Raw genomic sequence first — 72,089 nt, 5'->3', positions numbered from 1 at the left:
TTTTTAGATTTTTTAAAATGAGACTATGGAATGAAAAGATTAATAACATTATTTTTGAAATATTAAATATTTTTTATAGAATAGTTATTCAAACGCATATTTATGCTTAAAATAATTTTTAAAACATTTTATAATTTTTTTTAAAAAAACATTTATAAAAATATTTTATAAGTACACGTTCAAACGATTTACGAACCTATGATTCTATGATGCAGCAGCGACACTTTCTTTTTATCATGCATTCAACTGTTTTTTGAGTGATGAAATAGAAGCAAGCATTATATAAATGTTCTTAACAAGAATCCTAGAAGCTACAAGCTTAAGCAGGTTCGACGGCGTTGCTTTATTTATTTTCATTCTAGATTGCAAAAGTTTGCCAAGTGATTGTTAATCCATGTACAAGCTAAAACAAAAATCAATAAGATGGTTGCTGATTTACACGTAGACAAGAATCTACTGTTATGATTTAAAAATCAACAATGCTACACAAGAATCTACGGTTATGATTTAAACAACAATGCTACAAAAGAATCTACGGTTACGATTTAAAAATAACAATCCTATACACGGTTTTGTACATGCTGCCCGCAGTGTACTACTCTGCGGGCAACTTGTCACCCAATGATTGGTCAAAATCAGTGGGTCTCACTCATCCGCTACACAGATTATTTTCTCAGCAAATCAAGATAGACATCCTTCTATGTGGTTTTGTACATGCTGCCTATGAGATACTACCCCATGGATAACGTGTTTCTTCATGATTAGTCCAAATCAGTGGGCCCCAAATCAAGATAGGGAAAATTCGATGCTACCCTGAGGGTACACTTAGGATAGCATCGTGTCAGTTTTTTATTGGCCACTTTTGTGGGACCCATGTGTGGGTCCCACATGAGTGGCCAATAATAAACTGACACGCCACCCTCAGGGTGGCATCGACATATCCTCAAGATAGACATCATTTTATGTGGTTTTCTACATGTTGTTTATGGGTAGTACTACATGGACAACATGTCCCTCTATGATTGGTCCAAATCAGTGGGTCTCATGCTGCTCATGGGGTACTATCCCATAGACAACGTGGCTCTTCATGATTGGTCCAAATCAGTAGGTCCCACGTAGAGCCCACTGATTTGGACCAATCAAAATCCGTCACGCTATCTATGGGATAATATCCTATGGGTATCATCGACATTACCCTTTTATGCATCAGATTGTAGTTTGTACTTTCCATTCTTCTTTTTATCCTATTGATTATATTATCTTTGTGGGTAGTGTGTGGTTGGCATAGATGTTTGACCGACGATTTCGATTAAAAATTATAGCAAGTGTACTAGGTCAAGTAATAATATATTTGAATTAAATCTAAGTCAATCCTACATGAACTATCATCTAATTACTAGGATGTAAATTCTTTAATTTAATCTAACTATCTAAGATAAATAAGAGAAATAATTTTATGTACTACTTAAATTAATTAAAATAAACTAAATTGTTCTAAAGCAAAAATTTAATTATTTAACTGGTAGAATAAGCTCAAAACAAATTCAAATTTCAAAACAATGGTCGGAAACACACAAGCACGATACCAAACATCAATTATTGTCACGTATTGGATTGAATCAAACAAGAATTATCTACAGTCACGATGAAATTATCTATATTAATTATTAATTTATTTCTAGAATTAATAATCTTATTTTTATTTAACAGTACACTTATTTATAATTTAATTTAATTAAACAAAAACACATTCAACAGCTATGAAATTTCAGTTTTTTGCCTAAAATCGCACACTGATAAACCGAATACTATTTCTAATCGGTTTAACCATGTGTTGATCGATTTTTTTGAAGATAATTGAAATCTATTCTCGTTTTAGTCAAGATCAAACAACAAACATGCGATTAATTGGTCAAATTAAAGCATGAAATCTATGTGAATATTAATCAATAACATATAATAAATCAAAACATTAATCAATCCAATACATGAGCAAAAATCAATAGTTTAACCCTATCCTATCGTGACCCCAGTCAAAAGATGAGTTCTCCGTAAAATCAAAACTAAACAAAATTTAATGTTTGAAATCGTGAGAAATAAAGAAATTGAAACAAAAATAAAAATAGAAAAGAGAAAGAATGTGAGTGATGGCGTGTGAAGTGCATCTTCTTCTCCTCTTGCTCCAAGCTCTAGCCGTCGTCTTGAAAAAGTGTCAAAAAGTCCTTTTCTAGTTGGATCGTGGTTTTCTTTTATATCCTTTCATAAAAACCCGATTTCCCCCTTTAATTCGTGGCCAAGAAGGAATAAAAACTGTTTGTAATCCAAAGTTCCCAAAAATTCCGAAATTCTGCACAAAATAAGAAAACTTTTCGCATAAGGACACAGGGTCCGTGCCACATCCGTGCAAGGTCCGAACACGGGTCTATGTTTTATTTTATTTTTTTTGCAAATTTTTCGAGGTTGTTTTTACGATGCACGGACCATGGTCCAAACCACATACAAGGTCCGTGCATTCTACTTCTTGATTTTTCTTGGAGTTTTTCTTATAAGTCTTCCTTGCTTTTCAACCCAATTCCAACGCGTCAATGCAATGTTTGACTTTCTCTTCAATATTTAAGGCTTTATAGTTTCAGTTAAAGCTACAAACAATAAAAAAAATATGATGATTTAAGCGCAAAACTCGGGACAGGAACACCAGATAAGCACGAATAGGAACAAATAAATTTTTAAATATGATATAGGATTGTTCTCAATGTTGCAACTGAAGAAATGACCCAAAAAAAAACCCATCAAGCAATAGTTATGAGTGCATTTGGATTAAGAAGCCAAAATAGAAAATGTGTTTTTTTTAATAAAAAAAGGTGATTTATTGTTTCAAATGTGTTTCGATAGATTTGCAGTGTTTTTAAAAGCACTTAGGTAGTGTTTGAGAGAACTTATAAAAAGCATTTCTCGCTTAAATTTTGTTTAAAAAATATGAGAATTGCATCCTAGAAGTTCTCCCAAACACTACCATAATTAAACCAAAATAAGTGTTTTTTTAAAAGTTCATATTTATAGTTTTCCAAATGCTTTTTTATAACTCAACTTTGAAAAAAATATTTTCAATCTATGTATCCAAACACAAAATTATTACAGCTTTTATTTAAAAATTTATTTTTTGAAGACAACTCAAAAAAATATTTTTTAAAATAAAATACTTATGTATCCAAACTGACTCTATATGTGTAGGATCTCCAATTCTATCCATACCTCAGCATGCAGCAGATATTCTCATAATGTTCACTAATATTCGTAAATGACCAATTCCATCGCTAAACCATGAAGTAGAAGGTCCAGTCAACTAAACCAGTTAGCTAATTAAGTAATATAAATATTCATATCCAGGGTTAATTGAAACCTACATCATCAGCAGCTCACACGTGGAAAATACATGGCACATTTATATTTACTTGTAATAGGCACGTGCGTTGCACGTGGGAACATATATAAAGTAAAAAAAACGAGGATGAGAAAATTAAAAAAAATATGTATTCATTACAATAAGATTTATGAATCTAATTTGAACGTTCACATCTATATATCTATAAAAGTCTCACATACAATTGTGAATTTCCATATTGGCCAATTTATATTAAATAAATTGCACACCTTTTCCTTAGTTTTCGAGGTTATATAAGTAATTACATCGTGACTCTTAGCTGCTTTACTAAAGTTCACCGCTTATTTCCTATATGTCTGCATTGGAATTCCAATAACTTCTATTAAGTTATATCAGAATCAGAAAAAGGTGTAAAAAACTTAAATGAATATGCAATTAAAAAATGAGTAATAAGCCATTAAAGAATGAGTAATAAGCGAGTATGCAGAATTTATAATACAAATAATAATTACCAAAAAAAAGAAAAGATATAAACAGTTATTATTACTCATAAAAATGTGTCTACGAATGTAATTCGTACAAATTTGAATCCATTCTACTCAAAGCAAACTAAATAAACAAAAACAATTTGAAATTAATCGGCGCAAAACGAAAATGGAGAACAAATAGGAAAGACGCATAACTAAGAAATAAATTAATTTAAATAAAATCATGAAATAAAATAAACAAACGAATGTTCAATATGTACATGTAAATAATAATAATTTATTTTTAAAAACAGAAACAAAAAATACGTACTCAAAGAAAACTTTAAATTATTTAAAAAAACAAAAGCATTAATATTAAAAATTAAATTAAATTAAATTAAAAAATAAAACGAAAAATAAAACATAATTGGATAAGCGATAGTGCGTTTATCAATCAAATTCTTAAATCAAATTGAACGTAGTAAAAACAAAATACAAAAGACTTTTTGATATTTTTTATGTCATTCTATAGAGTTATTCAATGCTTATTTAATTTGTCACTATTTATTTATTTTAGGTAAAATTAATTGTTAATATTTAATTAATGTCCTAAAATTAAAGTTTAGTTGTTAATTTACATTTTTTTCATCGTTTTAATTCATTTAATGGTTAATTTTTGTCATTTCCAAGACTTTTTGAAGTTTTTGAGGTCATTCTGTAGATTTATTCAATGCATATTTAATTTGTCACTATTTATTTATTTTAATTCATCTCCTAAAATTAAAGTTTTATTTTTATTCTCAATTTATTTCATTTAATGGTTAATTTTTGTCATTCCAAATACTTTTTGAAATTTTTTATGTCATTTTATAGTTTTATTCAATGAGTATTTAATTTATGACTATTTATTTTATTATAGATAAAATTAATTGCTAATATTTAATTCATATCCTAAAATTATTTTTATTAATATCCTCAATTTTATTTCATTTAATGGTTATTTTTTTGAAATTTTCAAGGTTTTTAGATGTTTTTTTGTCATTTTATAGTTTTATTTAGTGAGTATTTAATTTGTATCTATTTATTTATTCTAAGTAAACATAATTGCTAATATTTAACGTCCTATGTCCTAAAATTAAAGTTTTATTAATTGAAAGCTATATTAACATTTTTTTCTCTACATCAAAGAAATTTATTATTTTTGTGAAATTATTTTTAACATTTATCTTTAACGCTTTGCTTTTAGTCTTCATTCTTCTAAATTTTTTAACCTAATATTTTGATTATTAAACTTTTAAACAAATAACAAATTAAATCAAATCATTTATTTTAATCATCTGATTCAAGAGAAATAGAATCATATCATAATCATAAATCAATATTTTATTCCACTTATATAGAAAATGTATCTCATATTTTATTCAATCAATTCGTTTATTTTTTGGAATTTGGTAATTTAACTAAAACTTTTTGTATTCCTTTTTTTAGGAAGAATAACTTTAAAACTAACAGTGATGTCTAACTAAATATTTCAGTGATAAAATAAAAGTGTAATCAACAACATTTATATTTTTTATCGAAGGTAAACAAATATATGATTATAAGTAAGTTTCATGTTGATGTTTGAACTACAGTATAATACTTATTAATAATATATATATATGTATATATAACTGACAATTTATCTATATCTATATCTATATAAAACTAGCACTTTATTTATGAATTTAATAATTAGTTTTGTCATTTTTAAGATTTTTGAGGTTTTTTATTCATTGTATAGTTTTCTTCAATGAGTATTTACTTTGTATTTATGTATTTATTATAGATAAAATCAATTGCTAATATTTAATTCATGTTCGAAACAAAAGTTTTATCAATTGAAAGCTATATTTTTTTATTTGTCTATAAATCTTCAAAATTTATTAATTTTTTAAACTTACTGTCAAGCTTTATCTCAATCGCTATGTTCTTAGTCTTTTAAAATTTTTAACTTAATTTAGTATTAAATTTTTATAAAACAAAAAATTTCAATCGAGTTATTAACTTTTACCGTCTTGTTCAAAATAAATAAAATCATATCATAAATCAAGATTTTATTTCACTTAAATAAGAAATGTATTACCCTCTTTTATTCAGTCAATTAGCTTATTTTTTGCATTTGGTAATCTAACAAAAATCTTTGGTATTCCATTTTTTAAGAAGGGGGACTACAAAAATAATGGTGATAACTAACTATGTAATGCTTTAAAAAATTTTAGGGATTAAAAATATTTTAGTGTTGAACTAAAAGTGTAATCAACACTGATATTTTTTTGTCCAAATTAAAAAATATATAATTATAACTAAATTTCATGTTGATGTCTGAACTACATTATAATATAATATTTATCTATATAAAAGTGGTTATTTAGTTATGAATTTACATGTTGTATTTATTTTATTTAATTTAATGACTAAATTTTTGTCATTTTCAAGCTTCTTTTATGTCATTTTGTAGTTTTTTCAATGAGTATTTAATTTATGTATATTTATTTATTTATTTATTTATGTGAATTAATTATTAATATTTAATTCATGTTTTAAAGTTAATGTTTTACTAATTGAAAGCTATTTTAATCTAAAATATATATATTAATTTGACAACTTACTTTCAACCTTTATCAGCATCGCTATGTTTTAGTCTTCTAAATTTTTAAACATAATATTTCGGTCATTATAGTTTTGTGAAAAGAAATAAATTGAATCATTAACTTAGTCATCTGGTTCAAGTCAAGTAAAATCAGATAATAAATAATTGAGACTATATATCACATATAAATGAAAGATATTATCCTATTTTATCCAATCAATTCGTTTTAGTTTGTTTATTTTTTATTTTTGAATTTAGTAATCTAACTAAAATTTTTGGTATTCCAGATTGTAGGAATAATATTATAAAACTAATGGTGATGACTATGTAATCTAACTATGATAGTTTACTGAAAAAAAAATATTATATGATTTGAAGAAATAAAAAAATTTACCTTGATTATGGCATATTATATGTATATAAATATTCAGAAAAATAAAAAAAAAAGAGACATTTACTACATATTAATAATTTAGATTTTAAAATAAGATTATGACAAACTTATGAAACAATTATGTTTATCATTAATTAAATAAATAATTGTATGACTAAATTAATTTTTTGACATAAATTTTTTAATACTCAACATAAGAGTTTATGTTAGAAAAATTTATTTTGTATTGTATTTTTGTTAGGACATTAATTATTTTATATGCTAAATATTATTGAATGTATATTAAATTTGATTTTCAAAGCTAAAGAAACAAAGTTATTCAATATGCTAGAAAATATATACAAAATTGTGAATGTATTATGCATGAGCAAAAAACTTGAAAATCAAAGCAAGTCATATGGACATCATGTTTTATCAGACGTAAAAAATATATATGATTTAGATACACTTTATTCATAGAAGATCAAATTTTATCTTTAACTAAAACTTTTAAATTAAAAAATTATTATTATTTTTCACTAACTTTTTAAATCTTAGGTTTTGGTCACTAAGTTTTCAAAATTTGTTTTTTTAAGAATAAATTTTATTTTAATCTATTTACACCTAATTGTTGTGGTGACAATGAAAAATGCTTATTTTGCATCGAAAAATACTGACATGGTCATTATAAAAATGATGCAACTTAAAAAATTGTTGACTTATTAGATGTTATGTCAACAATTGAATTAAAAATAGTCAAAATTAAAAGTTAGTGTATCAAAACTTAAATTTGACAAATCAATTGACTAAAAATCAAAATGTGACGTGTTAATAGAACAAACAAATTATTTTTTTCCAAATAAATTACTGTTTTAACTTGCAAATCAATAGAAGTAAATTATTATTTAATATATATTACTTTTGTTGAAGTGCAATAACTATTCATACTGAGAAGAACAATCGAAACATGATATTTGAGATACAACATAATTTAAAATATTAGATTAGTATTGTTACAATGACTATAATTTTTGAAAATGCAATAAGCATTTGACCATACAATATGTATCAAAGTGAAGGTTATGACTTCGATTCACATTGATTGCGAGCATAATTATTGGGAAAGAGATTATTGGGTACAATAATTATATTTTTGCTATGTAAAACAATCAAAATGTAGTGTTTGAATTGTTACACAGATTAAAATATTTTAATTGTACAATTATATATCAACTATATATAGCTTTTAATAAAATTCAAAACGCTCGGTCCTACGGTTTATAAAAAATCAATGTATTTTTTTACATTTCTCGACAGTTATATAACATATGTTATTGTTTTAAAGTCATTAATTAAAAAATAAATTAAAGCCAATGTATAAAACATAAAAGCATTTATTAGATACCACAAATCGATCGTAAAAAAAAAATTAAAGAAAAAATGTTCTCACTTCAATAACTAATTAGAGATCAAATGATTATAATCGAAGTTTGAAATTGATAGTACAATATATAACACTTAATTAAAAAAAAAAAAGCAATCAACTAATAAAATTATTATAGCGTGTCACGTGCGTTGCACGTGCAATTTTTTAGTCATACTAAAAATGATAAACAAAATAAATATTCATAGTTTTTTTCTTTTTTCACCCCAAAGACTTTGGCACCTGATCCATTCTTTGTGTTATTATGTGTCTTTTTCTTTGAGTAAATGCAGCCAGTTTCTCGTCATATTCGATGTAAATGGATTCAGTCGTTGCTTGTTCTGGTAGTTGCACATCTTTTTTCTTGTTTGTAGATTTTGGTGAATCTTTATTTTTTTCCTCTTTGGTGTCCTTTGCTCTCTCGACGTTTCAGTCTCGAAGTTTTTTTGCAATGGTTTTTCAACCCTTACACCACAATACAAAGGGGCTTCTTCTTTTTACTAAGTTCTTTATCCATCATGAAATCAAATGTATGTTCTACCTTGATTGGGTGGTCAAGAGTATTCGCGATTTTTTCTTCGCCTTGATCATGTTATCATATTTTTTCAATGTATATTATATCATGTAACCCGTAAATATGGAAACTTGAGAATTGTAATTTACAATCACGTTGTTGGGTTGTGAAACATAAGCAATCTTGATTTTGATAATAACAAAACCTTTTATTGTATTTCTAACATATTTACTCCAATGTGAAGTTGTTAAACTCAAGATGGAAGCCAAAATTGAAATTTAGCCAAATTGAATTTCTGGCGAGTTCTAGTGTTTTGATGATATGTCACAACTCAGTGATGAAATTGATTAGATGCCAAGATGAATATATAGAAAACTCAATTTGGAACATATTATATTGCACGTCAGTTGAGCAAACACGGATGTTATCTAGATCAAACTGACGTCTCAATGCCATATGGAATTTGATCAGTTGAGCAAGAAAACAGAAGCAGTTAACCTTGAGCAGTTTTGATATTTTGGCCATATCTTGCAGCTTGGTTATCCAAATGGAACGATTCAGCATAAATTAAAAATTAAGCCAATGATCTACAAATTATATTTACAAGTCAAAGTCTGAATTGGAGCATAAGGAGCTGCTAAACTGCATTGAAATTTCTAGTTCGGAACTGAAATTTTGCAGAGCAGAATTTCTGGCACAGTCTTGTATTTGATCATAGTTCTCTCATATGAACTCGAAATGGAGTGATTCTTGATTCCGTGGAAATTTAAGAGAAAGCGATATAACTTTCATGTTTACCACTTTGCCTAGAAATCAACGAATCAAGAGATATAACACTCAACTGAACCATATTCACTCGACTGTTTTTGTGCTCGACTGTTTTGGAGATCTGGTATTTCGAGCTTAACTCTCTCATATGAAATCCAAACTGAGTGATTCTTGATGTTGTGAAAAGACAGACAAAGAGCTACAATTTTCATGTTCATCAATTTTCCCAGATATCAACGAATCATGTCAAGATTAGTCTGCTATGAAACTGAGTTTGCTCAACTGCTACATTACTTCAGTTGAGCTCCAAGATCAGTTTCGTTCAGTTGAGCTCCAAGTTTAGTTTCGTTCAGTTGAGCTTCAAGATCAGTTTCGCACCAAAGTTCAGTTGAAATCCAAGTTTGGTCTCGCTCCAAAACTGAAGTTAGCAAAGATCAGTTTACCTATCCAAACTGAAGATTGTTCAACTGCTACCCAAACTGCTACAGTACTCCAAGTTTAGTTTAGATCCAGAAACATTACAGAAATCTTCTAACGACTCTATTTTTGTGTCTATCGGCTATATTATTCTTGGAACTTATAAATAAAACATCTTGAAGATTAAATACAAGCTTTTGAAGGGGATTCAAATCATGGGCAACCTACTTGAAGAAATTAGCTAAGTTAAGAGCAAACCCCAATGCGTGAAGAACAAGAATAAAAATGAGCATTCATTGCCAACTCCTTTACACCAAACCCAATTTATAGAACACTCTTCCATGATCAATATCTTTGTATATCAGTTGAAAAGAGCTCACTCACACACATACAAGAGATGTACTTTGAAATATTAGTTGAGTGAGAGTCTTAACACAAAGACGTTAAAGATTGTGTTTGTAGTCTTGACATAAGAGACGTTAAACTTTATGCGGATTGTGAAGTTGCGGCCTACAATCGAGTGACATAAGAGACGTTAAACATTATACGGATTGTGAAGTCTTGCATTTATAGCTTCTTGGACATTAGATTTTAGAAGTACATGAAAAACTTGCATAAAAATCCCGCCAAGAACAACCACTTTTCCACACAAAAAAACCTTTGAATTCCGGTTATGTCTTGTAAAGTTCGATCAATTGCTTAAATTGCTTCCCTTTCTACCATTGGTGTTTCATCTCATATAATTAGATTGGTTTCTCGTAACAATTCCGCTAGACCACTTTGTTTTGATATTGAGCAATAACTTTCTTCGTGTAAATCAATTGGAATTTTAAAGCGAGAATGAGATGTTCGACAACCTGGTAATATTGAAGCTGCAACTCCTGAAGTGGTTGTAGCTAGAAAAATCATTTTTTTCTGATATTTGTCAGCAACGCCTATATAAAAACGTCTGTCCAATTCCTTCGGGTTCATTTACAAAAAATAAGCCATCATTTTCCAAATCCACACACTCGAGAATTTTTTCCAAAGGCTTCATGTTGTATAGCATTTAACTTGAATTCAACCTAAAAATCACCGTCTGAGATTTGTATAGACTTTGCTTGTTCTATTTCTCTAAAAAATGTTCCATTGGACTGACGCATGTCCTGAGATACTCATGAAAGATCAAAAACACCAATGTGCTTTTCCATGCTATCCAAAATTAAATTTATACTTTGAAGTGTTTTTTAGACTAAGAACTCTTGGTTCTGATGAAATTATCTTTGAAAATCCTCGAACATTGCTTCAAAATATGTATCCCATAACAATCTCACATCAGCTGGTTCACAATACATCAAAATTGTTGCAAATAATCTTCTCAAAGAATGTGGCATTTGGAAGATAACAACTTCATTCATATATTCAAAATTACTTCGATCAGATTCAAGTAATTCCCTTTTATGTGTCTATTCTTTTAAAGATTAACTATTAGCAAATAATCAAAAGAAATAGGTCCCCTTACATGACTTAGCAAGAGTCTCAAATAAAACATTTCTCCTTCAACGGAATTTGCAGCATTTATGCGGCCAATGACTTTTCTTTTCTTCCTATAGTACGTTGGGTCTTTCTTTGTTAGCTCATGCTCATATGCCACTCTCCTTTTGGGATGATGCCTTTTCCACTACTGTTTTCCTTATAAATCGTCTTCCATCTTCGGGTAGTCAAGGTACTATCCCTGTCACTAAGTTATATAATATTGTACCTGATTATAAATTTCTTAGGATATTTGGCTATCTATGTTTTCCATATTTGCGTGTTTACAACTCTCACAAGTTTGATTTTTCGATCAAAGCCTTGTACATTTCTTGGGTATAGCAGTCAACACAAAGGTTATAACTGTCTTAGTGATGGTGGTCGAGTTTATGTTTCAGGTACCTTTTCTTAAACGTGAATCTGTCTCTTCTTGGCCTTCCTTGTCTTCCTCCACGTTTTCTTATCTTTCTATTGTTGCTTGTCAATCTGATAATTCATCTAGCTCACTCATCAATTCATCAGTTTCACCTTCCGCTCCAACACACTCTGTTGCCTCTACTACTCCAGAATCCTCTAATAATTCACAACCTGCCATTTCTTCCTCATCCTCTTGGCAAACAGAGTCATCTCCAATGAATGTTCACTAGTGGTTACTCGGTCCAAGGCTGTTATCTTTCATCCAAAACTTTTTGTTACTCAATTTCCTACTGTGTGTGAACCATCCTCTGTCAATGAAGCTCTGTCTATACCAGAATGGCGTAATGCAATGCAAACTGAATATGATGCATTAGTTCGCAACAACACATGGTCTTTGGTTTCTGCTCCAATTGAGACTCCTACGATTGGTTGCAAATGGGTTTTTAAGGTTAAAAATAATCAGGATGGTATAGTGGTTCACTATAAAACTCACCTTGTTGCCAAGGGATATTTTCAAACTCTTGGATTTGATTACACAGACCTTTAGCCCTGTGGTTAAACCGGTCACTATACATGTTATTCTCACCATTGCTTTATCAAAAGGATGGTCTATTCAACAGCTTGACGTCAACAACGCGTTTCTCAATGGAGATCTTCATGAAGTTATCTTTATGTGCCAGCCTCCTGGCTTTGAACATATAAATACAGACACATATTTGGTTTGTCCGCTTAATAAGGTGATCTATGGCCTTAAACAAGCACCTTGGATTTGTTGAATCCAAAGCTGATTCTTCTCTTTTTATCAAGTTGACTACGACGTCGGTTATCTATATTCTTGTCCATGTTGATGATATTCTTGTTACAGGCAGCAACTCACTTGAATTTGATGAGCTTATCACTAAATTGCATTGTCAATTCTCCTTGAAGCATATTGGCTCTCTGTCCTTCTTTCTCGGCATTGAAGTGTCAAAGTTTTCTGATCATGGGATGTTTCTTTCTCAAACTAAATATATTAAGGATCTTCTTGCCAAGACAAACATGAGTAATGCTAAACCTCTTCCTACTCCTATGGTTAGGAGTGCCAAGCGATCAACAACAGCTAGTGAAACTTTTCAAGATGTTACTCTGTATTGCAGCACAGTTGGTGCTCTTCGGTATTTGACGATAACAAGGCCAGACATTGTGTACAGTGTAAACAAAGTTTGTCAATTTATGCAATCTCCTTGGCATATGTCTCAATGTCAATCCAAGGATCAGTCTTTCCAAGTTTCGTGATGCTGATTGGGGAAATGACCCGGATGATAAACGGTCTACAAGTGGTTTTTGCTGGTGTCTAGGTGATTCTCCTGCTGTTTGGAGCTCCAAGAAACAACTGATAGTCTCTCGTTCAAGCACGGAGGATGAGTTTCGGAGCCTTGCTAATGCTACCTCTGAATTGGTTTGGATACAATCTCTTATTACCGAACTTCATGTTTCCTCAGTTGATGCTCCTACCATTTGGTGCGACAATATCAGCACTATATATATCTCTTAGTGCAAATCCTGTTTTACACTCCAAAACTAAACACTTGAGCTTGACTTGTATTTTGTTCGGGAAAAGGTCTTGGCCAAAACTTTACAGGTCCATCATGTTCCTTCACATGATCAAACTGCAGATATTCTAACGAAGCCACTTTCTGCCGACTCGTTTTCTCGCTTGCCATCCAAGCTCTGCATTGTGCCTCATCCTTCACTGAGCTTGAGGGGGAAAGTTAAGTAATATAAATATTCATATTCATGGTTCATTGACACCTACATCATCAGCAGCTCACACGTGGAAAATACATGGCACGTTTGTATATATATATATATATATTTCAGCAGCTCGCATGGAATATGATAGCTTCTGGAAGCTTGGAGAATGATCTGTTGTAATAATATAACAGAATAGATTACATTTCCTTTGAATGTATAAATCAACTACTTACAGAATTCGTCCAAGCTTCTCAGCCACGGTGACACTCTCCTCGGAAAGCACGCTGAGCTGCTCCAGTGAATACGGATGCTCTGGATCTCTTATATCCTTCACATGTATTCAATCACACACACGCATTGAAATTGAATCCAATACATGACCCAAATCGAAAATGGGAGAAGGATATCATAGATTTCGAGTCGTCGTCCATGCGGGCCGCGTGCCTCTCCTTAGCGTGAACCACCAGCGTTAATCGAGTTATTTATAGTTCAGTTTGTATCATCTTCCTCAGTGAAACAAACACTTACGTTGCACGTTAAAAAAGTGAAGAAATCACACAAATGGAACATCGAAATTGTAGCAACACACTAGGTACTTGTTTGCATTGTTCAAAGTTGATTAATCTGAAATACCATTTTCTTGAAATTGGATGAAACATTCTGAACGATCGAATAACATATTCTAAATCGATTTTATCCGCAGGGAAACAAAATTCCGCCCTTTATTTAGACCTCTTCCCATCCTTTTTCTTTATCACTTCATCAATGTACATTATGCCTTTGCCTTTGTATACTTCGGGAGGCTTGCAACTACGAACGGCAGCCGCAAATTGATGCACCCTCTCCTTGTCAATCCCAGTGCAGCAGACAACATTGTTTTTGAAGCAAAAAACACGAACAGCCGGAGGCACCGTCAATTCAACCTCATGGCTATAACCGAGTTTCAAGTACAACAGACGGCCTTCGGCTTCTGCTCTAGCCTTAAAACCAACACCAACAATCTTAAGAAAGCGAAAGAACTTGGCTTCCATTTTAGCAAATATTAATAACCTGGAAACAAGTACGGATGACGTCAAGAATGTGAAATATAAACGAAAATACTGAAGAAACAAGGGATTCCAGAGAAGATTGACAAAACACGAAACATTGAAACAACTCCTCGTGACAAAAACTAAACGCAATACAATCATCCATAGTAAACAAAGGAAATGAAAACAGAAGAACAAACAATAAATTTTCTGAAATCACTGGAACGTACATAAAACACTCTGGAGTTTGAGCAGTTCCATACGAAATTTCACTTAATTTCGGTAAGAACCAACTGTAACCTAAACTTCATCCAATCGATTTTGACGACATGATATGCGAACAAAGCAGTCAGGGAAAACTAATTATGGATGTAATAGAACTCAAGATGCCAACTGATATATTTAACATTTCATATCCACAAAAATAACCATCTTTTTTCTCATTCTGAACAAAAAGCGTATCGAACAAAGTAAAAGAGTACAAGCGTCCAACATGAAGGAGGAGGGTAAGTGACGGAAATCACAATATAAAACCAAAGAGAACAAGAAGCCGATTGTCAACTCGGTAAAAGAAGGAAAGGGGAACAACGGAAGAAAAAAGGGATTAGGTGAGAACATCTGCAGACTAATAATGTGTAGTCAAGAGATGATTACTCTGACCACTAATAAACTCTATATTTTGTTTTCCCTTAAAAGTTCTAATTTTTTAATGGTTTTTCTTGCAACAAGGAATGTTTATGTCATTAATTCTTGAGCATTCCATTCTTTTCTTTTCTTTTTTTGAAATAAAATCTTGAGCATTCTCAAAAATGCAAAGGCATGCAAATCATGGAGCCACCGAGTCTTCAACCATAATAAGGGCACAAGGTTTGCACGGCTGCACCTTTCTTTGCCTCACGCAACAGTGCATTCGGATGCCTAACTACGTTGGAAGATCTAAACAGCAAGTGCCAACAGAAAATGAACAAATCAATTATCGATTTATAACCTAACAGTACATGCAAGATGCAATCATATTCTATGAAACAAAATCGATGAACCATAGCATATGTGATTGTATGCAAAACTAAATTCTTAACTTGCAGACCACTTTTCCATGTCTCTATTCAGATCTTATATCCCGCAGCCTATCAATAGAAAATGATAGCTCTTACAGTGCAAAGATGAAATTCAACCAAGCAAAAATTTACTGTAGCAGGTGTGAGTTAAACTTAGTGGTTGCTCCGGAGCATTATACAAAAATAACCAATTAAGCATATTGATATAAAAATGCGAACAATGAATGCTTGAAATGTGACCAGGCAATTAAATTTCTTTAGCCTCTTTCACTGCCCCACAACTGCCCCTCCCCTCCCAATTCACAAATCTTCGAAACTAGTTTCGAAGATCGAAATAAGGTTTTCAAATTTTATACACCGCATAACAATATCCTTGCAATACTCGATGCTAATAGTCGAAATATCCAATTTTAATAAATTTGATATTTTCCGAATATTGCCAATAAATTCCATAATGAACATGTAAACTTTCCAATGCATCTTAACATCCAAATATTGAATTATTCAACTCTAAAAATAAAAATCACCATATTATACAAGCTACCACATTATACAAGCAGGAATTTTTCGAATTATACCTCGACAAATTTTGAACCTACGACATTAACTCAATAATATAATCAATATAAAGCTAACAATGAACTAAAACAAAAATAATTCGAAACGGGCAAATTATCTCACCGAGCAGCCTCCTGATCGAACAAAAGAGCTGGAAAATCGAGTTTAAACTTCACAAATCGAAGCTAAACTAGACTGGATGGTGACAGGCGGCGGAGGGCGGCAAACTCTCCGGAAATGAACAAGGGGAGGCGACTGGTTCGACGGAGGTCGATGATATTTCTCCAGTGATGTGGTACCAATAGATAGCCCTCGACCAGAGCTTTCCGAAAGTATATATCCTTTCGATTTTCCGGTGACGTGTCGGCGTGGCGGCGTAGATCGGCGGTCAAAGGTGCGAAATGGTGTTGGGGTTTTGGAAAGTGGAGTCGGCCGATGGTAAGGAGGAGAGACTGAGCGAGGGCCGAGAGGAGATTAACGATTACCAATATATATTTTTTATTAAGAAAATAAATCATTTATTCTTTTTAGAATAAATCATTTATTAATTTCATAGTAAAGTGCAAAAATGTGACTTCGGATTTATTTCCACTTTTTTATTATTTTTTTACCAACGATTTATTTCCACTTATTTAACCATGATAAAGTGCAAAAATCGATCGAGTAGTTAATTTCGTACTCGAACTCGAGCTCGTCTATATTTCGAGCTACTCGAGCTCGAGCTCGAGCTCGAAAATTATATATAATTATATATAAATATATATAAATAAAAAATTATATGAATAAATAAATAAATAAAATATTATATACATTATATTTATATATATATTTATATTATATTTTATATTTATATGTGTTTTCGAGTATCTCGCGAGCTACTCGAGCACATATATTTCGAGCTCGAGCTCAAGCTCGATGGTATGTTTTCGAGCTCGAGCTTGAGCTCGGTCAAATCGAGCTCGAGTCGAGTTTTGACCGAGCTACTCACGAGTAGCTCGGCTCGTTTGCACCCATAATCTATACTATAAGGTTGTGTTTACTTGCTGTGATAAATATAGGATTATATTAAGTTTACTTGTTTGTTTAGGGTCCGTATTAACTCATAAAGTTCATCCATAGTTACTTAATTAATATTTTAAACTTTGATTATTTATCACAAATAAATGGTATGATAAATAATCATTATGTTTTTAATTGAAAAAATTACACTAATATCCTTCATTTAATTTTCAAAAAAATAATATGTGAAAATCTCATTTTAAAAAATTATATAACATGGATATAAATTTCAAATACTTTAAGATATATTAATACATTTCATTTAATTTAAATATAAGAAATGTCCATTTAAAAATTATAAAACATGAAAAAAAAATTCTAATAATTTAATATATGATTAATACATTTCATTAAAATTTATCCTTATTCATGGGGAAAAAATTTAACTCAATTTTTTAATTTTTTTAAAAAATAAATAATATTTATACTCAATAATTTTTGTCAATTAAAATAATTTATATTTTTCAATAAAAATTACAATCCCAATTTTACAAATAAAAACTAAAAATAATATTATATATTATACACAAAGGACAAAATTGTAACTCGTCATTTAATCATAGTATCAATCACAAAATGGATCCATTAAAGTAAACATGTGATTGCTTATGCATCCAATGGCGGACCCAGAATTTTTAGTTTACCCGGGCTAAAATTCTGAACTCTCGCAACCTTTAATATTTTGAATTGAACTACCCGGGCTACCACCAAATTAAACCAAAATTATTCAAAATTTTTATATACAAAATTTAAAAAAAATTCGGGCCGACCCGGGCTAAAGCCCGAGTGGAGCTGGCCTTGGGTCCGCCCGTATATGCATCATTATTCAACATCCTATAAAATTAGTTTAATAGTCTTAGTATTATTTATCTATATATAATTAATCTCACTAAGTAAACACAACCTAATTGTAACACCCGGTATTTTTAATTACATAAATCTGCCTGCATAATTAGGATAATTAATTATTTAAATTTTATGATTTATGGGTTAAATAATTATGTGAATTATTTATGCATGATTTAATTCATTTTTAAGCATTTAACCCATAATTAGTAATTTTTATGATTTTTAGTATTTTTATTATTTGATCGCGTAGACGGGACCGTGGACGGACGAGATGACGACTTTCCACCCAAATTATTTTATGAGCCTTTTTAGAGCCTTAAAATATTATTTTGAGTTTTATTATCTCAAAATTTTAAGTATTTAATTTTATTTAATTTTAGGGGTCATTTTTATCCAAAATTAGTCAAAATACTGACTTTTTAGTATTTTTAAAATTCCCCTAAATTAATATTTCGAGATTTATTTTATGTTATCTTATTTTTTTTAGTTTAATTAGGGGTTTAAGTTGTATATTAATTATTTAAAACCTTTTTATATTTAATTATTTAACCTATATTTTAATTAACACCAAAAAATAAAACCTATTCTACCTAAAACCCTATTCTAGCCGATCACTCCAAGCTCCCAGCCGTCACCCCACTGTTCATCATCTTCTCCAATCGGTCTTCAGCCCTAAAACTCCATAGGAGGTCGGTTTTCGAAGGTTCCAAGCAAGCCAAGGCATCCCGTCGTCGTCCCGTCGTCCCGAAGCCCGTCGTACACGCTTTTAGCTCTATAAATCGGTATTAAGGCATGTTTCTATTCACTTTTTAATCCTATATCAGTGTATGTATGTGTGTGGGTGTGTAGTACCGAGACTCATCTTTTTGACAGCACGTTTCTTTCAAAATTTGTTCTCTCAAGCACTCGGTTTTGGTTTGTGATTGCATGCTCACGTTTTTCATGTCCATGGCTAGGTGGGCTGCTGGTCCATGGTTAGAAAGGTTCTTTGGGGTCCCTAGGGTCGAGTGGCAGGGTCAGACACGGGTTGGAACGGGCTAGGACCGGTCTGGTTCGAGATGAACCATGACTGCCCGTTTTCTGCTGCGCAGGCTAGGGTTCGTGGAAGAGGTTTCGGTGTAGGCTAAGGGGACAGCATGGGGTTCGGGCCAGGGTATGGTTCGAACCGGCAGGACCCTGGGGAGGTCCTGCCGGCGGGGCTCCGGCCACGGTGGCCGGAGCTGGGCTGCAGCAGGCCGTGAAGGCCTGCTGCTCGTGCGGCCGAGACAAGGAGGGAAAGGTAAGGTAGGGTTTCGGGTTCTAGGGTTTGACTTGGATCCGGGTCGGGTCAGGTGGTCCGGGTCGGGTCTAAAATAAGATGGGTTAAGTTAAGTGGGTCCGGGTTATTTTAATTGGGCTCGGGTATTTTTATTTTTAAGTCTTTAAGTTAATTAGGAATTAAATGGACTAATTAAATTCCCAAAAATTTAATTAGTACCATTTAATTTATTTGGGTTCCATTAAATTATTTTGGGTTATTTTAGTTATTTCTGGGCTTTTAATAATTTTTATTTAAGTTTTTAAGTTGGCCAGAAATTTTTATGGGCTTGGGAGCCCATGAAAGTTATTGGGCCTATTATTGGGCTTTTGGGCCCATTGGGCCAGGGACAGTGTTATTGGGCCTAATTTAGTCTTAATGGGCTTTGGTTGATTTATGGGTCAAGTCTTAAGTTAATGGGCTTGCATGTCTAGGGCCAGCAGCTGTATCAAACCATGAGAAATTTGCGTGTGTCCCGAGTTTATATTTAATTATTTTTATGCATGAAAAGTTATTTGAATATTTATATGATATTAAAAAATAAATTAAATATAAATGAAGGACACACAATTTATTTAAGTACATGCATTCATGAAATCAATTTTTATGCTATGATTGAATTTCTATGGTTGAGCAAATAAAATATTTCAGGTGGAAATTGAAGTAGTGTGGCCATTTATGTATGGGCAGTTTCTGCCATTTATGTATGGGCAGTTTTCTGCCATTTATGTATGGGTGGTTCGCCACCAGCCTCGTACGATGGTTTCTTAGACTGATCAGTCGCACTATGGGTCACACTTACGGATAGGACCATTCGATGTTAAGAAAATAAATGCTCAACAACTCTAGTATGTATGATATTATGTATGTTATGTATGTTTATTTATGTAAGTTATGTTATGTAATTTTTAAGCATGCTCATTCATGTATATGTATGTATTAGTATTAAATTGATTTAAATTATTTTTAAACCCTTGTTAGTATGCATGTTGGGCATCTAGGCTCACTACACTGTTATGGTGCAGGTGAGTACGTAGAGGAGCAGGTTACTCCTACCGGTGGTGAGGATGTATGAGCAGCGCTGCAGTAGCCCCGTGACCGTGACAGCTTCTGAGTCACCGTGCATGTTGTCATGATACATTTTAATATTTTTAGTGGTTGAGGTTTATTGGAATATTTTATTAAATATTTTTAGTGCATGCACACATTTTAATTATTTTATTTATGCAGTATATTTTTAATTATTGTTTTGACTCAGATGGTTATTTAAAAGAATGCATTTTTCTTAAGTATTTAATTATTTATTTATTTAGTCGTGTATTTATTTTAATTATTTTATTCTGTGCATATATGTATGGGCATATATGTACATATATTTATTTAGTAGTATAAAAAAAAAAAAAAAATTTCCGCATATTTATTTATTAGAGAGTTAGGGTCGTTTCAGTTGGTATCAGAGCACGGTCCTTGGAGGGGTCACTACTGCTATGCTAGCTCAGAAATCCACGCTACCGGTCTGTAAGTTTTAATGTTTATAGTATGATTTAATTTCAAGAATTTAAAGTTAGCCTTAATTTTAAACACTTAGTTATGCATGGCGATTTACGTAAATAAATATGTGGTGGTGCAGAATGCCTCCCAGACAAGTGAACCGACGTGGGAGACCTCCACATCCACCTCCACCTCCACCGCCACCTCAGCAGCACCCCATGACAACACTGGAGCAGGCCAGTGCCACGATGATGGCGGGTATTACTGCTCTGTTGGAGCAGCAGGCTGCCCGTCCCAGACTGTCCCATGAGGAGGACGTCGCAGAGAGGTTCCAGAAGAAGGGGCCTAAGGAGTTTTTGGGGACCACCGATCCTTTGGTGGCTGAGGGATGGATTCGCTCTCTTGAGTCCATCTTCGACTATATGGGGATCACAGACATCGACAGGGTGAGCTGTGCGATGTACATGATGCGAGGCGATGCAGCCCTTTGGTGGGAGGGTGCAGTTAGAGGGGTCCATCTACCTACACTGACGTGGGCTGAGTTCAGGCGTATCTTCTACGCCAAGTATTTCACTGAGGATGTGCGCAGTCGCATGATCCGGGAGTTCATGAGTCTCCGTCAGGGGGACAGATCTGTTGTGGAGTACGTGAGCTAGTTTGAGAGGGGCTGTCACTTTGTGCCCATGATTGCTGATAGTCCGCAGGAGAAGCTGCGACAGTTTGTGGAGGGCCTGAAGGCTGAGATCAGGCATGACGTGCGTATGGCAGACGTCTTTACATATGAGTCTGCAGTCAGCAGGGCCTTGCGTTCCGAGGAGGGACGGAGAGAGATACATAGAGAGCAGCAGGGTAAGAGGCAGTTTATGCAGACAGGGTATCAGCGACCATCTTCGCAGCCACCTGCGAAGAAGCAGTCTACAGGGCCATCTAAGGGCCCGAATCAGCAGAGGCCTCAGGGGAAGCCACAGCAGCAGACTAGGGGCGGGGCCCCTACTCCAGGGAGATATCCAGTATGTCCGAAGTGCCAGAAGATGCATTTCGGGCAGTGTCTATTGGGAGCAGGAGTCTGCTATCGCTGCAAGGAGCCAGGGCATCAGATTGCCAACTGCCCGCAGAGGCAGAACGTCAGTGGGCGAGTGTATGTGATGCAGGCAGAGGAGGCAGACCCAGATACCTCCTTGATCACCGGTATACCTAACCCCTAGAACTTTTTCAATTCTTTGCTTTTGTTTAATTGCGATTATATCTGAATGTCTGTTACATGAGTTTAATTATCAGCATGCTAGAATAAGAATTTTGTTTCTTTGTGATTAGAATTAAGGATTTTAGTGTTTTAACCTTGGGAGCATAGTGGTGTGAATTGTTGGGAATCTTCTGCGTGCAGGGAGAATTCTAGTTGGAGGCAACTCCACGTTTGCGTTGCTAGATTCAGGAGCCACGCATTCGTTTATCTCCCGGGATTTTATCAGACGGATAGGCATTTCACCAGAGGTTGTAGACAGTGGTTACGATGTTACCATGCCATCCGGACAGATTATCACTACCACTAGTGTCATCAGGGACCTGGAATTGGAGTTGCAGGGACACTCCATTCGAGCAGATCTAGTGGTTCTTCCATTGACTGGGTTTGACTTGATTCTGGGTATGGACTGGCTATCAGTTAATGGAGCTTCGATTGATTTCCGACGTAGGACAGTGTCAGTGAAGCCAGCAGGAGGTGAGATGTTTACTTTCTTTGCATCTCAGTCTAGCAGTATTCCTCAGATGATATCACTTGTTCGTGCGAGGAAACTGTTGCGCCATGGATGTCAGGGTTTTCTTGCTAGTGTGGTCACTACCTCAGATGTTTCTAGCAGATCTTTATCAGATATAGAGGTGGTACGTGACTATCCAGATGTTTTTCCTGACGATGTTGCAGGAGTTCCACCAGTGAGAGAGGTGGAGTTCAGTATTGAGTTGTTGCCGGATACTGTGCCTATCTCTAAGGCACCGTATCGACTTGCTCCTACAGAGATGAGAGAGTTGAAGGAGCAGATTCAGGAGCTGTTGGAGAAGGGTTTTGTTCGTCCTAGCTTTTCTCCATGGGGAGCTCCAGTGTTGTTCGTGAAGAAGAAGGACGGCAGCATGAGATTGTGCATCGACTACCGGGAACTCAACAGAGTCACAGTGAAGAATAAGTATCCACTACCGAGGATAGAGGATTTATTCGATCAGTTGTAGGGAGCTTCGGTATTCTCCAAGATCGATCTGCGATCTGGTTACCATCAGCTGAGAGTCAGGGATTCAGACGTGTCTAAGACTGCCTTTAGGACACGATATGGGCATTACGAGTTCTTAGTGATGCCCTTTGGGTTGACCAATGCTCCAGCAGTTTTTATGGATCTCATGCATCGTGTCTTCCAGCCGTATCTAGATCAGTTTGTCATTGTATTCATTGATGACATATTGATCTACTCGAGGAGCATTGAGGAGCATACACAGCATTTGCATACAGCCTTGCAGACTTTGAGAGAGCATCGACTGTTTGCAAAGTTCAGTAAGTGTGAGTTTTGGTTGGAGCAAGTGGCGTTTCTAGGCCACATTATTTCTAAGGATGGGATTGCAGTGGATCAGTCCAAGGTGCAGGCAATGAAGGATTGGGGGATTCCAAAGAATGCTTCGGAGATTCGTAGCTTCTTGGGTTTGGCAGGATACTATAGGAAGTTCATCAAGGGTTTTTCCTCTATTGCAGTACCCTTGACTTCCTTAACCAAGAAGAACGCGAAGTATAGTTGGAGTCCAGATTGTCAGAGGAGCTTTGATCAGCTGAAGGAAGCACTTACTTCAGCACCTGTGTTAGCTATGACAGTGCCACATGAGGAGTTAGTGGTGTACACCGACGCGTCCAAGCTTGGTTTGGGCGCAGTACTTATGCAGAGTGGCAGAGTTATCGCATATGCGTCGCGACAGTTGAAGATTCATGAGCAGAACTATCCGACGCATGATTTGGAGCTTGCAGCAGTGGTATTTGCGTTGAAAATCTGGAGGCACTATCTTTACGGCGAGAAATGCAAGATTTTCACCGACCACAAGAGCCTCAAGTACTTCTTCACCCAGAAGGAGTTGAACATGAGGCAGCGCAGATGGCTTGAGCTTGTTAAGGACTATGACTGTGACATTAGCTACCATCCGGGTAAGGCTAATGTAGTGGCAGATGCTTTGAGTCGGAAGTCGTCAGTGGTATCATGTTTGACTGTACAGTTACCACTACAGACCGAGATTCAGAGATTTGGTTTGGAGTGCTATCCGAGTGGCCATGCACCGAGCTTGTCAGTGTTGATGGTGCAGCCAGTTCTGCGAGATCGGATTAGAGAGGGACAGTCCACTGATGAGGAGCTACAGCGATGGAGACAGAGAGATGAGGCCAGAGGTAATCTCTTGTATACAGTGGAGGATGGCATCGTTCAGTACCGTGGGAGGATGTGGGTACCGAACGTTGATCAGTTGAGAGCCGAGATTCTAGCAGAGGCTCATGCATCTCCGTACTCCATTCACCCCGGAAGTACGAAGATGTACCGAGACTTGCAGTTATTGTATTGGTGGCCTGGGATGAAGAGTGACATCGGGAGAGTGGTGTCAGAGTGCTTGACTTGTCAGCAAGTCAAAGCAGAGCATCAGCGTCCAGCAGGACTTCTTAGACCTCTCCCTATTCCGGAATGGAAGTGGGAGAATATTACGATGGACTTTGTGGTTGGCTTACCGAGGAGTACCAGAGGGTGTACAGCAATTTGGGTGATTGTGGATAGACTCACCAAGTCAGCTCATTTCTTGCCGGTAAGAACTACTTACACTTTGACACAGTATGCAGAGCTTTACATCAGAGAGATTGTTAGACTGCATGGCATACCAGTGTCTATCGTGTCAGACAGAGATCCGAGGTTCACCTCAGCGTTTTGGAAGAGTCTGCACACAGCTTTGGGTACTAGACTTTTGTTCAGTACAACATTTCATCCCCAGACAGATGGTCAGTCCGAGAGAGTGATCCAGGTTCTCGAGGATCTTTTGAGAGCTTGTGTCATCGATTTTCGAGGATCTTGGGAGACTAGACTGCCATTAGTGGAGTTTACCTATAACAACAGCTTTCAGTCGTCTATAGGTATGGCTCCTTATGCAGCACTTTATGGGAGGAGATGCAGATCTCCTGTGCATTGAGATGAGGTTGGTGAGAGGATTTTGTTGGGTCCAGAGATTGTGCAGCAGACAGCTGACATCGTGACGCAGATCCGAGCGAGGATGAGGACTGCGCAGAGTCGGCAGAAGAGTTATGCAGATGACAGACGACGCGATTTGGAGTTTGCTGTAGGTGATCACGTATTCTTGAAGGTGTCACCTATGAAGGGAGTAGCGCGTTTTAGACGGAGAGGCAAGCTTAATCCGAGATATATAGGGCCATTCGAGATCTTGGAGCGAGTTGGCACGTTGGCCTATCGTTTAGCTCTACCTCCAGGGCTAGCGGCAGTGCACAACGTTTTCCATGTATCCATGCTTCGGAGATATGTCTCCAACCCGTCGCATGTGTTGGATTTCGAGCCCTTACAGTTGCCACCAGATCTTGTTTACGAGGAGAGACCAATGCGGATTTTGGCTAGAGAGGAGCGGAGGCTTAGGACGCGGGTCATACCGATGGTCAGAGTCCAGTGGCTGAATCACTCGGAGGAGGAAGCTACTTGGGAGACCGAGGAGGATATGAGGACTCGCTACCCGGAGTTGTTCGGGTAAGTACTTTAATTTCGAGGACGAAATTCAATTTAAGAGGGGGAGAATTGTAACACCCGGTATTTTTAATTACATAAATCCGCCTGCATAATTAGGATAATTAATTATTTAAATTTTATGATTTATGGGTTAAATAATTATGTGAATTATTTATGCATGATTTAATTCATTTTTAAGCATTTAACCCATAATTAGTAATTTTTATGATTTTTAGTATTTTTATTATTTGATCGCGTAGACGGGACCGTGGACGGACGAGATGACGACTTTCCACCCAAATTATTTTATGAGCCTTTTTAGAGCCTTAAAATATTATTTTGAGTTTTATTATCTCAAAATTTTAAGTATTTAATTTTATTTAATTTTAGGGGTCATTTTTATCCAAAATTAGTCAAAATACTGACTTTTTAGTATTTTTAAAATTCCCCTAAATTAATATTTCGAGATTTATTTTATGTTATCTTATTTTTTTTAGTTTAATTAGGGGTTTAAGTTGTATATTAATTATTTAAAACCTTTTTATATTTAATTATTTAACCTATATTTTAATTAACACCAAAAAATAAAACCTATTCTACCTAAAACCCTATTCTAGCCGATCACTCCAAGCTCCCAGCCGTCACCCCACTGTTCATCATCTTCTCCAATCGGTCTTCAGCCCTAAAACTCCATAGGAGGTCGGTTTTCGAAGGTTCCAAGCAAGCCAAGGCATCCCGTCGTCGTCCCATCGTCCCGAAGCCCGTCGTACACGCTTTTAGCTCTATAAATCGGTATTAAGGCATGTTTCTATTCACTTTTTAATCCTATATCAGTGTATGTATGTGTGTGGGTGTGTAGTACCGAGACTCATCTTTTTGACAGCACGTTTCTTTCAAAATTTGTTCTCTCAAGCACTCGGTTTTGGTTTGTGATTGCATGCTCACGTTTTTCATGTCCATGGCTAGGTGGGCTGCTGGTCCATGGTTAGAAAGGTTCTTTGGGGTCCCTAGGGTCGAGTGGCAGGGTCAGACACGGGTTGGAACGGGCTAGGACCGGTCTGGTTCGAGATGAACCATGACTGCCCGTTTTCTGCTGCGCAGGCTAGGGTTCGTGGAAGAGGTTTCGGTGTAGGCTAAGGGGATAGCATGGGGTTCGGGCCAGGGTATGGTTCGAACCGGCAGGACCCTGGGGAGGTCCTGCCGGCGGGGCTCCGGCCACGGTGGCCGGAGCTGGGCTGCAGCAGGCCGTGAAGGCCTGCTGCTCGTGCGGCCGAGACAAGGAGGGAAAGGTAAGGTAGGGTTTCGGGTTCTAGGGTTTGACTTGGATCCGGGTCGGGTCTAAAATAAGATGGGTTAAGTTAAGTGGGTCCGGGTCCGGATTATTTTAATTGGGCTCGGGTATTTTTATTTTTAAGTCTTTAAGTTAATTAGGAATTAAATGGACTAATTAAATTTCCAAAAATTTAATTAGTACCATTTAATTTATTTGGGTTCCATTAAATTATTTTGGGTTATTTTAGTTATTTCTGGGCTTTTAATAATTTTTATTTAAGTTTTTAAGTTGGCCAGAAATTTTTATGGGCTTGGGAGCCCATGAAAGTTATTGGGCCTATTATTGGGCTTTTGGGCCCATTGGGTCAGGGACAGTGTTATTGGGCCTAATTTAGTCTTAATGGGCTTTGGTTGATTTATGGGCCAAGTCTTAAGTTAATGGGCTTGCATGTCTAGGGCCAGCAGCTGTATCAAACCATGAGAAATTTGCGTGTGTCCCGAGTTTATATTTAATTATTTTTATGCATGAAAAGTTATTTGAATATTTATATGATATTAAAAAATAAATTAAATATAAATGAAGGACACACAATTTATTTAAGTACATGCATTCATGAAATCAATTTTTATGCTATGATTGAATTTCTATGGTTGAGCAAATAAAATATTTCAGGTGGAAATTGAAGTAGTGTGGCCATTTATGTATGGGCAGTTTCTGCCATTTATGTATGGGCAGTTTTCTGCCATTTATGTATGGGTGGTTCGCCACCAGCCTCGTACGATGGTTTCTTAGACTGATCAGTCGCACTATGGGTCACACTTACGGATAGGACCATTCGATGTTAAGAAAATAAATGCTCAACAACTCTAGTATGTATGATATTATGTATGTTATGTATGTTTATTTATGTAAGTTATGTTATGTAATTTTTAAGCATGCTCATTCATGTATATGTATGTATTAGTATTAAATTGATTTAAATTATTTTTAAACCCTTGTTAGTATGCATGTTGGGCCTCTAGGCTCACTACACTGTTATGGTGCAGGTGAGTACGTAGAGGAGCAGGTTACTCCTACCGGTGGTGAGGATGTATGAGCAGCGCTGCAGTAGCCCCGTGACCGTGACAGCTTCTGAGTCACCGTGCATGTTGTCATGATACATTTTAATATTTTTAGTGGTTGAGGTTTATTGGAATATTTTATTAAATATTTTTAGTGCATGCACACATTTTAATTATTTTATTTATGCAGTATATTTTTAATTATTGTTTTGACTCAGATGGTTATTTAAAAGAATGCATTTTTCTTAAGTATTTAATTATTTATTTATTTAGTCGTGTATTTATTTTAATTATTTTATTCTGTGCATATATGTATGGGCATATATGTACATATATTTATTTAGTAGTATAAAAAAAAAAAAAAATTTTCCGCATATTTATTTATTAGAGAGTTAGGGTCGTTTCACTAATAGTTCAATCCCTTAAACTAACCGATTTTGGTGTGTCAAACTACACCAAGAATTCTTCTCATTTTACCCCTAAATTTAGCACATATCGATTTTATGTTAGATTTTAAATGACTAAATTATCCTCGCTTTTCTCTAACAGCCTTATCTCCTTTTATGTTTATCTCTTTTTTCAAATTTCATCATTTATCAATTTCTATTAAATTATTTACAAAATGTTTTTACAACTTCTCTCTAATTTATATATCAAATTATTAAGCACGTGAAAATCATGTGCCACGATCATTAATATATATTATATTGCACATGCTTTAACACATATCGATTTTATGCTAGATTTTAAATGACTAAATTATCCTCGCTTTTCTCTAACAGCTTTATCTCCTTTTATGTTTATCTCTTTTTTCAAATTTCATCATTTATCAATTTTTATTAAATTATTTACAAAATGTTTTTACAACTTCTCTCTAATTTATATATCAAATTATCAAGCATGTGAAAATCATGTGTCACGATCATTAATATATATTATATTGCACACGATTTGCGTGTGCTGCGTTTGAACAACAACTTTAAAAACATTTTCATAAAAGTGTTTTTCAAAAAAAATTTATAAAATATTTTAAAATTTGTTTTAAAAATAAATATTTGTTTGGACAACTGTTTTATAAAAAAAATGTTTTTATAGTTAAAAATATGTTTGGTCAACTATTTTATAAAAATATTTTTAAAGTTAAAAATAATTGAGAATGTGTTTGGACTATTATTTTATAAAAAAAAATTTAATATTAATTTTATTTTTCTCATTTTTTTCTTGTTTGCTATTGAGATATTTTTTTATTTCTTTTTATTTTTTCTATATATTTGTAATTGATTTTACTTTTTTTTTAATTTTTTTTTCTCCTACGACTGTGAATTGTCGAGACCAAGGCACCATGTCAAGAGACCAAGACTTTTGACAAAAAGTCTTGAACATGCCAGTCTTTGCACTCCGTATTATCAGTTTATCTGGCTGCCTCAACTCAATTACAAGAAAATTATAACTTTCCACCTACAAAAATGGATGCATAATTCGCAAGAAAGTTTATATTCTTGCTTAAGAAATCATTTTAAAAAACACTATAGCATCAAGAAATAAAATAGTATTCCGAATTGATCAACACAAAGCACAATAATATAAGAAAAAAAGAAGAAAGTGGCAAGCATCAACATTGAAATTTGAACTTAAGTCTAGGACTGACATACCATATCGAAATACCGGAATTTTGGCATATCGTATCGAATTTTTTTTGATATACAGACATTTTTTCGATATACCGAATTTTTTTCGATATCTATATGGTATCAATATGGATTTTTTTCGTACTAAAGTTTTGGAATTTTACTATCGATATCGGTATAAATTTTTTTCATACCAATATTTATGGTAAAGTATACCGAAAAACCACCCCTACTTAAGTAAAAAAGTTTGACAATTACTGTGCCCCAAGACAAAAAACGTGACCATGCATAGACAACACAATTATAGTTGTTGGATTACAAGAAGTCCATTTAACAAGCAACGAGTAATTTCTGAAACCAGTACACATTACACGTCAATCTTGTTTCAACTGCTAAGACATTTCTTTTTGTATGGTTTTTTCCATTTTTCACAATGTGAACAAATAAAGTGCTTATCACTTGCTCTAGTCACATTCAATGACAAAGCTAACATTCCCATATTCACTCAAAAAAAAAAAAGAAGCTAACATTCCCATGATCCAGTAACTCTTTTAGAGTTAAAATGCAGCAAACTTGACACGCAAGTGGCTCAATGGAAAAAAAAAATCATAGAAGAATTAAATAACTTCCAGCAAACCATAATTGTGGATCATAATGCATGATATGTAGCTTTTCATACTTAGTTTTCCTTTCGCCTTTCTCGGGTTTAATTTTCTCCGGTGACTTAGGATGTGAATAGCAAGGCAACGATGTTAGGCAATAGACATGCAAAGGTAGAAGCACACGTGGTAAATTCAGCAATCAGAATTCAAAAATACGAGACCCATAACAATGATTATAAAGGAACAGCGAGTTGCTTTTAATCTGGAAAATATCCAGTAAAAATCCAACAAAATATTTGGGAAGATCTATTGTGATAGTGTATAGTCATAGGCCATAACCAATGCGCTATAGAGCTTCCTGAATGAGCTTCTCTGTCAGCGATTTCGAAAGTCCCATTACACAATCGGCAGTTCCTATCTGTAAAACATCACAAGAGTTATCGTGAAAATGGTATATTTCATGTTTCAAGAGACTATAAATAAGGTAACCATTTGTTAAGGTATGCTCAAATGACGTGACTTCGAGCCAGAGAGGCTAACCACGGTGTCTATCAAAGGCAAAGTGAGTGGGTGTTCGAGCATTAAACCCCCGGCAACGTTCAATATCATTCCTTCTTCAATCTGAGAAAACACCATATTACTAATGAGCAAATGTAATATAAACCAAGTACTCAATGCTCAGTTATTTCCAGCAACTTACCAGACTATTAATGACTTCATCTGGTATGTCAAGAAAATAAACCTGCATAGAAAAGTGGGAGCAAAATAAATAGGTTTCGTGCGAATACTGTACCAAGTCTATGCTACGCCACACACAACTAGTAATCTCTTTATAGAAACCAACCAAAACATATTGAATAATTTATATCAACAGTATATGAGATAACTATGCATGCAAATATTGTACCAAGTCTATGTTACGCCAGGTAGAACTGGTAATGTCCCTACCTCCGCGCTCTCCCATCCTCCTTTTCTACAACCAGTAACCAGGTTGGTGACAACAACTGATCCAACCACTCTAGTGGAACCGCCAGAATAGTCTGCAAAACAAGTCGTGAACAAGAATCGGATGCCTTGTGTAACTTGTAAGGGCTGGCTGTTGAGAAATTAGTAAACTGACCTCTAATAAACTGTCTTGCTTCATCATTACTCGACGGCTTTTCTCTGACAACCCCTTCATGCACCACAACCTTGACACCAATTAGATGCAATTAAACTTACCTTCAAAAATTAATCCCTCACCTAGAGAAAACCAGCAGATTGGATCAACCACTATAAAATTAATGGATACATCTTATCGATATCTTGTAAGAAATTGAAGGAGGCAACAACGTAGAACCTAGACGCAAAGAATATACAAAAATCTAGGCTAAACTTATGTACATTGTCCACAGTTATAGAAGTAACAAATCCATGAATCCATCTCCTAATGATAGGGAACCATATAGCGACACAAAAATTGTCAGGGAAGTGAGTTCATGCAGCATTGCTCTGGTCCATAAGTGATATGAAATCCTAAACTTCTTGACCTTGTCCCTTTAAAGAAATTTAAATTCAAGACAAACTTAGCCGTTCATGATGAAAGAAAATTGCAGCAAATCAAGAAATGCAACTATTTAGCCGTTACATGACGGTAGAAACAAACCTTCGGAGAAACACTAAAGGTAAATGATCAAGAAAAACTTTTGGCGAAAGGGATATGAAAGCATACTGTATCTGCCGTGATTAGCAGTGTGTGAGACGACATGGCCGCAAATTGGTCTCTATTCTGAAGCTTCGACATTATCGCATCAGCCTTCAGGGTAAAAATAACCGAATTATCATCCAAGCGCAAGATTTAAATAACAAGAAGCTGCCTAGAGGCATTGCGTCAATTAGCATGACCTCTCAACTTCAAAGAGATGTTAACTATTTTGATTCTCCATCCCCACAACTATATACAAAGATTACAAGAAGCATAAAATGTTAACTTTTTTCCTGGAGAAGTTTGAGATCCCCCATGAAAAAAGCCTTACATAGCTTGAAAATTGTGCGAGGTGCTGCTAGGTATATTTACCAACCCCACATTAGAATACCCTTTGTGGCTTACAATGTCTAAAAGATGGATTGATTAAACTCGAAAATTAATCAGAAACTGCTTCCGGCTAAATCGACATAGAGTTTAAATATCATACCTTGGCCTCAGCAAGGGCCATCACAAGATCTTCTGCCTTTTCCTTCCTGATACTTTTCTCATCGATATCTGCAGACTAAAATCGCTATATATATAATTCAACTTATTCATACGATGTCTTCATTATAAGTGGAACTTGGAACGCAGATACTGTTAAATAATATTGTATACCCTCAGCATGAGTGCACTAAGGTAGTGTTTGGGAAAGCTTCCTAGAAGTTCTCCCAAACACTACCTAAAACTCATCTCCAGAAGTTACCATCTTACTCATCCACATTCAATTGTCGAACAAAAATAACATCTTTGCAACTTGCAATTACAAATACTGGAATAACTAAAAGGAGAAAATTTGTGAAAAAATAATCCAGGAAGCCATTCAAACACTACTTCACACCGTAAACAAGGTTTTTTCTCTTGTCAATTTCAAGTTGCAATTCAGCAGTACAGAGTTAGCTCTCCAAAATATGTAATAATTAGATCGACCAAAATAAGAATATGCTCCATACCTCCATAACTCACGAAACACAAACTAACACACTCATGTTACGAATACCCAAAAATGAATTACAAAAAAGTAAACATACCATGATTTGAAAATGGTAGCCCATGTCAGCAAGGATTTGTCGACGAGCGAGTGAAGATGAACCTAAAATTATCTTCAACAGCAAACAGAACAGCAGCAGCCATGATTATGTACTACATCGCAAAAGTAATAGTGTTTCTTGAAAATGTATATATATATATATACAGCATAAAACACCTCAAACGTCTGGTTCTTCGGGGCCATACTGTTTGCTGGGTGGAGTTGGTTAAACTCCAAAATAAGATAAGCTTAGATTTGAATTGAACAGAGAAAAGCCGCAAAGAATTCAAAAAACCAAAATATAAAGGTCCCACCGAGATTTGAACTCGGGTTACTGGATTCAGAGTCCAATGTCCTCACCACTAGACCATGGGACCACTTCACGTACGGGATTAAAGAATATATATTATATATCTTCATATTAATGATGGAAAATTATAGGAAACAACTAAATTAATTCTATACTGTTAAATAAACCCGAGCAAATATAATAATTGATTTAAGTCTAACATCTAAGTTCTAACCGAATGTATGTTTATATTCCTCTACTTCAATTAAACTAAGAAAAATGTTTGTTAACAAAAAAAAAAAGAGAGAAAATAATAACTGTGAAGAAAGAGAAAATTTTATGTTCTCGTTACTCTAGAAGAAAAATCATTATATGAGTTTTTTTTTTTTTTTTTTACAAAAATTACATAAAACAAGCATTTTGTAGGTTTGTTGTTAATACAATATAATAATGCATGAACCCCTTAAAATAACCATATTGATCAAATTAATGAATGGACAAAAATGTTTTTGCTACTTATAACTACCTTCTTTCAATTATATTTTTTAATTTAAAAATATAAAAATATATTCATTATTTTTAGATGTAATATAAAAATTTAAGAACGTGAATTTTTGCGTGTGTGGATTACTAATATAAATAATAGATCAAACTTATATAAAGAAAAAATATTTTTCCTCTGGTCTAATATAGTTCTCTTTTTTCCCATTTAAAATAACCAAAATTAATGGAACCACCAAATTATAACTATTTTATGAACCACGGGCTCATTTATGCGACGATAAACTCTCGTGAGATCGTGTCACAGGTTAATTTCGTGAGACGATATCAACCTGACCCAAATAATGAAAAAAGATTGATTTTCATGCCTAAAATATTAAATTTCATGGAAAATATAAGTCTGATTGATCCATCCACAGACATATACCCATGATACAATCTCACAAAAAACATACTCTTATGCGAATAACTATTAACTACCAAGTTCTAATAAAACCGTTTGTTGGTGACAACTCTAAAAATTAATGAAAACAAATTTATTCTTCATGCCAGTTTTAAACCATTGAACTAAAAAGTATAAGAGATGAAAAATACCATTTTCTGATATAAAAAGTTTATTTACTCATGGTTTAGATTAAATAACATATTTGTTTTAGAAAATTGATATGTGAGATCATATCATAAAAAAAAATTTTAAATGTGAAAAAGTAATATAGTCTTGCGATTTCTATAGCAATTATTATATATTATTTTGACACGGATAACTTGTAACTCACATGATAGTAAGGTTATCAGTCAAAATCACGTGTTGAGAGACAATTGTGACAATTTCTCTAAAAAGGTTTGCTTAAGCACAAAATAATTTGTTACAAGAGGGTGAAACCCTATCACTGATGCGCCGATATTAGCAATGTCCCAACCAATCCCACTCGACTCAGATGAAGAACAAGAAACTCATTTGGATCGACAATCTCACCAAATCTTCCATCTCAATTCCATCAATTCCACCATTCTCATCAGACAACTCCCCTCACAAGGCCTCTCTTTCCAACTCTGGCCCGCCGCCGCCACCCTCGTCACCCTCCTAGACCGCGGCCGTGCGGGCGACTCCACCGCCTCTGCTCTTTCCTCCTTGCTCGACGCCAACGCCCACCAACACCGCCGCCTCCGTATTCTTGAGCTGGGCTCCGGCACCGGAGTGGTAGGAATCGCAGCGGCAGCTCTGCTCCGAGCTAGTGTAACTGTCACGGATCTCTCTCACGTACTCCCTAATATGAGATATAATATTGATGCAAACGCCGGAATCTTGGGGTTACGCGGCGGTGATGTGAACTCGGCGCCGCTATCATGGGGGGACGTTGGAGAGATGGAGACCATTGGCAGAGAGTACGATATAATTCTGGCTTCTGATGTGGTGTACCATGATCATCTCTACGAGCCTTTGATTCAGACCCTAAAGTTTTTTCTTCTGGGAAGTGAGAAAGAAATGGTTTTCTTGATGGCACATTTGAAGAGGTGGAAGAAGGAGTCGGCTTTCTTCAAGAAGGCTAACAAGTTCTTTGACGTTAAGGTTTTGTATACTGATAACCCCTGTAATGGGGCCAGAGTTGGTGTGAAAGTTTATACATTTGTAAGGAAGGCTAGTGTAAAATTGGATTCTCAGTGATTCAAATTATGCTGCTGCTGCTGTAGATTTGGCCAAACAATTTCGCAATTTTCAACTCTCTTAACATTTTATTATGTTGGCCTTAATTCATGTGAATTCTAGGCAAAAAAGGGTGAGTGTCAAACATGAATAACCAACATAAGAAACATTGATTTCAGGGGAAAGAATAATAAACCAACACAAAAGAGTAATCAGCAACAAAAAGAAAAGCGTGATGGTGTTGGAGCAGTCGGGCCCGATGGAGATGGCGCTGGTGTGTGGTGATGGGGATTGCAAATCTGGGAATGGTACTGGAGTTGAAGCATCTGAATTAAGGTGCTGGCAAGTTCGGTGACGGTGATGGCACGGGGATGGAGAGTCTGATGATGAATACAGCACCGGTGATGGCCACGGGGAGGGAGAGTCTGATGATGAATACGGCAAGCTGTTGGGGTTGGAATGTCTAGTGATGGAAGTTGTTTGATTATTCGTAGCCTGACACTCTCCATTAAGATAGATATCCAGAAGAGTTTGATTCATCTTTAATAGCCAGTGAATCATAGCTAAAAGGCGAAAAAGCAGCAACAGCCATATAGCACATGAAGTGGTTTGACGAACTAGCGAATCCATTAGTTGTTTGATTTTAGAAACTCAACTTCTTCATCTGCCTCTTGAAAGAAATAAAAACAGAATCATGTACTTTTTCGGCTTAAGTTTTTTGCGACACATAGCCTGCCCCTTTCTTCTTTGACGATCTAAGATTCATATCTGAATTCCAAATTACCCATTGTCCATAAATGAAAACTTAATCAAACTAGCAACAGAGAGGCTGAGCATGCACGTCAAAGAACTCAAATACTCGTCCATTGAGTAATGGAATAAACAATGCTCAGTGTTGGACTGATAACGCTGATTTGTTTCACGTGCACAGTACATTTTGACCAAAGTTTGAATCAATGGGCCAAGATCAAACTTGGAAAAGGGGCACGGAGCTATTAAGAAGCAATGGCCCAGCAAGTGGAGGGACCAATGATTCGTGATCCAAAGTGGCCCAATAAAAGGGTCTTATATACAGAATAGGTTACAAGTACAAATAGGACAAGCAGCAAACTTTGCGACTTCATTCTAATTTCTAACCACTTACGTACATTCAAGCTCTGAAGCTAATGTGGTTGGTTTTGAATTTTTAAGATTGCATCCATTACATATATTAATGTATATATCATGGAAATTAAATGATTTCCATAGCAATTTTTTTCCTCCAATTTGGTAATCGTAATTTTCCAGACAAAATCCAACTAATTGTACAAGGTTGCAATTGCAAGCCATCTCCAACGTACGGTCCAACAAATGACAACAAAAGCGTACTTTTTTAATATATATAGTATAATCGTTAAGAGAACATCAGAATACATAGAAAATATAACTGTCGCTTGCTAAGCAAAACCATTGGTCTCAAACCTGTCATATACATTAAGGGAGGGTAAAATCGATATATCAATAAGAAGAAAAGTACAAAATATTATATCTCCTGATCAGACAAACAGAAAAAAGGTACGAATAACATACAACAAAAGTGAAAGTTGTAACAAAAGAAAACGAAAGCAATGTAGCAAACATAGAATTAACTCATTTTTCACTCCACCCATGGGGACCAAAAAAGAAACAGCTTAAACATTAGATTTCTTGACCAACGGTCGCCATCAAACGGCGGGATTCATATAAATATAATTGGTTTAATTTTAAGAACTCCAATTCATGACGTAAAGTTGTGAACAAGACTCGGCCTGTCTGCCACGTTGAACCGTTCTGCGAACCGGAACTCGTTTGTGTAGGAATTAGATGGGTAATAGAGCGTTCTCTGAGGTGGCACCGGAGATTCATTCATCATCACGGTCTGAGGGTCGTTGGCGAAGGAGGCGGCTGCCGTGGCTCTTCTCTCTTCTTTCTTGAAACGTATCCCGCATGCATTGCACAGTGACTGCAGCAAGAATTAATAATGCATGTATTCAATTAAATTACTAGCTAAGCAACAGTGCTACAAATTAGCTTTAAATATATATAAATTGATATGATAATAATTATAAGTTATATGCTAGCTAGGTGCATTGTTAATTATGAGTACGTACCTTAGGGCCTCTGGGACCGTTCCTCCAGAGAGGAGTAGAAGTGGTGTCGCAATTAGCACATCGGCGGGCCAAGAGAGGATCCCTGCCCGCTGAGTGTCCATTAAATATATTACTTCCCCCACGGTGGCTCTTGACGGCGGACGGCGGCGGAGACATTGGAAAATTATTGTTCCATCCAAAGCCTGCAGACGGCGGCTTGATCTTCTGATCATTAATAATACTGAGACGAGTGGAAGGCGTGCCCAAAGAAAGAGTACAATCAACAGAAGAATTAGGCGGAGAATTAGCCGCAAAAGAGTACATTTCCCCTTGATCATCGAATTCAAGATATGCTTCGCTGTTCTTGGAGAAAAGCATTGAAAATGAACTCCCTCGAGTAGTTGTATGGTACATGCCACACGTACAACCCCCCACCATACAGCAACTGTGCATCATGTTTTCTACTCAAAATATATCGATCCCAACTATATATTTTGGATTTAATTAAAACACAATTAGCTGGGTTTTCTTGGAATAAGCAGGAAGAAGAATAAGTAAAATGGGAATTAATGAGTGAATCTTATAATGAGGAAATTAAGGAGAAGGTGGTACGGGCAAATAGTGAATCGAAAGTGATGTATGATATGGATAATAATACAATGTTTGAGCAACAACAACAACAACATAGAACAGAGAGCTGGTTCGAGTGTACGACAGATGAGGGATATATATTTGTCTGTTAGCTTTATTAAAGCTAATGAAATGGTGAAATGTCAGTCGAAATCTGTAGCAATATTCCACGTTCAGATTGATTGCCCAATATCTGATCTTGCTGCTATATTGCATAAGCAGAACAAAACTATCAGTAAAGTTACGTCAAACTGGATACACAGCAAAATTACACGGATTACAGCTTGCAGTGTGTAATCTAATGAAACAAAGGAATATTTCTTACAGAATTTGTGTGTGTATATATAGATGATAGTCTCGGATATACATATATTCACACACACACACACACACAAATATATATATATATATATATATAGAGTTTCGATCACATGGCACGTTTGCTCACGTAGTTGTCCATGGTGGTTGTCAATGTGATCAAAACTATATATATATATATATATATATATATAGTTTCTTTCAGCTGCCCACCTATCATGCCCACTATCATGCCCACAATGATGTGACACTATTTTATTGGATGTGATAAAAAAATGATAAATTATAGCTAGGTCCAATAAAATATTGTCACATAATTGGTGGACGTGATAGTGGACATGATAAGCGGACAACTGAAAAAAATCTATATATATATATATATATATATATCTCAATAAAGTCGAGTGACTGGCCAGTCAAAAGAACCCACGTGACTCGGGAGAAAACAATCTTCCATTGATGTGTATTCTAGCTTCGATCACGAGGTGATTTAATTTATATTGGTCTCAAGTATAATGTATCAAACTTGGTAAAATAACTTGTTTTCATTATATTTTGACATCGTGATCCATGGGATATATTTGATATTTGAAAGACTAAAGGTTGATGGGGTAAGATTTTATTCCAAGTAAAATTCAAGGATGCAATCATATATATGTACGTACATTAGGCCTATGCATGCCGACCACTTGTAGGAATTGTCCATACTTGGATATAATTAAATCTGTCATTTTGAAAAAAAAACAGAGAAATATACATAAGCATAAAGTTTGAAAATTTGACTGTAAAATATATCTCTCATTTTCATACATTATATATATATATATATATATATATATATATATATATATTCAAATTAAATAATTCAAAGAAAAGCGTAAAAAATGTGGGACAAAAAGTTGCGTTTCTCCATTTCCTCGCAAGGTGTGTAAATTATGTAAAGAATAGAATAGAAGATCTTTGAATGTATTAATAAATTCATACTTACATAGGGGACAATACCAAAAAGTGACTCTGTAATCATCAGGGCAGCACTATTCGTTTGTGGGTTTAATCAAATCTTTGACCCATAGCTAGGGGTGCAAGTATGGTTTGATTTTCATGGAAGCAATTAAGTATATAATTCTATCAAATTTATATGAATTTCGCAAAAAAAATATATAATTATTTTATGAATCTTCTTTCATCAAATAAAATAAAATTATTAAATCAGTAATTAGTGGAAAACACGTACATTCTGAAGAATTAATAAAAGTACGCGTAGTTGGAATCAGTGTTTAAAAAAACATTATATAAAAAAAAGGGTGATGCTACATCTACACGGAGGGTTACACGTTGCACTTGAAATTACATAAATATTATTAATGTATTTTGGAAAAAAAAATTTCAAATCAAGTGGAGGGATAATTTTGTAATTTCATGTGTAGTGTGTAACCCAATGTGTAACTAAATGTGTACATGTAGCCTTTTTCAAAAAAATATATTGAATATAAATACAACGTATTAATAGATTACGCCTATTTTTCATTAAATTTCGAAATTTTGAAGTTTGATTTCTATGTTTCGATGTGTTTTGCGATTGTTAGAGAATACAATGCGAATTTTGAATGAGAGTTTTTGAAATAATGGTAATTAATTTTAAAAAAATCCTAGAACAAAAATTATACAAGATACGTGGGAGCATATATAGAAATTATATCTAAAAATAAAAAATAATAATAATATAATGATCTTTCTGGGGGATACCAAAACTGGACCAAGTTTCCAAAAACCTCAAAATAATAATAATAACATGAAATCTTCTTTAACAGAAACCCAAAAAAGGCCTAATCATTGCCGTTAATCCACGTTCCACGTGGCACTCGATGGCCTCACCCCATGCATGCATGCATGCATGCATGCAAATCAAATGCGTGACCCAATTTGAATTGTACAATAATAATTAATCATAGATATGTATTACTTACACACAAACATTTTTTGAGATTCTGAAATTCCTCAAAAGCAACGACATGCATCTGGGATGATGACAGTTTCCCAGTTTATATGCATATATATCACGCCCAAGAAGTAAAGAATATACTAGATGTCGAGACTCATCATTCGTTGTGTAAAGAAGAAAGTGAATGTAACATTTATATAATCACTTACGGTTTTTCCGTAAGAAATTCAAACCCAATTGCCATTGTGGTTCGATTATATTTTATTTTTTTTGGTTGCGATTTTATATGTAAAATCGTTTTTGCGGTTTTTGACGGTTTTAAGCGGTTGCGGTCGGTTCGCAATTTTTTTAAAATAATAAGTAAAACAAAAAAAATAAAATTATTCAAATTATTAGAACAAAGAATGAAAACTATAATAAACAAACTAAAATTAAATAAAATAATAATCAAACGACAAAATAAAGTTAATCAACTATAATATGTTTAGACATAACAAAACAACCCACAACCAATCGAGCATATGGTTTTTTCATTTTTGCTCATTGTTATAAAATAAGGTTGAAAATTTATATTTGTATAGAGAAATAGTAAATAGATTAACAAGAGAAAAGGAGGGGAAATTTTTTTTAAGAAGATTTGGGAAAAAAGTGAGTGGATGCGACATAGAAATCTATTGTGCATAATGTATATATACACAATGTGCTATAAATATAACTTTATCTAAATACAACTAGACACGGCGGTGCGGTGCGAGACGGTTTGGGCCAAAAATTATAACCGAACCGTGGCGGCGGGGCGGTTCCTTTTTTTTTTTTTTTAAATCGCGGTTATTTTAAAAAATGAGATACAGCGGTGCGGTGCGGACGGTTTTTGAAAAAAATTGATCACCCCTACATTTGATTCGTGATTTTTACGAAACGATAAATTTGAGTCATACGAGAAATACTGCAACGGCGTTAAATTTGAGTCATCTTTCGTACCAAACGAGAACACGCAATGCAGTGTATGATATGAATTGAAGATCGACCGGGTGCTAGTCAAATGTGGAGGAATTAACGAGACCGGTAAAGCTGGTAAAAGAGACAATGTACGTAACCTCTAATTGTCTCCTACTAGCAAGAAGGAGATGATATATATATATGTGAGTTCTAGTAGTACTCTTTCTGCCCAAAGAGAACTCTCTCCATGCACCTTTTCCTTCTTTCGATGATGACCAATCAATTATTTTCATGTTAATGTTTGACTAAATTATTTCATGCATTTTCATGCTAACTTATGCTCATTAGCATGCATACCAAAATTTAAAGAAACTATAACATTTTCCAGATTTGACTGCATGTCTTGCTATTTATAACTATAGTAAAATTAACTAGGGTGATGTTATATGCACACGGAGAATTACATATTGAGTTAAATACTATGCTTGAAATTACATGACTAGTTTTAATGTATTTTTTAAAGAGTTTTTTCAAATAAAGTGGAGAGATGATTTTGTAATTTTAAGTCATATAATGTATAATATAATGTGTAGCCCAAAATTATTCACACCCAAGAAATAAAGAATATACTAGATGTCGAGATTTGAATAATTTTGTAACCCAATCAAAGTTATTCATAGCCACTAAAATCTTCAAACAATGACCCAAAACATGTATCCACATGTATTCAATTAAACCCCAAAATTTTTTCACAATGTAAATGAGCAGTTAGGCACCCACAAATGAAATGAAATATTAACTCAATTCATTTCTTACTTCATCATAATGAGCTTGATTGTAATAATGGTTCTTGATTGATCCTTGATAAGCACAAATTATATCGTTTATTTGATACTTTATTTTGTCGTATTCGTGCTTATCTGACATTTTTATTCCGAATTTTGCGCCTAAATCATCATACTTTTACGTGTTTGTAGGTTTGACTAAAAGTTGAGAAGACTTAAATATTGAAGAAAAAAGTCAAACAATGCGATGCCACGTCGAAACTTGGCCGAAAAAACGAAAAAATCCTAAGAAGCCAAGAATAATGAGAGAAGAATAATACACAGACCCCGGGCTTGCTCTGGAAGGGGGTCCGTGCATTTAAGGAAGAAGAAGGATTCGGTTCAGGATAATACACGGACCCCGGATATTCTCTGGAAGGGGATCCGTGCATATTGTGTAAAATGAAGATTCAACCCAGAAAAATGTCCGGGACCCGTGCCATTTCTGGATCAACCTCTGTGCCCATTTAAATGAAGAAATCCGAGACAGAAGACCTCCGGAGGGGCACACGGACCCCGTATCCGGGGTCCGTGTGGTTACTGTTCACAACTTGAAAAAATATCCGGAGGTTGTCCAGGATCCGTGCCATTCGCGGATTTGGAAAAAAATTATATTGTCAGAATTTGAAAATTTTGAGACTCTGATTATTTTGGGCAATATTGAAGGTTTTTTGGAGAGAAATATAAATAAAATCAAGCCCAAATTGACAAGGACTTTTGTCTGCTGAACTTTTTCCAAATTTCAGAACTGACGGCTAGAGCTTAAAGAGAAGAAGAAGCGCACAACACAAGCAAGATTCGGCACTATTGCTGATAATTTTATATTTTTCTTTCTCTGTTTTATTTTGTCATGAATTCAAACATGAAACTTTTGTTTGATTTTATTATTATGGAGTAGCCTTCCTTTGACCGGGGCCACAATAGGGCCAGACTATTGATTTTTGTTTATGGAATGGAATGATTGATTTCTGATTTATGAAATATTTATTGATTGATATTTGTGCATAATTCTTGATTTTAATCTGGACAATTAATTGCATGTCTGTTATTCGATATGGATTTAAAAAAGAAAAGATTGAAATTAGTTTAAAAAATATTAATCAACACATGGTTAAACCGACTAGAAATAGTATTCGGTTTCAGTGTGCGATTTTAGGCGAAAGCTGAAATTTCATAACTCGTAAATGTGTTTTTGTTTAATTAAATTCAATTAGAAATAATTGGACTATGAAATGAAAATAGGATTGTTAATTCTAAAAATAGATTAATAATTATTTTAAAAAATATCGTCGTGAATATGAATGAGTTTTGCTTGATTAAATCCAATACGTGACAATCATCGATGTCTGGTACCTTTGTGTGTTCCTGGTCATTTTTTTGAAATTTGAATCCGTCGTAAATTTATTCTGCTCTTTTAATTTAATAAAAATTTCTGCTTTAGAATAATTTAGTTTAGTTTAATTAGTATTTAATTTATAAAAATCCCTTATTTTAATTAGCCTAGATTAATTTGAATAATCTATATCTTAGTATTTAAATATTAGTCTATGTGGGATCGACTTAGACTATGTCCAACTATATTATAACTTGACCTAGTTCAATTGCTAGAATTTTCCCAACCGAAATCGTCGGTCAAGTTTTTGGCGCCATTGTCGGGGACTATTTGTTTACTATTAGGATTGATTATTTATTTGAGACTAATTTTTTATTTTATTTTCTTTAATTTTTATTCAAGTGGTTGATTTGTGCTTTTTATTTTTGATTTCAGGAGTATATCTCATGTTACATGAGTCGTGCTCGAGATTCTGACGACCTCATACCGCTTGATTTGGAGATTGAAAGCACTCTTCGTCGTATACGTAGAGATCGAAGGAAGCATAACTTGGCTCTTAATTTTGAATCTGAAGAGGAGTTTGAAGATATGCTGAAAAAGAGAATAACCGTACTCTGATGGACATTCATCGACCATTAGTTGGAGGATACAGATCCAGCATTGTTCGCCCTGCAATTCAGGCGAACACTTTTGAACTCAAACCATCCATTATCCAGATGATTCAAATGCAAGTTAGATTTGGAGGGACACCTTCTGAGGATCCGAATGCTCATCTGGAGCAATTCTTGTCAATCTGTGACACCTTCAAATTCAATGGAGTGACTTCTGATGCTGTTCGACTAAGGCTATTTCCGTTTTCAATACAAGGAAAAGAGATAGAGTGGCTTCGAGATTTGCCAGAAGGATCAATTACTACTTGGGATGGTCTGGTTGAAGTCTTCATGCACAAGTATTTTCCACCAACTAAAGTTACACAACTGTGGAATGAAATCATGTCTTTTAGGCAGAAAGATGGAGAATCACTGAATGCCGCATGGATGAGATTTAAAAAGATGACGAGTGTGTGTCTTGTACATGATCTCTCCATAGGCCAACAAGTAGAAACTTTCTACTATGGAGTTGATTTATCTGTCCGTTCTATGCTTGATGCAGCTGCCAATGACAGCCTCTATAGAAAGACTCCTGCAGCAACACTCGAAATCATTTCAAATATGGCTGAAAGCAATATTGGTTGGCAAGACAACAGGAGAGAAAAGAAAGTTGGTTTTCTGGAAATGGATGCTCTAACAGCGATTACAGTGAAACTCGATGGACTGACTCATCAAGAATCTCAACTGCAAGCTAATAAATCGGCACCAATAAAACAAGTGAATCAAGCCTAGGGAAGCACTGAGGTAGTTAAAGGATCAGCGAGTGGCTTTCCATTCATGCCAGATTCATTTTTTGAAGGGCCGCCAGTTTTTGAAGGTGATTCAGTGAATTATGTGGGAAACCAAGGGCGACAACAATACAATCCATACAGTTTCTCATATAATCCGGGTTGGAGAAGTCACCCAAATTTTGGATGGAAGCAGGCTGAAAATTCCGTTGAGCCTCAATATTTTAATCCACCCCAGCAGCCTGCACAGCAAAGGCCTCCTCAGCAATGAGTTAGACCTCCCCAAGGTGCTGGACCTTCTATGCCGCCGGGTTTCAAGCCATCTGAGAATAAATCAAATCTGGAAGACATGATTACAAAGTACATATCAGGGAATGAGATGAGATGGCAGAATCACGATGCTATGATGCAAAGAGTGGAAACCCAATTAGGTCAGTTGGCAAATCAGTTCACTACACGGGCGCCAGGCTCACTTCCTAGTGACACAGAAAAGAATCCAAAGGGCGTCAATGCAGTCATAGTAGCTGAACACGTGAAAAAGGAGGATGATGAGGTCAAAAAATCTGAAAAGGAGAAAGAATCAGCCAAGCAGCAAGGCGAGAACTCGAGGGATAAAGGTAAGTCTTTAAACTCCGATACTGGTATTGATATCTATTCAATACCTTTTCCCCAAAGAGCAAAGCAACTACAACTTGATACTCAATTTTCAAAATTTCTGGAGATTTTTAAGAAGTTGCATATTAATATCATGTTTGCAAAAGCTTTGGCTCAAATGCCCTCCTATGCTAAATTTTTAAAAGAAATATTTTTTATCAAATAAGAGGTAATTGGTAGACTTTAAGACAGTGAATCTTTCGGAGGAATGTTCTGAAATTATAAAAAATAAATTACCTCTGAAACTTAAGGATCCTGGTAACTTCATTATTCCTTGCACCATAGGAAATTCATTTTTTAGCAAAGCTTTGTGTGATCTTGGTGCAAGCATTAATTTGATGTCATATTCTTGTTTTGAGAAGTTAGGAATTGGTGAGGTGAAACCAACTATAATTTCCCTACAGTTAGCAGATAGATCAATTAAATATCCTAGTAAAATGGTAGAGGATGTCTTGGTTAAGGTCGATAAATTTATTTTCCCAATGGACTTTGTTGTTTTGGATATGGAAGAGGATCGTGAGATCCCTATTATTTTGGGTAGACAATTTTTAGCCACTATGAAAGCTTTGATAGCTGTCCAAAAGGGTGAATTGGTGTTGAGGTTAAATGATGAGATGATAGTGTTTAATGTGTTTCATTCTATGAAATATCTGTCTAATGTTTCTAATTGTTTTAGAATTGATGCTACTGATGAGTTTGTTGAGTGTGATGTGCAAGAATTTATTTGTGAAGATCCCTTGGAGGTTTTCTTGACACATTCATCTCCAAAAGATTTGGATAAAGATGAAATTGAGGAATAGGTGCAGTATTTAGATGCTGGAAAGCCATTCTTAAGAACGGTAAATTCAAGGATTGGGGAGCTTGGACATGTTCCAAGAGCATTAAATCCATCAGTTGAAGAAGCCAATCCTTGAGATGAAACCTCTCCCTTCGCATCTAAAATATTTATGCTTGCTCGATAATGATAAACTACCTGTAATTGTTTCTTCTATTTTGACAGGAGATGAGGAACAAAAATTGACTCACGTGTTCAGGGATAATATCAAAGTCATTGGGTGGAGCATAGCGGATATAAAGGGGATCAGATCTTCCATGTGCATGCACAAAATTGTGATGGAAGATGATCACAAAACATCAACCCAACCTCAAAGGTGACTCAATCCTGCTATTCAAGAAGTGGTAAAGAAAGAGGTAATCAAGCTTTTGGATGCAAGTATTATCTATCCCATCTCTGATAGTAAGTGGGTGAGTCCTGTCCAGGTTGTTCCGAAAAAAGGTGGGATCACAGTTGTGAAAAATGAGAATAATGAATTAATTCCCACTAGAACTGTTACAGGTTGGCGTGTTTGCATAGACTATAAAAAACTAAATGATGCAACCCGTAAAGATCATTTTCCCCTACCCTTTATTGATCAAATGTTGAAAAGATTAGTTGGACATTCTTTTTATTGTTTCTTGGATGGCTATTCGGGTTATATGCAAATTTCCATTGATCCTGAGGATCAAGAGAAAACCACTTTTACATGTCCTTACGGGACTTTTGCATATAAACGAATGACATTCGGTCTTTGTAACGCACCGACTATTTTCCAACGCTGCATGATGGCAATTTTCCATGACATGATTGAGGATTTCATTGAAATTTTCATGGATGATTTTTCAGTTTTTGGCTCTTCCTTTGATGCTTGATTGCTGAATTTGTCTAAGATGTTAGGAAGATGTGAAGAGTCCAATTTAGTATTAAGCTGGGAAAAGTGTCATTTTATGGTGAGAGAGAGAATAGTTTTGGGACATAAATATCTGAAAATGGAATTGAGGTTGACAAAGCAAAAATGAGGTAATTGAGAAACTTCCTCCGCCATAAAATCTGAAAGGGGTGCGTAGTTTTTTAGAACTTGCTGGATTTTATAGGCGGTTCATTAAGGATTTTTCTAGCATCGCCAAGCCGATGACTAATTTGTTGATAAAAGATGTTCCGTTTGATTTTTCCGTTGAGTGTGTGCGGACCTTTCAGATTTTGAAAAAGAAATTAATCACTGCACCGATGATTGTAGCACCTGATTGGGAGTCACCTTTTGAGGTTATGTGTGACGCAAGTGATACAGCTTTAGGAGCAGTCTTGGGGCAAAAGCGCGACAGATGCATACATGTCATCTACTATTCTAGTATGACACTATCAGCTGCCCAACTGAATTACGCTACAACAAAAAAGGAACTGCTTGCTGTGGTTTTTGCCTTGGATAAATTCAAATCGTATTTGCTCGGGAGCAAAGTGATCAGACACACTGACCATTCGGCCCTAAAATATTTGATGAATAAAAAAGATGCAAAGCCCAGACTGATTCGTTGGATTCTTCTCTTGAAGGAATTTGATTTGGAGATCATTGATAGGAAGGACACAGAAAACAAGTGGCGGACCATATTTCACGCCTGGAGAATCCCATTCAGAGCAACAATATTATTCGTGGTGAATTTCCTGATAAACAGCTCTTTGAGATGACTAATTTACCATGATATGTTGATTTTGTCTATTCTCTCTCAAGTAAGTTTACTTATCACCAAAAGAAGAAATTCTTTTCTGACTTGAAATATTATTTGTGGGAAGATCCTTACTTGTTTAGAATATGCACAGATGGTATTATTAGGAGGCGTGTTCCAACGGAAGAGGTAAGTGAGATTTTATTTCATTGTCATAAGGGTCCAATTGGAGGTCACTTTGGTGCGACCAGAACTGCATCAAAAGTTCTTCAATCTTGCTTTTATTGACCCACTTTGTTTAAACATGCTCATGAATATGTGCTTAACTTTGATGAATGTCAGCGAAATGGTAATGCCAATAATAATATTTTGGTTTGTGAACTTTTTGATGTGTGGGGAATAAATTTCATGGGTCCGTTCCCAATTTCTTTTTGAAACAAATATATTCTAGTTGCTGTATACTATGTGTCTAAATGGTTAGAGGCAAGTGCTTGCAAAAATAATGATGCGAAGGTTGTCATTCAGTTTCTCAAGAAAAATATTTTTTCACGTTTTGGCATACCTAGAGCGATCATCAGTGATGAGGGTACTCATTTTTGTAACCATCAATTTGACGGTCTGTTAGCTATATATGGGGTTAGGCATAAGGTGACAACACCTTGCCATCCTCAGACCAGTGGCGAAGTCGAGGTTTCGAACAAAGAGATAAAACGCAAACTAGAGAAGACAATTGGTGCTTCAAGGAAAAAATGGTCCAGTAAACTCGACGATGCTCTGTGGGACTATCGCACAGCTTTAAAACCCCAGTTGGAATGTCTCCATTTCGTTTAGTTTATGGAAAATCATTGTTGGGGATCGGTTAACTCATGCCCGTAAATGCAGCGGAATTTAAAAATTTTATAGTAAACACCGAGCACTTGTGTAGCATTCAAAATCATAAAACATCCATAGGGTGTTTTAGAAGTTTTTACCTATCAATCTCAAAAGAGTGATTTATGGCTCCAACCAAGTTGTGAACAACTTAGCTCTTGAAATGATAGACACAATCTACAAGCTTTCAAGAGCACACCTTCTTCGAAATAGCTCCTCCTTCGAATTAGGTCCTCGACTAGACAATCTAGATCTACTCTAAATATGCACTAGAATATTTAGAGCATTTTTTCATTGAAATGTTTCTTGCCTTTTCTCCCAAAAATAAAAGACAAAAACTTGGAGAATTTTTCAAGGGAACCCACGGCCATGTATGTATATTGTGTGAGGATTATTGATAAATAATAATTCATGGTCAAAGATTAATTAGCAATTAAACCATGCATGAAAATATTCAAGACTTGCATGAAAAAATGCATCCAATCTTTCAACCCTTCAAATTCCCTCACACATATATTTTATATGTATATATATATATGTCAAACATATATAAATATATATACATGACTTTTGAACTTAATATTTAATTAAATATTAAACTTAAACCCATTTAAATTTAAATAATTAATTAAATCTAACTTGAACTCATTCAAGTCCACTAGTATATAAGTATTCAACACTATATCGATTTGAGCTCTACTAGACTCAATAGTGTTTAATTAATCAAACACTTGAATTAATTTAATTATTTGTGCACTACAAAGTCTACTAGTGTTAAATTAATTCAACTCTTAATAATAGTTTAGAAAATCACCATTTTCACAAACTAATTATTTTTCAAGTCAACTTTTAATTTTGGAACACATTCACAAATTAAAAGTTACTTTCCTTTTATTCTCCATTAGAAGTCATACTTCTAATTTATATTACTTATAAACTCCTTTATAAGTTGTTCAACACATTGAACTAATTTTAATCTCAACGGTTCATTGATCAACTCCTAAACTTGTGTGACCCTCAATGGTTCATTGATACAACTAGCAGTGGGTTCACATCTCCATTTTATTTGGGATCAACAAGTCCCTTATATGAGCATACCCTATATAGTTCCATTCTTATTGGTCAACTCCTTGATAATAAGAACGTCAGAAAACTCAATTCTAATAGTATCCAACCAGTCATGTTAAACGTCTAGAAGCATCGCTTACATGACTCACTAGGTATCAAATGATAGTGCCTGCAAGAACCAATCAATTATGGTTAACGTACAGTACAGTCCTTTCAACTCATATATTCCGATCGATTCGACAAATTCGATGGGGCAGATGCAGGTAGTACTACTGAGGACTGGGAGGTTAGGTGGTGACCAGAGCAGGATTGCAGGGTTGACCACAAGGTTATACTTTCCTGGTAGTTGTTTATTTAAGTTCCGCATGTATTCTTATTAAGATTATTTTATATTCACTACAACAAAAATGCACAAACACAACACTTAAAAGACAACGCTTTTAGTGAAAATGGTTGTTTTTTTTAAAAGACAACGCTTTTAGTGAAAAACGTTGTCGTTATATATATTTTATTCATCAAAGACAACGCTTTTTTAAAAACGCGTTGTCTATTAGCGTTTTTTTTAGGTCAAAGACAACGCTTTTAAAAGTGTTGTCTATGAGCGCTTTTTTTTCTATGTACAACAACACTTTTTAAAAAAATGTTGTAAAAAAAATATTATTTTTATTTAAAATAAAACTTAAAATAAATATTATTACACCTCCTTAACACACCAAAATCCCCAAACCCTTCTCGATCACCTTCTCCGATCCCTTTTGCCTTTTTCTCTCTTTCAAATCAAAATCTGCTTTCCTATGTCGATTTTTGCTGGTCTTGCTCGATTCATCAACGATTTTTCAAGTGAGCTCTGAGAAGCCCATCTTAAGATAAGAAAAATCATTCACGAGTCTCTCGTGCTCTCACGATTCCACCAAGACCCAACCCTAGCCACCCATTTCTTGTCGTCGATTCGCTGCCATGGGCATCGGAAATTTGTTATTGGAGCTAGAATTCGGTTAGAGCTCATCCTAAGCCTGTGCCCAAGGTGGCGCATATCATGAAAATTCTGTGTGGCCAGGAGATTTATAGGTGGGTAGTCCATGGATTAATTAAATTTACTTGTATTTTTTTCTAGGTTGTGGGTAGGCAAAATACTATGTTTTGTTTGTAGGTATGCTTTGATGGAGACAGGGCTAGATGTTCTGGATATACCGTTCGGTATGTTGACTGATCACCATTTGAAAAGATGTAAGTTATTTGCCCAGTCTTGATCTTTATTAAGTGTTTCTACTACACTCTCTCATGAATGGGAATAATGCAGGTGAAGATGCCCTATTGGAATTTGTGAAGAAGCTCAAGCGGAAGAAAGAAACAGGGATGAAGGGCGAAGCGATGTGGTCTGATTTTAGCCAAAGAATGTTTACTCTTATGCTTTCGACAAGACCGTTTATTTTCCGAGATTCTAATGATCTTGCTGATCACGTGAGTGTTCCAAAAACTCTGAAATACTGGAAATTAAACACCGTATCCAAATACTTTGAAATTATGTTGTGAGCGTTGCTATGGATTCATTGAATGCTAATTTTGAAAGAGAAGTGCAGGTTGTGTCTGCATTCGAGACTTTAAGAGATATAAACTCGGCTTCACGGATCATAGGAGATATTTTCGGTTTAACTCTTGATGACCCTCTGTTTGAAGTATATAAGAAATTGAGATGTTCCATATCTCCACTAGAGAAAGAAGCCCATGATTACAAGATGATAGCAAAATATCTGGAGAAAACTTATGAACCGGTCAAAGTCGGCAAAATTGTAAGACTGATTAGTCTCGTCCTTTTTCGTCTGTTTATCTTATAACATCGAGTCCAAATTGTTTGCATATTTGACACTGTTTCTTCTGACATTTCCCCTAGAGTTATGGAGTATCAATTGAGAATGTTTATTCTGTGGAATTTAGTGCTTGCCCCTCGCTCGAGGAAATCAAGAAGCTACCGAACAAAGTCCTCCTGTGGTGTGGTATGACCGGAACAGGAAACCTTCCTTGCGTATCCTTTTTCAAACTCCTCCCGGGTTTTTTAATCATTCATATATCAGGTACTCGAAGTTCTAATATGCTGCGTCACCTTCAGAAAGGATTCTTGCTAGCTCCATGCTCTCTACCCATCCCCGGTTACATGGCAAGATCGATTAATCATCTATCATGCTTGCACCTTTTGTTACATGCTTTTTTTTATTGTTTCGTCGAACATATGGTATGTTTTTCTTATGTACAGTTTGGCAAGGCTATAGTTTGTTCAGATGCTGCATCAGAAGCAGCCCGGTACAGAATTGACATCAACTCCAGAGGTATTGATTCGCAGCTCGTTCTTTTTGCCTTCGTCGTCATACTTTACTTTGCAAGTTGCAACTTCTCATGCGTTCATGTTAGGATTCGTCATCTCTTGAGAAGAAGAAACATGGAGTAGTAGGCCGTGGCCGGAAGAAAACCGATGAGTCGGAGCATTTCATGTGGAAAGATGACGTAAAAGTGCCATGCGGCTGACTGATCCCATCTGAGTCGTCTGAGCACAAGAATAGTCCTCTCGAGTACAATGAATATGCAATCTACGATCCCCAAAAGGTGCGAACAAACATATGCCATCATACTCTTTTTTCTCCATTGGATTGGAACGTCTCAAATCTCAATTTTTTGCCCATTTGACAGGTCACAATAAGGTTTCTGGTGGCTGTGAAGTTCGAAGAGAAAGATGTGGTGTACGATGTAGAACAAGAGTGATTAATATATTATGAAAGAATAATAATATGATATATATTTTGGGTCCTTTTAAAGTAGAAGTTTGTTGGTGAAAAGGGTGGGATTTTGGTGAACATACATGATTGGCTCATGTTTTTGCTGCTGAAGTGGCCGATCTCAGACAGGAAAATATATATATATTTTGCATGTAATATGTCAGAAGATTTATCATCTTTTTTGCCTCTATTCCGTGGACATCGATCTTATCTTTGTTATAGTGTAAATGTTTATATATAGTGTAACTAAACTGGTCACCCACATCCCCTTACAAATTACAAATCTCACATTTTCCTACCTAATAATTTGCATTCTATATTGTTTTAATTTTACAATTTACAATTCTTGATTGTATTGTAATATGCACCAGTGGTTCGTTAGTGGATTGAATCGCTTTCTATAAAATGTGCCCGTGCGCGTGTTCAACTTTAATTTAATTTAAATGTATGGTTTTTTTTAAAAAATTTGGTTAATGACAAATTGAGCGTTTTGATGAATCGATAGGCACAAATATGTTATTCCATTTCATTTGCATTTTTTTACTGTGTTATATTTAATATCATTAAATATTTCTCTTAAAAAGTCATCTTACTCTTGATGCTTGTTGTTTACTCACATATCACATGAGTTAATTCCAGCTTCGAGCTCGGGGTCATGGGCTGGGCAGAAAGCGTGACGCAGATGTCAGCACAAGAGGCATATAATCCTTGACTCTAATATTTAGCCAATTCTAGTGTGTTTATTCTGATTTTCCATTCTGAGATGAAATACTTTCCCGGGATTTCATTAAATTCCATATTTTCTGCATTTTAACTAATGATCTCCTTTGTGAAGCTGCTAGGGTGTTTATTATTCGTTTTACCAGTTTTCAAAAATAAAGCCAAGGCTATAGTAGCTGAAAATAAAAGAAAAGGACACGGGGATGGCACTCTAGGAATGCTTTCGTGGCTTATTGTTGCGGTCCTTGATGGGTACTTGAATTGTTTTTCAGAAATTATTTGGTTTATTTATCTGTGTTCACGTCCTATATAATCTCATTCAGGATTACTCTTATTTTTCACCTAACATGATTGCCATTTTATGCCACAGGTCACTAAATGTTTTGATAACGAACCCAATATGGGTTCTTGTGACTCGTATGCAGGTAGCATATTTAGTTATTTATGGCAATTATGTTTCTTCTGAGAATAATACTGTGCACCAGTTTCCATTTTCTGTTCCTAAACTTAAGTAGTTTGAGTGGTCAAGTATGTGAGGACTGAAGTGCATTATATAGTATTACTTAATTGATGCAAATAGTTTGAAAACATCTATTTTGTGATTCATATTCCAGCTCCTTGTCCTGTCAGTTTTATAAATTCGAGTTAAATATTTTTGCACTCTAATTTAATGTTATAGTTTGAGTGTTTTAAGTGTGCTCAAGTAAAGTACAAGCAATAAAATGCTACACACAAGACACCAAAAAACACAGAACAATTACACAGCCTTTCACCAAATATAAAAACATCAATTCATTATAAACGACAGCATTTCTACAAATCAACAAAAGTAAAGTACAAGCAATAAAATTCTACTAAGACTTCATTGCATCAGTAGAATTATTGGCTTTCATTAAATTCTCCTTCTCGGCAGATTGGTCAAACTGAGCCTCAATGGGCTTAATCTCTGTTTTCTTCTTCTCCTTCAACACTTGCCTTGACATAACTTCTATTAAGAAGTTTCCTCCATTCCATACAGTTGCAATAACCTTGAGTAATTGGAAAGTAACCTTGAGTCGGCAAAAATAAGTTAGCATGAATGTGTACACACACACATTGGTCTTTTAAATTTTGTAGTGTTTTTGAACATGAGAGTGAAAAGGACAGGGATGGAGACCCGCAGCTAGCGCCTTCTTGTGTTCATTTTAAGTTTTTAACTCTTGATATATATATGGAATTAATGGATCCCAGTTACTGTCATTTTATTTATTTGGACATAAACTCTCTTTAAAAAAACTAATTTTTTATTGGACATAAACAAAAGAAAGAATTAGGACCTCTAAATTTATGATCTTAAATAAATTTGAGGTTGTTTTTTTTATTAGTAGTAGAAGTACACCTCTAAATTTTTTTTATTGAAATACAGTTCTTTGTTTACTTATTAGGATGCACCTTCATTAGGTGTCTTGTGATATTCCTAAAGTTGTTTATGAAGGAAGAATTAGGATGAATGGAAAAGTGAGAAATCCCATTTAATAAGGTGCACATTCGTGTGTTTTATGCAAACAGTTGCACATCTTCACGCATAAATTTCTTGATAGCGAGGAACATGACAATTTTCTTATGCTTTTCCACTTATATTGCTTTCACCAGTAGCAACATAAGTTAGACGTTATCCATATAATGGATAGTGGCTCAGCCTAACACAAATGCCACCCTGGAAACATTCTGCCTTGAACAGAAAAATAATCATCAATTTAAATAACAAACATTGTTGCTTGCTTAGCGGGCTTGAATTGGATACCTGTTCTTGTTTGACTCGAGCGCATTTATACAAGTATGAAAACAACACAATTTCTCTTACTTTACAGATATCAAATACATGGTATTTTTCATATTTCGGAACAATAATCATCTAATGGTAGTGCACATAAGTTCCTCAAGTTTGACTTAAATCTATTGGTTGTCCCTTTTTGGCATGTGTTTTTTGAGTTCATAATCTGCATACTAATATATGTTTAAAGTTTAGGTGCTTTACATGTTTATTCTACTTTCAGGACGCAAGCCTGGCCATTCCTTTGCTTTCACCTGTTCTTGTTCCAATGGCTCAAAGCATTGGGCCACTTTTGTCACAAATAGCATCATCACCATGGTGTGTCAAATATTTTTTAGCTTGATTTTACATGAAGAATTGACTAACAATTCAATTGTTGTTCTTGGTGAGGCTAGAAGTTTGCCAACAGATAAACTGAGAGTTTTCTATATTTCGAGTAATTGCGCAATTTACTTTATACAGGTGACTTCCACATACTTTTTTGGGACATACATTGTGAATCACTACTAGCTCTTGGGTTTTAGTCGTGTGTGCATTTGTTTTGATTTATGGTGGTTGTTACCATCTTCTCATCCAGTATTCTATCATGCGTGTATTTTTATAGAATGCCCATAAGATAATATGGGGCTTATGATGAATCCTACCTTTATATTAAAGCAAGCAAATTACGAAGTTGTTCAGCACATTTCCAGTCCTCCAAATGGATTTAGCATTCTGAGAGTTGGTATGATCGCCGACTCCGGTTTGAGGCAGAAAGCATAGCGCAAATGGCCGAGATGAACATGAAGAATTTGATTATTTGTTATATTTGAATGATTTTTATTATATTTGAATGATTTATAATATTGAAATATTGTATATTAGATTTAATTTTCAAAAAATTTGAATATTGAGTGATAATATTGAAAATTTGTGAATTATATATTTTTTTGTTTTTTATTTGAGAAAATACAACGCTTTTTAAACGTTATCGTAGGTGGAAAAAGCGTTGTCGTTACTAAAAAAGACAACGCTTAAAAAGCTTTTGAACTACGACAACGCTTTTTCCGCGTTGTCTTTGAGCGTAGTCTTTTACAACACTGGCTACGACAACGCTTTTTCGGGGACATTAACAACGCGGAAAAAGCGTTGTCTTTGGCCGTTTTTCTTGTAGTGATTTAATTGCATGTTTAAGTTTTTGATTAGTAGGTGATCATGGTGCAGGTCACTACAAAAATAATCTGCAAACTACTGCTCATTTTCGTACACTCTGCAACCTTAGGAATATGACACAATTTGGTATTGTCAACATAACGTTTTCAATACTTAATGAAATGAAGCCATTCTTGTCTCATTTTTAAGGCAAGGCAAAGTTGTATATATAATTATCATTTGAACACCAAATTGAGATTCCAAATCAATTAATCCCATAATTTAAATGAACAGACAAAATGAACATAAAACTACATTGAATTGCATCTCTAAACTAATTTTTGTCTAACTAATGTATCTCATTCATTTCTTAATGAAAGCAAAGTATTTGAAAGTCAAATCAAAGAAAACTTACAAGGCTACATTTATCTTCAGACCACAAGTTCAAATCTTTCACCAATTACGCCTAGTTGTGCAATGAACAAAATGCAAAATCACGAACTAGGGCATAATTCATAAAAAAAAAATGGACCAGTTTTAGTAAACCTCGTGTATCTCATTCATTTTTGTATGAAATTGAGTGATTAAAAAGGCAAATCAAAGCCAAACAAGTGCTCTGAGGTTGCGCTTAGATGGAAGGATTTCAAATCCATGGATTTCGATTCTATTTAATTGTTAACAATGAAACAATGGATCAAATCCATAAATCTATACACTACTTACTTACACATTATTTATATAAATTAGATTGCATTTCAAATGAACCCATTATTGGATGGACTTGAAATCTATCCTAACTAGCATGAAATATCATATAAACATGAAAAGAGTAGATTTAAAATTTATGTTGCTACTTTTATATACAACAAAAATACACTTGAATACATTTGAAATCCATGGATTCAAAATCCTTCTATCCAAGCACAACCTAAAAGTTTACTGCATCTATAACTTCAGAATCCAAACACATAAACCAAATCTACTTGACCGACTAAATCAGTTGGGACTAACAAGTGCACTATATAAAGTTATAATAAACCGGGTCTGAGTCCGGATCGTCCCATAGGGACCGATAGTTGATTAGCTAGATTTAATTATTACACTAATCTAGACAATATCATAAAAGGGATGTGATGAATTTAATAGAGATATATAACTAAGAAAATATAGAGCAACTAGGACTTACAGAGAGTTTCAATTCAATTAAAACGACCAAGGCACACGAAGGTACCGAACAAATTCATGCACATATGTGGCACAAACTAGGAGATATGTTTACTTCTATCACGGTGAATCTTCCTGTTTCACTCAAAAATTGATTTCTATACTTGTTAAACCTATTTAAGTTGAATGGATTAATTATTTATAATTAATTATAATCAAAATTAAATGCATTAAATATCTATGAATATTCAGTTTTTTTCACCCAAGACCGCACAATAAAATCGAATACTATTTCTAGTCGATTTAAACTTGTATTAATTGTTGAAGTGAAGCAACAATTGATTCCTAATCTTTAGATATTGAATCAATCAACGAATCATGCAAATAATTGGTCAAATCATTTACAAAAACAAAAAAAACATTCAACAATCAATGACTCGATGATAAACAAAGTCTCTTAAACATAGAACCACACATCAAACATAAATTAGTCTCGGCACAATCTCGTGGCCTTATTCAAAGAGAAGTCTACTCCATGAACATGATTATTGCAAACCTGTTTTCAACATCCAAACAAATAATTAAAGAATAACAGTTAAAAAATCTCAGCGTAAAAATAGCTCAGAAGAATTCTCTTTCTCTTCATTCCCTAGCTGCCGAAGAATGATCTTCCCATGTTCTCTACTCTTTTTTTTCGTGATCTTTTCCACATTTATTCACCCCTAGAATCTTTATTTTTAAAAATCCACTTAGATAGGATTTTTCTTGTAGTAACCCAGGTTCCATTTTAAGATAATAATATGTTAAACATGATTAAGGGTTAGTAATTTCGAAATGTTATTGGACTTCGGAAGAGAATTTGGGCTTTTGACTTTGGGCCGGATCGGAAGCTCCGAACCCAGATCAGAAGCTCCGATCCTAGCCACTTCGGAAGCTCAGCGGAAGCACCGAGATCGAAAGCTTCGATCCAGGAACGGAAGTTCCAATCTCCAGCTGCCAGCAATGCTCGATGACTCAGTCGCGAGTTTTGACAAGTGTTGAACATAGAGCAGATCGGAAGCTCCGATCGCCTGATCGGAAGTTCCGATCCTGGCGTGTCTTGCATGCACGCAATGAGCTGGATCGGAAGCTCCGATCCTGAAATCGAAAGTTCCGATCCTGGCCGGGAATTTTGCCTATAAATAGGGCTTCTCAGATTCATTTCTAAATACGAATTCCTGAGTTTCTTTCTTCAGTTATATAGTGTGAGATATACACTTGAGGGCCCTATCGGTTATAATAGAAGTTCTGGAATAACCAAGGTTTGGTTATAGTCATCCGGGACTAGCGACTCCAAAGGGCTAACTACGGACAAAGGTATGGTCCGGGAATCTGTTTAAGTTTTGGGAGTACTTATTAGCTTAGTTAAGGCTTATAGAACTTGTGTAGTGATACAGTGAACTTTTGAATATAGGTTTGGAACCTAGGATCCTACTATACTTGAACTAGACTAGAGGTACATACACATTGACTGAGATTGCCAGCGAGTATACATGTTTATATGTTGCATTTATTTGGCATTATTATATGGCATGGTATATGATTTACCGCTTTCTATATTCATATGTCATGTGCATATACACGTTGAGCCTATACCTTGTTATACCTGACTATAGAGCCGCTCAGCTCTATACTCGATAGTCTGTCACTGAGAGTACCGTGACGGCGGGGGCATTTATGTCTGTCTACTCTGGTGTACTGGATGAGTGTGGTTGCACCCAGAGATTGATCCGTGCAGTGGCAACACTCATGTGGTGCCGGTTCTAAGCATGACTTTTCAGATGACCCTGTACCAGTCATCATGTTGCATGCATTATATACATATGTTTACTCATGTCTATATACTGGGCGTTAGCGCTCACGTCCTAGTTGTTATCTTGGACACCCTATTCCATGGGGCAGGTCGCAGGATGGACGGAGCTGGTAGTTCAAGGCAAGACTAGGGAGCAGGAGCCTTGAGGATTTTATACAGCAGGATTCGATATAGCTGTATAATGTTTACTGTTTAAGATTTCAATTTGGTTGTATCACTACAGATTTAAGCCTGGATTATGTTACTAAGCTGATATGTAAATTATGGTTTTGTTTCCGCATATTTTACTCTGTTAAGTTATTTTGCTGTATTAAGTTTAATGCATGCTATTAGTTGCCAATTAGTAGGTGATTCCATGCAGGGTCACTACATTTTTGGTATCAGAGCATGCTTAGATTTTGGGATTAGTACTTGAGATTTAGAATTAGTTTTGAGTAATTCTTGCGCATTTGGGATTTTAATGTGCAATTCTTTTCAGGATATGGCTGACGAGAGTCACGGTAGTGTTGGCCAGGGAGGTGGTCATCATCATCGTCGCCATCATCATCATGATGATCATCATCGTCATCATGAGGGTAGACGTCGCTACTCTATTAATAAGTTCATGCAAGTAGGACCGAAACCCTTGGTGGGAGGTGAGAATCCTGAACAGGCGAGAAGTTGGATGTCTAAACTCGAGAGTACTTTTCGTGCTTTCGATTGTACTGAGGATCAGAAATTGGAAGTTCTATAATTTGTTCTAGAGGATCGAGCACGTTTTTGGTGGGATGCCAAAGCTGCTCAGGCACGTACTGAGAGAGGACAGGTGACTTGGGGGGATTTCTGTCGGGAGTTCCAGAAATTGTATTTTTCTCCGGCTGTTTGCCAAGAACAATCTATGGAGTTGCTTAATCTGAGGCAAGGATCAATGACTATTGATCAATATCAGCAACGATTTCTTGATCTGCTACCTTTCAGTCCTCATATCAATGAGAGTGATGCATCGAAGTATGATATCTTTGTACAAGGTTTGAACCAAGATATCTACTCACAGGTTGTTGTCTGTGATGACTCGGTATCTTTTGAGACTTTGGTGAACCGTTGCTGTCTTGTGGAGACTAGCAACAGGCGGGCACAGTTGATGATGCCAGGACAGCCTAGTGGATCTTTTGAGCCTCGAGCTCAATCTATTGTGCAATCTGGACCTACGTCTTCTTCTACTCCTACTACTTCATCTGGATCTCGTGGTTCACGAGGTATGTTCCGTTTTGGGAAGAAGAAGAAGAAGGAGGAGTTTTGTAGCCATTGTGGAGGGAAGCATCATGCAGCTTCATGTCGGAGAGCTACTGGTGCTTGTTATATTTGCGGTCAGCCGGGACATCTGCGGAGAGATTGTCCTTAGCGCATGGGTTCTGCTAGTGGATCGGGATCACAGGTTGGATCTCAGGCTTCTATTGTTCCACGTCAGCAGCCAGCACCCCAAAGTTCTTCTGGTTATCATCCCTAGACTCAAGGGCAGGTGTTTGCTCTGTCTCAGGAGCAGGCTACAGAGGGAAGTGATCGCATGTTGGCAGGTACCTTTCTGTTACGTGGTATTCCTGCACTTGTATTAATTGATACTGGAGCATCGCATTCCTTTATTTCTAGTCTCTTTGTTAAGAGACATAGATTACCTTATGTATCATTAGATATGGATTTAGTTGTATCTACTCCGTTGGAGCAAGAGATAGTAACTAAGCGTCTATGATGGGTTGCCTTCTGGAGTTTGAGGGTAATGTGTTAGTAGCTAATTTGATGATATTAGCGATGGCAGATTTTGACTGTATCTTGGGAATAGATATACTGACTTTGTATCACGCTACTCTGGATTGTTATCAGCGTCTGGTACAGTTTCATCCGGTTGAGGGTGATAGCTGGTATTTTTATGGTGAGGGTGCGCGACCTCCGATGCCACTTGTTTCGGCTCTGAAGGCATGTCATGTCTTGGAGTCAGGTGGGGAGGGCTACCTCATCTATGCAGTTGATATATCCATGAGTAGTACGGGTATTGATCAGTTACCGGTTGTCAGCGAGTTTCCTGATGTATTTCCTGATGAGATTCCTGGTTTTCCTCCGATGCGAGAGGTTGAATTTGGTATTGATTTAGTACCAGGAACTACGCCTATATCCCGAGCACCTTATCGTCTGGCATCGTCAGAGATGAGGGAATTGAAACAACAGTTACAGGATCTGCTTGATAAGGGATATATTCGTTCGAGTGTTTCTCCGTGGGGAGCACCTGTTTTGTTCGTCAAGAAGAAGGATGGATCGATGCGATTATGTATTGATTACAGGCAGTTGAATCATATCACCATCAAGAATAAGTATCCTTTACCACTAATTGATGATCTGTTCGATCAACTACAGAGTAGTTCTGTTTACTCGAAGATAGATCTGAGATCTGGATACCATCAGATGCGGGTACGAGACTCAGATATATCTACGACTGCTTTCAGGACCAGATACGGGCATTATGAATTTCTGGTGATGCCATTCGGTTTGACGAATGCATCGGCAGTCTTCATGAATCTGATGAATCAGATATTTCGAGAGTATCTGGATAGATTTGTCATCGTCTTCATTGATGATATTCTTGTCTATTCTCATGACAAGGATGAGCATGCACAACATCTAAGGATTGTTTTACAAACGTTACGAGATAAGCAGTTGTATGCGAAATTGAGCAAGTGTGAATTCTGGCTTGATCGGGTGGTGTTTCTCGGTCATGTGATTTCTAATGAAGGGATATCTGTTGATCCTAGTAAGATAGAGGCAGTGCTGAACTGGTCTCGTCCGAAGACGATTGCTGAGATTCGTAGTTTCTTGGGTCTAGCTGGATATTACCGTCGGTTCATCGAGAATTTTTCACAGTTGGCCAGGCCTTTGACACAGCTTACACGGAAAGATGTTGCCTTCATATGGTCCTCGGATTGTGAGGAGTCATTTCACGAGCTACGTGGACGTCTTACTACTGCACCTGTGCTAGCTCTACCTTCTAGATCAGGAGGTTATGTTGTCTATACTGATGGCTCTGGTCAGGGGTTAGGATGTGTTCTGACACAGCATGGACATGTTATTGCCTATGCTTCTCGACAATTGAAGACGCATGAGACTAACTATCCAGTGCATGATCTCGAGTTGGCCGCCATTGTATTTGCGCTCAAGATCTGGAGGCATTATCTTTATGACGAAAAATTTGAGATATTCACGGATCACAAGAGTTTGAAGTATTTATTCACTCATGCGGAGTTGAATATGCGACAGAGACGCTGGATGGATCTTCTGAAAGATTATGATTGTGAAATCAAATATCATCCAGGTTCTGCCAATCTTACTGCTAATGCCTTGAGTCGGCAGGTGAGACTTTCTGCACTTCAGACTAATGAAATATCTCATATGATTCAAGAGTGCTGTTCATTGAGTTTTACGCTCAAGCACAAGAAAGGGAGAAATGAGATTCAATTGTATACTATTTTGTCTGAGACAACATTGTATTCTCGGATTAGAGATGCTCAGATATCTAATGTTAAGACTCAGCGTTTGGCACATCTGGCCAATGGAGTTAATACATCTGGATTCCATTTTCAGGCAGATGGTTTATTGTGCCTATCTAATCGAGTGGTTGTACCTAATGGTGCGGAGCTCAGGAATGATATTCTATCTCAAGCTCACAGGAGTCGATTATTAGTTCATCCTGGAAGCATGAAAATGTATAAGGACTTGCGAACTAGATTCTGGTGGAAAGGGATGAAGAGGAGTGTGTATCAATTTGTTTCGAGATGTTTGGTTTGTCAACAGGTCAAGGCTGAACATCGACGACCAGGTGGATTATTGCAGAATCTTGAGATTCCTGAATGGAAGTGGGAGAACGTGACTATGGACTTTGTTACCCACTTGCCTATGACGTTACGTCAGTGTGATGCTATCTGGGTTGTCGTTGACCGTTTGACGAAATCAGCACACTTTATTCCTTACAACCGGGAGTATTCTTATGATCGCATGGCACGCTTATATATCCAGGAGATAGTGCGATTACATGGGATTTCAGTGAGCATAGTCAGTGATAGAGACCCGCGATTTACCTCACGTTTTTGGGATAGTTTTCAGGAGGCGTTGGGTACCACTCTAAGTTTGAGTACTGCATATCATCCGGAGACTGACGGGCAATTAGAACGGACGATTCGTACGCTGGAGGATATGCTACGTTCTTCTGTCATGGATTTTGGCTTATCTTGGCAGGATCAGTTACCTTTGATCGAATTTGCCTACAATAACTGTTATCATCGTAGTATTGATATGATACCTTTCGAGGCATTGTACGGTCGACGGTGTCGTACTCCGTTATTCTGGGATGAAGTCGGGGAACGACAAGTTGAGGGTCTTGAATTGGTGCAGCAGATTGTAGACAGGGTAGATTTGATCAAGCATAGGATCAAAGTTGCTCAAGATAGACAAACCAGTTATGCTAATATTCGTCGCAGGCCACTTCATTTTGAGCCTGGTGAATATGTGTTTCTCCGAGTATCACCTTTCAGGAAGGTGATGAGATTCGGCGTGAAAGGCAAGTTGTCTCCTCGTTTCATTGGGCCTTTCTAGATACTGAAGAAGATCGGAGATGTTGCATATCGTTTGGCTTTACCGTCAAATCTTTCTAGTATACATAATGTTTTTCATGTGTCGTTACTTCGACAGTATATAGCTGATGAATCTCATGTGATTCAGTCTACTGATATTCAGCTAGAGCCAGATCTGCCTTTTGTTGAACGACCAATCTGTATCCTAGACAAGAAGGAGAAAGTTCTTCGGAACAAGACTATACCACTTGTGATGGTACAGTGGCAGCGCCGAGGCGTTGAAGAAGCACTTGGGAAACTGAGAGTCGTATGCAAGCGGAATATCCTGAGTTGTTTGCTTTGTACTTTTGATTTACCATGTAAGATGTAATTACAGTTATTGTAATAAAACATGGTTTGATGTTTCATATTGTTATCTTGATTTTGTCTTTAGATGTTATTTCGCGGACGAAATATCTAAAGGTGGGGAGAATGTAGTAACCCAGGTTTTATTTTAAGATAATAATATGTTAAACATGATTAAGGGTTAGTAATTTCGGAGTGTTATTGGACTTCGGAAGAGAATTTGGGCTTTTGACTTTGGGCCGGATTAGAAGCTCCGAACCCAGATCGAAAGATCCGATCCCAGCCACTTCGGAAGCTCAGCGAAAGCACCGAGATCGGAAGCTCCGATCCAGGAACGGAAGTTCCGATCTCCAGCTGCCAGCAATGCTCGATGACTCAGTCGCGAGTTTTGACAAGTGTTGAACATAGAGCAGATCTGAAGCTCCGATCGCGCCGATCGGAAGTTCCGATCCTGGCGTGTCCTGCATGCATGCAATGAGCTAGATCGGAAGCTCCAATCCTGAAATCGGAAGTTCCGATCCTGGCCGGGAATTTTTCCTATAAATAGGGCTTCTCAGATTCATTTCTAAATACGAATTCCCGAGTTTCCTTCTTCAGTTATATAGTGTGAGATATACACTTGAGGGTCCTATCGGTTATAATAGAGGTTCTGGAATAACCAAGGTGTGGTTATAGTCATCCGGGACTAGCGACTCCAAAGGGCTAACTACGGATGAAGGTATGGTCCGGGAATCTGTTTAAGTTTTGGGAGTACTTATTATTAGTTAAGGCTTATAGAACTTGAGTAGTGATACAGTGAACTTTTGAATATAGGCTTGGAACCTAGGATCCTATTATACTTGAACTAGCCTAGAGGTACGTACACATTGACTGAGATTGCCAGCGAGTATACATGTTTATATGTTGCATTTATTTGGTATTATTATATGGCATGATATATGATTTATCGCTTTCTATATTCATATGTCATGTGCATATACACGTTGAGCCTATACCTTGTTATACCTGACTATAGAGCCGCTCAGCTCTATACTCGATAGTCTGCCACTGAGAGTACCGCGACGGCGGGGGCATTTATGTCTGTCTACTCTAGTGTACTGGACGAGTGTGGTTGCACCCAGAGGTTGATCCGTGCGGTGGCAGCACTCATGTGGCGCCGGTTCTGAGCATGACCTTTCTGATGACCCTGTACCAGTCATCATGTTGCATGCATTATATACATATATTTACTCATGTCTATGTACTGGGCGTTAGCGCTCACGTCCTAGTTGTTATCTTGGACACCCTATTCCATGGGGCAGGTCGCAGGATGGACGGAGCTGGTAGTTCAAGGCAGGATTAGGGAGCAGGAGCCTTGAGGATTTTATACAGCAGGATTCGATATAGCTGTATAATGTTTACTGTTTAAGATTTCAATTTGGTTGTGTCACTACAGATTTAAGCCTGGATTATGTTACTAAGCTGATATATAAATTATGGTTTTGTTTATGCATATTTTACTCTGTTAAGTTATTTTGCTGTATTAAGTTTAATGCATGCTATTAGTTGCCAGTTAGTAGGTGATTCCATGCAGGGTCACTACATTTCTTATCTCGAGTGTTCTGGGCCGCACACTTTTGCAGGCTAGAGCGTGCATTTTTTGTTTTGCGGACTCACAATTTCTCCGAGCGCGTGAATATGCACGCTGGAGCGCGCATATGTCACCGTTGGAGCATGCCCTGCTCTGACTTCAGCTCCGAAAATTTATTCTTTGTACCTACAATTAACCACATATAGTGAGGAATGTACCAAATGCATGAATGACGAAATATTCAGATATTAATGAATCTAACAATGTAAAATCATGCAAAACAGACTCAAAAATACCACATAATAACACATAAAAACGACACATATCACTACTCGAATAACGTAAGAAAAATTTGCTGCCTCGAATAGAAACATAAGGACTGTTCATATTCTTTTCAAACTCAACCCAACAACAACGTTTAATTCGAAATCGAAAAAATAACATCCAAATCACTTCATTATTTGAAATATTTGGATCTGAATCACCTAAACATTCGAATACAACACCTCAGATATAATCCTAGATTGCTAGCTGTGAAGGGAGGTTGAGCAACCCTTATCCGACATTGTACAAAAACAGAGAAGCAGAAAATCGGGAGGATGAAGAGAGGCGACGAGTTTTGTGGTTTAGGTTGAGTTTATGAAATGAAATGCAGCTTAATGAATTCACATAATCCATTAAATCATGAAATGCCAAAACTTTGTTTCTACGGTCACACATCTTAAGTTTTAAGATTTGGAATAAGAAAAATCAAAACATTGCAATATTGAAGTAAAGTCTCCAAGATTTGAAATCAGAAATGAAACTGTAGTGACCCAACGTGGAGTCACTAATTAACCAAAGCTTAAAGCATGCAAATCAAATTAAAACAGTAATCAAAAAATTCAGCGAAAACTTAATTAAAGCAATTAAAGCCTATCGGCAGAATACAACCGGTCCAAACGAATACTATAATAACCAATACTGTTATAAAACCCCATCGAAGGTAAAGTTAAAATCCCAAATACAACAGAAACCTGGTACAATACAAATCCACCCTGTTGTAGCTCAATAATCGCTATTATCAGGTCCGTCCAACCTGAGTCCTGCCCCATGGAATGGAATGTCCAGAACAAAACCGAGGATGTGAGCATAAAAATCTCAGTACGAAAGCATGAGTATACAAATGCTATGAATGCTAATGCAAGTGAAGGGTATTGAAAAACGTATCATCGATAGAATGCTGCTCACAAAAAGGTTTCATGGTATGTAGCACGCTGGACCGTCTCATCAGGAGGTGGCTCCCATATCATAAAACTGTGGACTATCCGGATCCAAAACCATGGCATCCATCCACAAAATAACATGAGGCTGAGCGACCCCTTTACTGGTAGTATCAATGAAATACAAGCTCAACGCGCAAATGCATGCAGCATAATATTCGTGACATAATAAATGCACATATAATCAATGCCACATAAAACATGCAATCATAAAAATGCATACTCAACCAAGGTATCTCGTATAGTACGTACGTACCTCAAGGTAAGCAACCTAGAGATACAAGTCCTCTAGTCCAATCCTATAAGTAGACAATCATTGTATCACTATTTATCCTCTAAAAGCCTTAACTAGACTAATAGATACTCACTTAGACTAATCTGATTCTAGTAGTATACATGCGTCCATCGTTAGCCCACTGATGACGATAGCCCCAAAACTCGGGCACAACTCCAGCAGCGCTTCGTCGCCTCTTGGCCCTCGAGAAGGACCCCTAAAAGACCCTAAAATCGAGCTAGAAAGCTGAGGGAAGAGAGGGAAATTGGCAATTGAAATGGCCATTCTCGGCCTCTATTTATAGACATAGATCTGATCGTCCGATCTCCCCCAAGAAATCCCCTCCGAACACGTGTCTTCTTATCCAATAGCTGGCTACCGATAGAGTTCGGATCGTCCGATCCCCACCTTCAGATCTTTCGATCTCTTGGTCTAGTCAAATCAAAGCCCATACTCCTTATCTGAACGCGATCGGATCGTCGATCCTACTTTGGATCTTCCGATCCTACTTCGGATCGTCCGAACTCTAACCTAGCTTCCGAACTGTTCGGATGGTCTGATCTCTTGGCTTGTCCAATTCGAATCGTCCAAACTCCTGGATACTTAGAATAAATCTGGACCATTTTCGAACGTCTTGAATGCGAGATTTCACTCCTTTAACTTATTTCAGAACTCTTTAATCTTATTTTAGGAAATGGATTAGTTAAATTAGTAGTCGCCTAACTACATAATCTCTTAGCACAGACTCTTACATATATTCATGTTTTAAAAATAATTAAAAAATGATTCTTACACTTAGAATAGGGAAGCCCTAGACCAGCCCTAGATCGATCGATATGCACATGGAAAGGGGAAGCCTTACGACAAAATTTTCAAATCAATTATCTGCGCTTCCTTGGATCGATATGCACTTTGGAATTCACCATCTTCCCAATCGATTATCTGCGCACAATTGGCGAGAATGGGGGAGAGTTTTTGGAATTAAGTCATTGATTAAGGAAAAAAATAAGAGAGAGAGTGTGTGTTTAACGGTTCATCTTGTTACTTCTTCATTTATAAATGAAATTTTTTATTTTATAGTCTAAACATTTTTATAAATAGCCTTATTCTTCAGATAATTTTTAAAACATTTTATAATTTTTTTATAAAAAAATACTTTTATATAAACATTTTATAAGTACTAGTCCAAACAGTGTAAAACAAGAAAATACCAATAAACCCGTAGTTTTTGTTTGAAAGTGAGATATTCGTGCAACATCTTATACAAAAGCAAAAAATTATTCACTTAATCAGGTATAGTATAAACTCAACCCGAAATATGTTTCACCTTATGTAATATAGCTTTTAACATATCTTTGTGTAGAGGCAGTTGAAATAGCTAGACAGACGTGCGTATCTTGTTAGGGCTTGTCAACTTATACCTTGTCAAAAATAGGTTAATTTCACCGAGAACCCATCCATATAATTATGTCCAAATTTTTTAAGGCCCGTGAATTGACACTTTCCGCCACATTTGATTAATGGGCTCTATGGGAAAATGGCCTACAAAATATTCAACGATCTTTAAAATATTTATTTTTAAAAATAAAATAAAAAATTTATGAAATTTTTTGATGATACATTTATAAAAACTAAAATAACATCATTTATAGAATCACATTCAAATTATTTCTGATAAAATATTAGCATCTGTTAATCTGAAATAATACGTGGAATTAGAATATAGATTAAACTGGTGAGATCATTATATATACTAGCAACCGAGCACACACGTTGTGTGTGAAACATAATATGTTTACACATTTTTTTTTTGAAAAATTCAATTTAATTACCATATTGTACAAAAATAAATATGATATAAGATTTGGTAAGATAATTCTTTATATAAAATAAATATGATATAAGATTTAGTAATATAATTCTTTATATAAAATATGAGAATTTAAATATCTCTACAAAATTGAATATGTTTAAGAGTTAATGTATGAAAAGATAGGTTTGGAATTAAGAAAAAAAGTTTCACCAAAAAAATAGTTACTATTCATCTCTCTCCCTTTATTAATAGTATATATATATATATATATATATATATATATATATATATATATATATATAGAAATTTTCAGCTGCCCAACCAATGCTGCCCAACTCGTCTCCGACAAATAAAACTCGGTACCATGTTTTAGTGATACGAAATATTAAAAAAAAACAACTAAAATTCGGTACCGGATTTTAGTGATCGAGAACAAAGTGGGCAGGAATGGTTGAGCAGCTGAGAGCGTCATTCAATTAACTAAATTTCAATTAATTGGTGAAATTTGAGATAAAATTACGATTATATCCTAACATAATTCCTAACAAAACCAAATTATTAGACAAATTAGTCATTTTATATGGTCACCTTTTTTTTACCCGTTAGATTTTATCTTATTTATCAAAATGGCACTCGCTATCTTTGTTTGTATTTTAAAATTTTTAAATTAGATAGTTATCTTTCTTAAAACTTTCGAATATCTAATTCATCGCGTGAATTCTAAAAATAACATGAAATTTAATTAATATAATATGCACGTAGGCGGTAGGCGGACAGCAACCCACCGCCTAACGCCTAGTCCCGCCTAGGCGGTTTTTTTAAAACCTAAATAATAAATAACTTGAGATATTAATGAGTTTTATTATAAAATATAATTTTTATGTCTTATGTTTTTCAGTTTTTGTACGAAATTTTTATAAAATTTTAATAATACTAATAATAACAAGAACAACATAGATATTAATAGATATCAAGTATTCATATGTAATACGAGATTTAATTTTGAAAAAATTTCATATATCACCCTTGTGAAATGCCGGGTTTACGTATAACTCCCTATGAAATATTTTCGAGCTAATAACTCCCTATGATTTCACATTTACAGCACACATATCTCTTTCAAAATATTAGTATAATAAAAAATCAAAATGACGAAATTTCCCCTATCTTATCTTGCCAAAAAAAGTACGGATCATGGAAATTGATGAGTGTGTTTTGTTCGTCTGAACAAGAGGGTCACAGATCGGGGTTTCTTTGAAAGATTGGTGGTAGAAAATGAAGGAATCATTCGGCTTCGCGGTGAATACATGCGTAAGATTGGAGCTAGAGTTCGACAGTTTGAGGGAAGAGAATTAAAGGAAAAAGGTCGAGGCTTGTTGGGGAGGTGAAGAGGAGTCTAAAGAAAGCAAGGCGACGTCGAAAATATGGTTGGCCAGAGTCGCGATCGAAGAAGATGAAGGTGGCGAGTTCAATTGCCGAATTGACTGGGTATCATTTAAGGATATTTTAGACCGAATTTATAAAAAAACAATTGCATTTTCACATCTAACAACGAGTGAGCCACAAAAAACATCGGGAGGAGCGCGCGTGCTATCGATCCGGAAATATAGGGGGTTTTTAGCTCAAAAAATTTTCACAAGGGGTTATCAGCGAACACGAGTGTCACAGGGGTGATATATGCAATTTTTCCTTTAATTTTTTGTTTGACTTTGTTTTCTGAGCTTCTTATTTTCTTCTGTGTTTGTTTCTTGCGTCACGTTTCTCTCTTTTAGTTTTTTATTTTTAAATTTTTTTTTATAAAAAATAGTAATCGCCTAGGCGGATTCTGTCCGCCTAGGCGGATTTCGGTCAGCCTAGGTGGCTTGGGCGTCGTCTAGGTGAGAGATTAGACGGGCAACATCTAGAAACATAGCCTAACAAAAAAGCGAGACGGTGAGCAACCGCATACGGTCTAGGCATTTAGAATACTGGAAAAAAAATGTCAAAGACACTTCATGTTGAGTTACATGTCAACTGAATACAAGTAGTAGTAGGTCATCCAACTTCGTCCACAAAATAAAGCAAACAAATCAATCATTAATTGAAATTATATCTTAAAAGGTCAATTGATTGCGAAAATTAAAGTGACAGCTGAAACATGACTTGCAAAAATATACTTTGAAAAAATGATTCATTAATTCCTAAAAAAAAAAAAAAGTCATTATGGAAGGCAGACGATAGTAGACAGAATGGTTGATCAAAATTCAAACCACCTTATATATATTTAATCACCGTTCTTACATATAGTACTTCACGTACTTGTACACTTAAACAAACATAATTTCTTTTAAGGTAAATATTTCGTGCAAGAAATTGTCGACATAGACTTCCACTCTGTTAAATCCAATTTTATAGAAATTTTCATTTTTCAATAAGTAAAGTTAATCATAAATTGGAAATTTTCTATATATATCATATACTATTATTTCTTTTTTAAGAAATTCTTTTTTTAAAAAAAATAAATAAAATCTTATCCTTCAATTGGGACCCACAATTGTATTGAACATGATGGTCATATCATTTAAGGAGGCAACCTAATACCAACCTCCAGTCTTCCTTGTTCGTTTAAATTCCATCTCTGCAACACCAACAGATCGATCACACAAGGGGCTAATCAATCATGGTGAACTTTGTAGCACTCCAGAAGCCATTGTTGCTTGCCTTGATGAAGATGGCCGGAGTTATCCCCCACACTGTTGAAATCGATCCCGGAACCGTGATGAACTTCTGGGTGCCT

At 35.5% G+C, this 72,089-nt stretch overlaps 6 protein-coding genes, 1 non-coding gene and 1 pseudogene across 11 annotated transcripts in view; 4 read left to right on the top strand and 4 right to left on the bottom strand.

The window, feature by feature from the left end:
- Positions 1-14,201: 14,201 nt before the first annotated feature.
- LOC140892732 (large ribosomal subunit protein uL6m) lies at positions 14,202-16,734 on the bottom strand. Its single transcript, XM_073301704.1, has 2 exons — positions 16,407-16,734; positions 14,202-14,689 (listed from the first exon to the last, which is right to left on the bottom strand). Exon 2 carries the CDS (start codon positions 14,668-14,670, stop codon positions 14,362-14,364), a length of 309 nt encoding a protein of 102 aa, XP_073157805.1. The 5' UTR covers positions 14,671-14,689; positions 16,407-16,734; the 3' UTR covers positions 14,202-14,361.
- A 13,741-nt stretch (positions 16,735-30,475) lies between these two features.
- Positions 30,476-33,298, bottom strand: LOC140887312 (uncharacterized). Of its 2 annotated transcripts, XM_073294477.1 has the most exons (9): positions 33,210-33,298; positions 33,034-33,105; positions 32,451-32,525; positions 31,988-32,071; positions 31,397-31,466; positions 31,225-31,316; positions 30,977-31,018; positions 30,817-30,897; positions 30,476-30,694 (listed from the first exon to the last, which is right to left on the bottom strand). In XM_073294477.1, the coding sequence occupies exons 1-9, from the start codon at positions 33,234-33,236 to the stop codon at positions 30,623-30,625; spliced, it is 615 nt and encodes a 204-aa protein (XP_073150578.1). In that variant the 5' UTR covers positions 33,237-33,298; the 3' UTR covers positions 30,476-30,622. The 2 variants fall into 2 exon arrangements, with proteins under 2 accessions (XP_073150578.1, XP_073150579.1); XM_073294478.1 differs by lacking the exon at positions 30,476-30,694 and having other exon boundaries at positions 31,184-31,316.
- Positions 33,299-33,337: 39 nt separating this feature from the next.
- Positions 33,338-33,409, bottom strand: TRNAQ-CUG (transfer RNA glutamine (anticodon CUG)). Its single transcript has one exon. It is a non-coding gene; the product is annotated as a tRNA-Gln (tRNA).
- A 1,304-nt stretch (positions 33,410-34,713) lies between these two features.
- LOC140887309 (uncharacterized) lies at positions 34,714-36,193 on the top strand. The gene has a single exon (XM_073294475.1). It carries the CDS (start codon positions 34,733-34,735, stop codon positions 35,486-35,488), a length of 756 nt encoding a protein of 251 aa, XP_073150576.1. The 5' UTR covers positions 34,714-34,732; the 3' UTR covers positions 35,489-36,193.
- Positions 36,194-37,194: 1,001 nt separating this feature from the next.
- LOC140887310 (GATA transcription factor 19-like) lies at positions 37,195-38,031 on the bottom strand. Its single transcript, XM_073294476.1, has 2 exons — positions 37,597-38,031; positions 37,195-37,448 (listed from the first exon to the last, which is right to left on the bottom strand). Exons 1-2 carry the CDS (start codon positions 38,029-38,031, stop codon positions 37,224-37,226), a joined length of 660 nt encoding a protein of 219 aa, XP_073150577.1. The 3' UTR covers positions 37,195-37,223.
- A 12,226-nt stretch (positions 38,032-50,257) lies between these two features.
- On the top strand, positions 50,258-52,874 carry LOC140890126 (protein ADP-ribosyltransferase PARP3-like; annotated as a pseudogene).
- A 741-nt stretch (positions 52,875-53,615) lies between these two features.
- On the top strand, positions 53,616-56,197 carry LOC140893348 (uncharacterized). 4 transcript variants are annotated; one of them, XR_012153119.1, is made up of 5 exons: positions 53,616-53,749; positions 53,868-53,922; positions 55,534-55,628; positions 55,701-55,772; positions 55,915-56,197. XR_012153119.1 is itself a non-coding variant. In XM_073302404.1 (5 exons), exons 2-5 carry the CDS (start codon positions 53,898-53,900, stop codon positions 56,070-56,072), a joined length of 297 nt encoding a protein of 98 aa, XP_073158505.1. In that variant the 5' UTR covers positions 53,616-53,749; positions 53,868-53,897; the 3' UTR covers positions 56,073-56,197. The 4 variants fall into 4 exon arrangements, 2 of the variants coding, with proteins under 2 accessions (XP_073158505.1, XP_073158504.1); XM_073302404.1 differs by having other exon boundaries at positions 55,968-56,197; XR_012153118.1 differs by having other exon boundaries at positions 55,534-55,772.
- Positions 56,198-71,903: 15,706 nt separating this feature from the next.
- Positions 71,904-72,089, top strand: part of LOC140892372 (uncharacterized) — a 1,651-nt gene continuing 1,465 nt past the window's right edge. The window contains exon 1 of the mRNA XM_073301230.1: positions 71,904-72,089. This exon is cut by the window's right edge and continues 525 nt beyond it. Within this exon, the coding sequence (XP_073157331.1) occupies positions 71,973-72,089 (117 nt within the window). The 5' untranslated portion in view covers positions 71,904-71,972.

This window comes from Henckelia pumila, chromosome 3 (assembly GCF_033568475.1).
Source record: "Henckelia pumila isolate YLH828 chromosome 3, ASM3356847v2, whole genome shotgun sequence".
NCBI classification, from domain to species: Eukaryota; Viridiplantae; Streptophyta; class Magnoliopsida; order Lamiales; family Gesneriaceae; genus Henckelia; species Henckelia pumila.
Note: the sequence above shows the minus strand (reverse complement) of the source record. Positions and strands in the feature narration are given on the sequence as shown.

Bases quoted from the DNA above. Each gene is read 5' to 3' on its own strand.
- LOC140892732 (XM_073301704.1), bottom strand. From the start codon at position 14,670: ATGGAAGCCAAGTTCTTTCGCTTTCTTAAGATTGTTGGTGTTGGTTTT.
- LOC140887312 (XM_073294477.1), bottom strand. From the start codon at position 33,236: ATGGCCCCGAAGAACCAGACGTTTGAG. The intron at 32,072-32,450 runs GTATGATATTTA...TTTACCCTGAAG, and splicing joins TGGCCCTTGCTGAGGCCAAG to GCTGATGCGATAATGTCGAA. The intron at 30,898-30,976 runs GTAAGTTGCTGG...GTGTTTTCTCAG, and splicing joins ATGAAGTCATTAATAGTCTG to ATTGAAGAAGGAATGATATT.
- LOC140887309 (XM_073294475.1), top strand. From the start codon at position 34,733: ATGTCCCAACCAATCCCACTCGACTCAGATGAAGAACAAGAAACTCAT.
- LOC140887310 (XM_073294476.1), bottom strand. From the start codon at position 38,031: ATGATGCACAGTTGCTGTATGGTGGGGGGTTGTACGTGTGGCATGTAC. The intron at 37,449-37,596 runs GTACGTACTCAT...TTCTTGCTGCAG, and splicing joins ACGGTCCCAGAGGCCCTAAG to TCACTGTGCAATGCATGCGG.
- LOC140893348 (XM_073302403.1), top strand. From the start codon at position 53,898: ATGGGTTCTTGTGACTCGTATGCAG. The intron at 53,923-55,533 runs GTAGCATATTTA...TTCTACTTTCAG, and splicing joins TTCTTGTGACTCGTATGCAG to GACGCAAGCCTGGCCATTCC. The intron at 55,773-55,967 runs GTGACTTCCACA...TTTATATTAAAG, and splicing joins GCGCAATTTACTTTATACAG to CAAGCAAATTACGAAGTTGT.